Source organism: Muntiacus reevesi, chromosome 22 (genome assembly GCF_963930625.1).
Source record: "Muntiacus reevesi chromosome 22, mMunRee1.1, whole genome shotgun sequence".
NCBI lineage: Eukaryota > Metazoa > Chordata > Mammalia > Artiodactyla > Cervidae > Muntiacus > Muntiacus reevesi.
The window spans coordinates 2756659-2826524 of record NC_089270.1 but is presented as its reverse complement, the minus strand read 5'-3'; the positions used below and the strand labels follow the sequence as shown (position 1 = coordinate 2826524).

At 58.0% G+C, this 69866-nt stretch overlaps 1 protein-coding gene across 1 annotated transcript; it reads left to right on the top strand.

Annotated features, from left to right (window-relative positions):
• The first annotated feature begins 12604 nt into the window (after window positions 1–12604).
• Window positions 12605–37832, top strand: CPZ (carboxypeptidase Z). The gene is made up of 11 exons (XM_065914097.1): window positions 12605–12801; window positions 18020–18052; window positions 19189–19563; window positions 21732–21944; window positions 23755–23951; window positions 24481–24642; window positions 24944–25102; window positions 31624–31759; window positions 33436–33575; window positions 36612–36711; window positions 37386–37832. Exons 1-11 carry the CDS (start codon window positions 12717–12719, stop codon window positions 37718–37720), a joined length of 1935 nt encoding a protein of 644 aa, XP_065770169.1. The 5' UTR covers window positions 12605–12716; the 3' UTR covers window positions 37721–37832.
• The last annotated feature ends 32034 nt before the right edge of the window (window positions 37833–69866 follow it).

Genomic DNA, 69866 nt, shown 5'->3' with positions numbered 1-69866 from the left:
CTGTCATCACCATCACCACCACCACCACCATCATCACCACCATCACCATCATCACCATCATCACCATCTTCCTCACCATCATCACCATTGCCATCATCACTATCCTCATCATCACCATCATCCTTATACAGCCACCATCTTCCTCACCATCATCACTATCATCATCCTCACCATCACAATCAGTTCAGTTCAATTCAGTTGCTCAGTTGTGTCTGACTCTCTGCATCCCCATGGACTGCAGCACGTCAGGCCTTCCCTGTCCATCACCAACTCCCAGAGCTTGCTCAAACTCCTGTCCATTGAAGAGGTGATGCCATCCAACCATCTCATCCTCTGTCAACCCCTTCTCTTGCCTTCAGTCTTTCCTAGCATCAGGGTCTTTTCCAATGAGTCAGCTCTTCCCATCAGGTGGCCAAAGTATTGGAGTTTCAGCTTCAGCATCAGTCCTTCCAATGAATATACAGAACTCATTTCCTTTAGGATTGACTGGTTTGACCTCCTTGCAGTCCAAGTGACTCTCAAGAGTCTTCTCCAACACCACAGTTTAAAAGCATCAATTCTTCAGTGCTCAACTTTCTTTAGGGTCCAACTCTCGCATCCATACATGACCACTGGGAAAACCATAACTTTGACTAGACGGACCTTTGTCCTTTTCAAGGAGGTCACCATTAGTCATTAACCCTACAATAGTTTGGCCTCAGGCCAAACATCATGGTGGGAACACAGCCCCGCCCTTCAACAGAAAATCGGATTAAAGATTTACCAAGCAAGGCCCAGTCCATCAGAATAAGACTATCAAAATCACCATCACCACTGTTGTCACCATCTTCATATCACTGAGCTCTTATTTTGTCCATTCATGTCTTCAGACCAACAGCAGATATTTCCTGAATGAACAGATGAAGGAACAAGTGGAGGATTTATTTAAAATTCTGTTTCCATGGAGATGAATCTCAGTTTGAGGACTTTCTGTAGCCTCACATGTCACCTCCTTCCTACTCTCCACATCATCTACATTTTCTTTACAAGGATCTTCAGTGGAAATATAACCCAAGTCTCCATGGGCTGTGATCTGAATGTTTGCATCCCCCCAAATTCATGCATTCAAATTCTAACCTCCAATGTGTGGTATCAAGAGGGGAGACTTTCAGGATCCCCCTACAATGGGACTCGTGTTCTTACAAGAGAGACCCCACCAAGCTCCCTCACTACCCCCACAGGTGAAGACATGAGATGCCTGCAACTCAGAAGAGAGAGCCCTGGCCGTGCTCCGCCCTCCAGACCCGGGAGAAATAGATCCGTATGTCTATGAGCCACACGTCTGTGTGTTCTCTCTTGGCGGCCTGCATGGACTGAGACCCTCCCCAGAGGTTAAACCCAACCCAGACGAAGTGGTGGCCACTTGCTAAATGGTGTGTGTGCAGAAAGGAGGGAGGTGGAGGAAGGGAGGTTCACTGCCTCGTCTCTGTTCCCTGCTTCTTCCCACAGTAAATCTGTTTTCATGGAAACAGAAGTGAGGGGGCTCCTTGACACTGGGGAACCAGATCGCATGGGGATTGGGCTACCAGGCCTCTGTGGCTCATTCACAGCCTGGCATGGAGCTGTTTCCCAGCCTTGCGGTGTTCTATTTTATGGCCATCCATGTAGATGTGCTTCGAGCGTGCAGATGCCTGTGGGCAGGGAGGTCCCATCTTGGACTACTGTCACTCACAGAAGAGGACTCTTGTTTAATCTCCAAAGTCTGTGTAGGGTCCATATGATCGTTTACACGTGCTCAGTTCAGTTCACTTCAGTCGCTCAGTCGTGTCCGACTCTTTGCAACCCCATGAATCGCAGCACGCCAGGCCTCCCTGTTCATCACTAATTCCCAGAGTTCACTCAAACTCATGTCCATTGAGTCAGTGACGCCATCCAACCATCTCATCCCCCGTTGTCCCTTCTCCTCCTGCCCTCAATCTTTCCCAGCATCAGGGTCTTTTCCAATGAGTTGGTTCTTCGCATCAGGTGGCCAAAGTATTGGAGTTTCAGCTTCAGTATCAGTCCTTCCAGTGAACACCCAGGACTGATCTCCTTTAGGATGGACTGGTTGGATCTCTTTGCAGTCCAAGGGGCTCTCAAGAGTCTTCTCCAACACCACAGTTCAAAAGCGACAAAGCAGATGCAATTACTAGCTGTCAATATCCACTGCAACCCTGAGAAAAGGGAGCCCAGGAGGTCAGGAGACCTGCCAAGGTTAGGAGGTGGGGAGATGGGACCAGGCTGCCCTGCTGCTTCCTCCAGTCCTCTGCCTCCTCTCCAGGCTTTACATCACTGGCACCAGGCAGACCCCCAGGAGGGTGAGCCCCTCCCCACTGGCCATGCTTTGTCCTTCAGAAAAGGCCAGGCTGGCAGAGCCTCTGGGTGAGGATGGGTAAGAGGGGATGGGGAAAGCTGAGATGAAGGTATGGCTTCTGGCTGCTAAGCTGGAGCTGCCGCTGCAGAGAAGATGCTGAGAGGGTTCCTGGAGTCAGGGGCCACCACACACCTTCCCTCATCCTTGCCCTGCTAACCAGCCATTGAGGGATTGGAAGACTCCCACAGGGTGACTAGGTTCAGAAGCCAACAGAGGGGGTGGGGGAGAGAAAGATCCCCCTCCCAGGGGCTCTGAGAGCCACAGAAGCAGCTCCAAAAGTGTTTCCAGATCGCAGGACGCTGGGCACCGCCCCTCCCAAGTTGTCACCCTCTCTCTGCCTTTCTCTTCTTACCCACTCCGTCTCCTAAGGTCCTCCTCTTTACCTTCCCTTCCTCATCTCCTTCCTTCCCCCACTGCTCCTCCAAGCCTGTTTCCACTTTTTGCCACGCTTCTCCATTCAACAAGCATGGATGCAGCCTCTGACCCTGAGCTGGGTGGGGCTTGGGGAAGGGGAACACGACCCGGCCAGTGAGTGCTTTCTCTAACTCCCTCCGTGTAAGACCCTCGGCCTGCCCTGCACAGATCCCTGCCTCCTCATTCTCCCTAGCTCAGAGCACCCACAAACACCTCCAGTTTGGTGCCGGCGCATTGGAGGGTGAGGCGCATGGTGACAGGCATCGGAGGAGGAGCTGACCAGCTGCCTAGCGTTTCAACCGTTATGAGTCACCGTGGAGCCTCCCGTGAAGCTGTGACCCCAGCAAGGACCCACCCGGTCCAGAGCAGATGGGCGCAGAGCTCCCTCCTGCCAACTCCACGAGGGGAGGAGGAAAGACAAAGCAACAAGCATGAGACCTCTGTGCCCCCTTGCACCCAGCGCCCTCCCACCTAACTTCAGCGCCCCTGGACGGTGCCAGGCGCGGAGGTGGCGAGTACTTTCAGCACCACGGACAGCGCCACGGGCGGTGGCCAGGGCGGCGGCGTTCCGCCGCCCGGGAGGCGCCCAGCTCCGCGGCGCTGCTAAACCTTATGTGTTTTTTATATAAATTTTTTCTAGGCTGTTTTACCTGACATCATGCTCCATCCATACCTTGAAGAAGCAGATAAAGTCTCCCTCTACAGAAAAGAGAAACAGAATAAAACCTCACAAATTTCATCTCTGGCAGGGCGCCACTCTGCTTGAACACTCCATCCACACGACGCAGTATCTTAGTCAACTTGGCCTTGTGTGTTCCAGAGAAGTGAGTGCCCTGTGGTCACGTCGTGACTACGCCGCTTCCCCGAGCGCGCCTCCGTACCTTGGGACTCCTTGGGAGAGCCCGCTCCCCGCCGCGCTTTCTCGCCCCGGGCCGATCCCCTGCCGCCCTTGGCGCCTGCGGGACACCTGGAGAGCTGCTGGCACCAAGGGCCGGGGAGAGGCCCTGCCGGCCGGGCTGCTGGCTCCGGGGTGGGCGGCAGGCAGCGCCGCTGTCCACCGCGCTGGTGCTGCTCTGCGCCTGCAGAACTGAGCTGCGTGCGCGCGCGCCTCAGGCGTCTTCCCGGTGAGCCGGTTCCTGGGCCACCCGCTGCGGGCGGCGCTGGACTTGCTCTTCCTGCTGCTCGGCGGGCTGCGCCGGCGGTCGCCGGTGGAGGCTGGCGCGTGCCAGGCCGACGGCCTCCTGGACACTTCTTGGCCTTCAAGGCGGCGCTGACCGTGGTGGCCCTGAGCGCGAACCAGGGTCCGGCAGTGGGTTTCCCGCTGCGTAACGCCCGTCGCCCGGCTCCTGCTGCTGGCCCGCGCGTGGGGACTGCCGCTGGCCTTCGCGCTCCTCGAGCGCTCCCCCTGCTCGTGGCGGGGCTCCTGGAACCTTCGCGTCCTGCTCACTGCGCCTGCCGTCTGTGTCCCAACGCCGGCGGCGCTTCATTTCCTTGGCCTCCACATCACCGGCTTCACCCACCGCTTGTTCGCAGTGCTCAGTCTGGCTTCCATCAAGGTGCTGCTGCGGGTGGTGTGTGGCCACTTCCCCCGGAGCGGCGTCCTCGCTGCGTAGGTGAGGTGCAGAGAGACGTGCTTCCCTCCTGGTCTGGAGGGCGACATCCGAACTGCTGTTACTCTCTTGGCAGGTGGCCCAGAGGAGCCTGTGGGCGCCCTCATCGGCTCAGGCATTGCAGAACCGGCCTCCCCTGCACGCTGCTCACGCGTTTCCACATTGGCTTGTTTGTACGCTCCATATACCCACACACCTGAAGTCTTCTCAGCAATGACCCTGTGAAGTATGTGTCTGAGGTGGAGAGGAGCTTTTGTGCCAACCTCAGAAAAGACCCTGATGCTGGGAAAGATTGGAGGTGGGAGGAGAAGGGGCCGACAGAGGATGAAATGGTTGGATGGCATCACCGACTCGATGGACATGAGTTTGAGCAAACTCCGGGAGTTGGTGATGGACAGGAAGTCCTGGCATGTTGCAGTCCATGGGGTCGCAAAGAGTCGGACACGACTGAGCGACTGAGCTGAACTGGGGTCTGTGAGGAGGGAGTGGAGAGGGCGGCGGGCGGGGAGGGGGTGCCTTCCTTCTGTCCAGATGTGGGGCATCACCACACCCCTCCTGGGAGTGGATCTGAACAGGCACCATTTCTGCCCTGCTGAACCGGTTTCCTAACTGGGGACTCAAGTCTTGGGCTCTGTCTGCTCACTGCTTGACATGCCTGCACCCACTGACTCTCCAGCTGGGGTCACTGCTAGGGGCCGCCTCCCCCTTCCCATGCATGGAGCTCCCATAGCCTCTGCCCCATGTCGCCCCCTCCCCACGCCCCTGATGGTCCAGGAGGCTCCTCCTCACCAAGGGGTCAGTCTGCTCCTCCCTCAGGGACCTTGACCTTGGTTCCCTCTGGGCGGAAGGAAGAGTGTGGGATTGGGGGGCAGGCAGGGAGGGGCTTAGAGGGGGAAGGGTGAAACAACGATCACCCCCTCCTTTCTGCCCCCCCCCCCCCCGCAAGCCTCTATTACTCCACCTTTACAAAAGAAGGCCAGCTCTCTGTCGGCTCTTCTCTCTAGTCCTGTCGCTGACCCTGCGTTCTCGTTGCCCTGCAGCGTGTGTGTGTGTGTGTGTGTGTGTGTGTGTGTGTGTGTGTGTGAGCTGCCTCCATGAGCAGAAGTGGGGCCTCCGGGGGGAAGGTGCTGGGATGCTAGGAAGATGAGCATCACCCGCTTTGCCCCACATGTTGTGGGTCTAGGACTAGTTGGGCCCTGGCTGTCAAGCCCCTGACCTGGGAGTTCCTGGGGTGAGGGGGAAGGGGACCCTCTGGCTCATCAGCCTCTGAGGTCTTCCAGATGGGTCCCGAAGGGAAGCCGGCATTCACAGCCCCTCCTCCACGCCTGAGGCACTAGCCACATCTCAGCTCTTGATGAAGGCTCTGGGGCTGGGATGTCACCTGTCCCCATCCAGGGAGGCTGACCCAGGTACAGGCAGGTATGGAGTCTGTCTGAGCAGGATGAGCTGTTCCTCATCCTAAGAAGCTTTCACTCAGCTAGGCAGACTGGGAGCAACCCCGGCCTGAGACTCAGCATGCCCTGGTCATAGGTTTCGGGGAACAGGGGTGGATGGCTGGGCTGGGACCTCAAGACTCTTCCGGTTGGGGGAGTGGTCTCTTTGCTCCTCCTCCCAGACCGTTCCCTGGAGACCCTGGCCTGAAGCTTGTAGGAGACTGGGGAAGAGACGTGTTTGGGGCCAGCTGGCGGCCACAGTCACCGTCTTGTGATAAGGGTCATGTGGGTGTGCATTCTTGGGCTTCTTACTCTGAGACCAGGGCCCTGCTGTGGTCAGACCCCCCGGGTGGTCCTCCCGGCCCCCTGGAAGAACTGGGTCCCAGGGGGCTGGGTCCCCCTTGGCCCAGGCCACTGCCCCAGGGGAGAGAGTCGGTCAGGATGTGGGTCCCGGCTCTGGGCTTTGTTCACACGTCATTCTCCTGGGATCTCCCGCAAGGTCAGCCTGTCTGTCCAGGCTGACCATCTCCTCAGGCCGTTCCATTTGCAAGGCGTTGTTGGAGGAGGTGGGCGTTCTCCACAAGCCGGTGGCCATGGAGCTGCTGCGGCAGGCGGTGGGCTCTCTCCTCCCTGTCAAGCTCCCGGTGAGAGTCCGTGCTCAGGGCTGAGTCTCGGGGCTCTTGGCTCAGGTTTGGCGTGGGTTTCTCCTGGATCCCGGGTGCTGTGCTTCCCCACAGGAAGCCTGGCGAGGATTCTAGTCTGAGGAGACTGCATGGGAGCCTTTGTGGATGAAGGAAGGCTTCTCTGTGGGTCAGCAGTTTATCTGACCCAGGATCATCTCTGTGCGTGCACACGTGTGCATGTGTGTGTGTGTGAGCACATGTGTGCATGCGTAGGTGCATGGGTGCATGCGTGTGTGTCTCTCTGTGTGTATATGTGTGTGTGCTTCCCTGGGGGGCTCAGCTGGTAAAGAATCTGCCTGCAAAGTAGGAGACCCAGACCCAATGTAGGATCTTCCTGGTGAGGAAGATCCCCCAGAGGAGGGCACGGCAATCCACTCCTGTGTTCTCGCCCTTCCCTTATGGCTCGGACAGTAAAGAATCTGCCTGCAATGCGGGAAACCTGGGTTTGATCCCTGGGTCGAGAAGATGCTCTGGAGGAGGGCATGGCAACCCACTCCAGTATTCTTGCCTGGAGAATCCCATGGACAGAGGAGAGTGGCGGGCTACAGCCATGGGGTCGCAGAGTCGGACAGGACTGAGCCACTGAACACGTGCCTGAGTTCCCAAGCTGCCGTTGGCAGCTCTTTCCAGAGAGTAAGCTGTGCTGCTCCCAGACGCAGGGCCTCGAGGCCACTCCCTGGACACCCGTGCTGCGGCCCAGAGCCACTCACCCAGCAACTGTCCCGTCTGCCAGCTGCACTCCTCTGTGGTTCTAGAACCTCCCAAGCCTCGAGAGCACAGGTGTGCGTGTCTGAAGGTGGTCACCACTGCCAGACCACCCACCTGGCGGCCCAGCAGGCCAGTGGGGCTCATGTTCTCTGTCACCATCAGTTCTTAAACTTTGGCATCGTTGGTGCCCACTGCGACCTCCTGGGCAAGTGCCCGAGTTCCGAGGCAGCGGCCAGCCTCCTCTGTGGACCTCCCGCTCTGCCTGCAGTCCCCCTAGGTCCTGGCTGCATGCCCAACTGGCTGCTGCGGAGGAGACCCCCGCGCCCAGCGCCCACCCAGAGCCGCTCTCTGGACACAGACTGAGGGCCCAGCCAGGCCTCCGTGGAGCCCAGCAGACCATTGCTCGGGACCCGAAACGGCCGCTCGACTTGGGGCGGAGGTCATGGAGGGCGGCAGCTGCGAGTGGAGGCGATGACGGGGGCTGGGCTCACGGCTGCAGGGCAGCCCCGGGGCAGCGGCTTGCCCTCTCTGAGCCTCAGTTTCCCCACCTCCTTTCGGAGGCTGTCACGATGCTTTCAAGGTGGTGGGTCGGCGGGCACCCTCTGCGGTACCCAGCGAGCAGCGGGTCTCCTGCACAGTGACAGCTGTCGTTACAGGTAAGGTGGTACCCTCATTCCGGGTCTGCTGGGGCGGCCCAGGCGAGCCGCCTGGGGTTTCCAGCCTGGTTATTAGCATCGCCCAGGGGCAGGAGCTAATCCCGTGGAGAGTCTAGTTTGCGGCTCCCACGCCTCACGTCGGGATGGGAGGCTCCAGCGAGGGCAGGAGTGGGTCCCCTGGGAAGTCTTGTCATCTGCTCCCTGTGTTCCCATTCTATTCCTCGTGATGCGTGGGGGCTGGACTCACCGGTCACACCTGCATCCTGTCTTTGAGGTCTATTTCCTACAAAGGGTCAGCATCTTGACAGGCGTGCTAAGTTGTTGCAGTCGGGTCTGACTCTGTGTGACCTCATGGACTGTGGCCCCCCCAGGCTCCTCTGTCCACGGGATTGATTCTCCAGGCAAGAGCCCTGGAGTGGGTTGCCGTTTCTTTCTCCAGTCTTGACTGGGGAAGCATGTAAAAAAACATCTGGGTCCCAGTCTTTTCTGACGAGGATACAAGAGCATGTGGGCCCCGTCCACACCTCTCAAGGGCCCCGTTGAACCTTCCGTGATGGTTGCAAGGTGGTCAGGAGAGTTATGGCAGCGGGTAGAGTCCAGGCATCCAGGGCAGCAGTCGGGGGGAGGTGGGGGGAGCTGAGGCGTCCCTCCCCGACTGCGGCCTGTCGGCTCAGCCCCGAAGCCCAGAGAGGGCGGGGCTTCGTTTGAGTGGCAGCCTCGTCCTCGGCCCAGTGGTCCAGGGGGCCATCCCCGGTGGAACCAGCCACTGTGTCATCGTTTCCAACTGGACCCAAGGCACGGTGTCCGGGAGCTGAGTGCACATCAGTCACGGTTCACGGTGCCAGGAGAGAAGGGTGCTCAGACAGAAGTAGGTCCTCAGAGGATGGGGTTCTACCTGGCGAGTGAGCGAATGAATGAGTGGATGGGCTTGATTCCCTCCTCAGTTCTGTTCATCGCTGTTTCCTTTCTCCCGGCCCCATGCTTCCCCTGCAGAAACAGGGGTGGGTGGTGTGATTGAGTCGGGGGATGCCTCATCCATGGACCCTGCAAAGCCCGCAGCGCTGGCCAGGGAGAGGCATTCATTCCTTCCTCACACACACACACACACACACACACACACGACTGTCAGCACTTTTGGCCACTTCAGGCGTTAGTAACAGTTGAGAGCCTGGTGGAGCCAGGCTCTTAGTTAGCTGGAGTTTGTTTCCAACTCACTGGGTGTCCTTGGCGGCTGACTTCCCCAGCACCTCCCCACAGCAGGATATATTTAAGTGCTTTGTAAATTATAAGATGCAATTCAAATAAAGCAAATTATTTGAGGGAATAATAACTATAGATAGGGGGTCAGGGAGCAGTTAAAACATAAACCACCCAGGAGGTTCAATGAAAGCCATAATAATTCCAGCCCTGGGCTGGGGTGGGGGGGTGGTGGCTGCAGGTGTGAGAGGTGGTGACTGGCCCACTGCCCTGCTTCACAGTAGGCGCATCGACCTAGAGCCCCTTGGGGGCCCCCTGGGGAACCCCCGATGCTTGCAAAGGAGAGCCTGGTCCCCTTGTCTGCGACTTCACGGCCAGGCTGTGAACCTACAGGTTAAACCCTCTCTTCCTCCTGGGATCTTCTCTGGGGCAGGGGAAACATGCCAGCCGGTGGGGCTTGGACCCCACGCCACTCGGGCACAGCCCTACCCGGTTACAATCCGCTCTTACGGCCTTAAATCCACTTGAGGACACGTGTGTATCGTGTCCCGTGGAAAACGCCACAGCGGGAAAGGGACTGCACCTAGTGGAGGGGGCGGGCCTTCCTCTTCGTCTTCTGCCTTCCCCGGAGTCCCCACGGAATTGTCCAGAAGGCCGCTCAGGCACAGGCCCCTCCCGGAGGAGTGCTGTTAGTCGTGTCTGTGCCTGGCATTCTAGAACATTCGCTCTGTCAGCTGATGTGGCTTACTCACCGGGTTGTCTTTCATCCCGGGCTTGTGGTCTTTTTTTTTTTTTAAAGATCCTTTCCACGTGCACTGAAACGTACTGCAAAACGGCGTCCTGTCCCAGGAACTCTGTGAACCGATAAATACTCTATTCAAAGGGTCTCCCACTTCTCTGGGAAGGAGAAGACGCTGCCTTTACCGTAGATTGAGGCCAGCTGTCCGTGAGCCGGAGCGCGGGTCCCCGGCTGGGCCTCCGGGATGACCCCGAGCGGACCCCGCGCCACGTGTGCGGGGAGGGGCGCTCAGTTCTCCGATGTCCGAAGGACCTGAGACCCACAGGGCGGGAACCACGCGCCCCTGCACAGGGGAGGCTGCCGGCTTCCCCGCCAGCAACTACAGGCAGAGGGCCGCATGGGAGTGGGTTGTGTCTCTCCGGGCCCCGCAGGAGCCTGTGTTTGGAGAGTCCTCGTGCTTGAACTAAACATGATAAGTTGCACTGCCGTCCCAGACACAGCATGGGGAGGTGTGGCTGGTGGAGTGGGGTCCGGGTGGTTCCCCCAGACCTTAATGCTTCAGCCAGGCACTGAAAGGGGGCGCTCAGGAAGGCATCTCTGGACTGACCGGGGAGTGGCCCCCCAATCACCCACAGGCTCCTGGCTGCTGGGCCAACACTGCCTGGTCACCGAGAGCGCCTTGCTGCGGTCAGTCTCTGGCTGCGAGTCGGTGAAGTGGCGGGTGAGCGATGGCAGTCTCTGTTCTTTGCCGAGGCCCCGTGCACCTTCTCACCACACGGCGTCTTATTCCACAGGCTGCCTCTTCGGCTGGTCCCCTGGCTTGGGCAGCCGAGTCCTTGCAGACTCAGGCCCCGTTGCCTCTGCTGGCTCACCTGCCCTATTCTGAGCCGCAGGTCTCATGCCTCTGGCCCACTGTCCAGAGGGCTGGCTTGACTGGCTGGGATTCAGTGGGTGGGGAGGATTTGGCTCTTGGAAAGGGTTAACCTTGCCTCTGACTTGTCCCCTATGCTCCATCTGGTGGGTCAGACTCTCTTGGCTAAAAAGATTTTGCAAGAGGTTGTTCCTTCCAACTTTACTGGGGAGGAAAGAGGGTGATCCTAGAGGGGATTACCAAATTCTTCTCCCTAGGTCTTTAAAAACAACAGCTAACACTGCTCTTTCTCATCCAATCTGAAACGCCTCTGGTTTAAAGCTGTCTTGTTATTCTTATGCACCGCTCAGACAGAAGAACCAACCCGACCAGAGGACTGTAATCGGAGGCGTGAAGCTAAGGGCTCAGGATTAGAAGTGCACCCACTTGCAGGAGGGGATAGCCAGGAGACTCATCTGTGCCCACATTGGCACACAGGGGTGGGAACACACCTCCTCAGGAACAGGCATCACCAGCTGGCACTCAGGAAGCCTGGGGTCTAGCATTCACCCAGGGCCAGAAACCTCAGGGGAGAAATCAAAGGAATGTGCCCAGAGACTGGCAGGGCAAGGCCAGGGGTTTCTGGAAGGATGAGGCCTCAGTCCTTGTGGACCGAGGGCAGCGTGGAAACTCCCAGACTCCGGAGGTGCTGACACGTGTGGAGTGAGCAGCTCCTTCTCTGAGCTGAGGATGGATGGACGCCTTCTGCCCACGTGCACCGCGTTGCCATGCCAGCTTCTGGGCTAAGCTGCGCGTCCCATGCCTCAGGACTGAGTGCCAAGGGATTCCAGGGTCCGGCTTTCCCGCCGACCAGGACAGTTGGTAAAGGAGACCCACAGAGGCTCCTGGCCCCAAAGATGGTCCGGCTCGGGAGGGACCTGCCCGGGGACAGGGCTGGGCTGAGGGCCTCCGTGTCTGGCCCGCAGCGTCCCCAGCGTCCAGGCAGCAGCTGGGCCTCAGCGCCGGGGCTGTGTGCAGCGGCCGGCGGGCAGATGTGTGCACATCTGGAGAGCAGAGTGAGCACCTGTCCAGCTCCCTGGAGGGGGCGGTTTCACAGGTGTTGGCTGAACCCCAGAGGAGTTCTGACCCTGGGAGCAGAGAGGGGCTCTAGCGACCACCTTTTTCCTCACCTGGGGGCTGAGGTCCTGGGCCTCCCTCCTCCCAGGGCCCTGAGGCCTCCTCCCAGATGACTGCAGGTGATGCAGGCAGGAGACTGGGGGGGGTGGGGTGGAGTCGGAAGGGGCTGTCTCAGAGCCCCAGGTGTCTCAAACCCAGGTTGGGTTTGCACTCCAACACCCTGGAGTTGGGGTGTCTGTGCTGGGCTCCCCGCTTCTGGGGGGTGTGGCAGGTGGAGACACCCGGAGAACATGTATGCCATCACCTGGGCGTCCATCGGCTCCTTTAAGGCGTCCAGTTGAGGACTGCCACGTTTCACTGCGGATCCTTGGCGTCAGACCCCCGCCCAGGTCCTGCGGGGAGGGGACTCCTCCCCAGGGTGCAGGCTCAGAGGTCGGGGGTGGGGGGGGCGCCCAAGGTCATGGAATAGACCCTTGAGGTGCATCCCCCAACCTGTGACAGGGCGGCATAGTGGGGACACTCCATCACTCCCTTGCTGGACCCAGGCCCGGAGCTGGGGGTATAGGCCTGGCCCCCCGGACGGTCTGGTCCAGGGCAGGCCCGGCCCCCGCCTCCCCGGCTCCCCCACAGGCCCCGCGGTCCAGAAATCGCGGTTACTAGGCAGTATCAGCGGGGGATCGGGAGGTCATGTGGGAGGCGGAACCCAGCCCCGCTGGGGGCTCTCACCCCTGGGGGCGGAGCGGCGCCTCCGGAAGCGGGCGCGCTCGCGGCTCAGCGCGGTTCCTGGCGCCGCCGCTGTAACCCGACTCCGCGCCCGCGGGGGGCGGGAGCCGAGCGGCGCTGCGCCCCGGCCCGAGTGCCACATCACTCGCCCGGCCGCCCTGCCCGCCGCCCACCATGCGGCCCCCGCCGCCGCTGCTCCTCACCATGCTGGTCCTCGCCGCCGCCCGGCCCGGGTGCGAGCCCGCCTGGGGCCCCGAGGGTAAGGCGGGACCTCCCGGCCCGGGGGTGGAACTCGGCGCCCCCGGAACCGCCAACTTTACCCCGCGGGACCCGGGGCTCCAGAGAACGTCCCCCAAGTGGGCACCCTGTGAACCCTGGACCTGGGACTCTGCACAGGAGGGGGCGCCTGGTTCGCTGAGCGCAGCCTCGCTGGGACCCCGGGGTGGCCGCACACGCAGGTTGGGGTTCAGCGGAGATGCCCAGCTCTCGGAACCCGGGGCTCCAGCGGGGACTTCTTCTTGTTCTGGGCACCGCCGGCGGAGGGGGGCGGAGGGGCGCCCTGCAGGCAGGGTCCGAGGGAGCAGGTGCCGGGACTTTGCAGGAAGAGAGGGCATCCGAGGTCCCCAGTCCTTCCAGGAAGGGGGCAGTCTCTGGACCCCTCCCTCCCAGCTCCGTGATGTGGACAGCAGCGTCTCCAGAAGCGGGTGCAGAGGGCCAGCGAGGGGGTGCGGTCCCTGATGGGGAAAGGGGTGCTCCTGGAGGATTCTGGGGGCAGGGGACGGCGGGACTCAGGGAGCGTCCAGGGGCTGTCCCCCTGGGAGGGTGATGGGAGGCACCTGGGAATGGGGGTGTGGGGCGGGGGCGGGGGGCCAGCTGGGGCCTGGGCTGTGGTCCTCACCACACTGCCTTCTGGGTGGGCCTCAGTTTCCCTTCACACTGAAAGGTGAGGGTGCGTCTGGTCCACCGCCCTCAGGGTCCTCAGCGGCAGACACCTGTGACCCGGACTGCGGGGGGGTTCCCTCCCACACTGGGGTCTGGGCGTGTTGGATTCTGAGTCTCAAGCGCCGGAGGTTTGTGGACACCTGAGAATTTGCTGGCACCAGCCAGGTGGGTTGTGCCAGGAGCAAAGAGCCCCCGCCATGTGCCAGGCCCCTCTCTCCCTTTCCTTCTCTCTCAGCTCAAGTTGAATTTTCTCTCCACCTCTGTCCCACCTTCACCTCTTCCCTCCCCCACTTTCTACAGAAAGGCCCCAGGCCGGGCCGTGTGTCTGGGTGTGTCTGAGTGTGTGCCCGCACTTGTGTGCACACGCGGGATGCAGAAGGTCATGCAGAGGGTGTCATGGGTGGAGCCTCCCCCGAGACCCCAGGAAGTGTCCACTATTATAGGCTTGTCAGGGAGCACAGACCCCCTCCTCCAGGAAGCTCTCCCTGACCTGCCCTTTTCCCAGGGAGAGGTGCAGACCCTCCTCTGGACCCAGGCTGCCCCTTCCTCACCTGGAGGCTCGGGCAGGTTGGGTCTCTGTCTTCCCCTCCATGGCGGCATCAGTGCCTTTTTCTAGAATAATTCCTTTTTCCAGTGGGATCTCCTGACAGTTGAGCATGTGTGGTCCGTGGAAGCCCAGCGGCTTTTCCAGACCGCAGAGTGACGAGGGCAGGGCTGGGCAGCTTGACTCCGGGCCGCTATGTCCAGGACTGTCCTTGTCCTTCCTGTCTGACTGTCCATGGGCTCAGAGCAGGCAGGCCTAGACCCTCCCCCCTGCCCGTCCCTTGTCTTCCTCCAAGTCTTTATCAGGAGCCTGGAATTTGAGGCAGTTTCCATGCTTTGAGGGGCCATGCAGGTCTGGGTTCAAATCCTGAATTCTCTGGACCGCTGTGTGCCCTTGGGTCGATGGGCCGACCTCTCTGACCTCATTCTGTTATTGTTGCCCATCTAAGACACCCCGACCGCGGCAGTCTTGCTCCCTTGGTCGAAGACACGCTGACACCTTGTGGTCAAGAGGTGTAACGGTCACGTGTGGACTCTGCTCAAAAGCAGCCTTTGGACAAGCGCTGTCCAACACGCTGATGCCAACCCCAAAAACATTGCCTAACGTTTCCCAAAAGCTACTCGAAAGAGATAATGAGAAACAGGTGAAATTAAATTTAAGAGTGAATTTTCTTTAACCTGATACAGACACAACATTGGGGCTTCCCAGGTGGTGCTAGTGGTAAAGAGGCTGCCGCCAAGCAGGAGATGCAAGAGACCCGGGTTCAGTCCCTGGGTCCGGAAGATCCCCTGGAGGAGGGCATGGCAACCCACTCCAGTGTTCTCGCCTGGAGAATCCCGCGCACAGAGGAGCCTGGCGGGCGGCAGTCCGTGGGGCCCTAGGGAGTCGGACACGACTGAAGTGACTTAGCACGCATGTGCAGTATCGTTCCGGTGCTTTGTCATCAATATAGAAATCACGAGTGAGCTATTTTGCATTCTTTTTTTAGTGCCAGGTCTGCAAGTTGGTATTTTACACCCGAAACACACGTCCGTTTCAAGTCACAGCATTCAGGTGCTCGATGCCCACGCGGGGCTGGCGGCTACCGTCCTGGATGGGGCGTCCTCTCAACCCCACCCCGGCTCGAGCTCCCCCAAGGCCCCCAGTGGGGCTTGCTTGTTGTTTTGAGTCCCCCAAAGATACGTTGAAGTCCTAGGCGCCCCCCCATGCCTCCGACTGTGACTTGACCGGGACCCGGGGCCTCTGCGGGTTTGGCTGCATTAGGAGGAAGGCGCAGGCTGGGCTCTGAACCCCGTGACTGCTGTTCTTGGAAGAAGGTGGGAATTTGGGCACAGCACACCGGAAGGAACATGGGTGACCGAGGCAGGGGTTGGGGTGATGTGGCCTCAGCTGAGGGTTGCTGGGGGCCCAGGAGGACTCTGCCCCGATCCTGCGGAGGGGCGCGGCCTGCCAGCAGCTTGATTTCGGGCGTCTGGCCTTCAGAACCGGGAGAGGATCAAGGCCCGTTCCACCAACCTGTGGGTCTTCGTTACGGCCGTCCCGGGAGGTGAGCCCGCCGTCTCGCTCTTGTTCCTGGTAGCCACGCTGGAGGCGTCGGTGACCTCGTCAGTAGATGCTGCTCCCCTGTCCATCCCTCTGGGCACCTTGATCTTGTGGGCGGGTCACAAGGGGCCGTGCCCCCTCCTTCCTGTGCGGCCCCGGCCACTGTGTGCTGGGCCCTCACTAGACCCTGCCGTCAGCACCCCCTCTGGGACCCTCCAGCAAAATGGTGCCAAGGCGCCCAGTCGTGTCTGACTCTCTGTGACCCCATGGACTGCAGCCCTCCAGACTTCGCTGTCCATGGGATTCTCCAGGCAAGAATCCTGGCGTGGGTTGCCATTTCCTCCTCCTGGGGATCTGCCCAACCCAGGGACGGAACCTGCATCTCTGGCATCTCCTGCACTGGCAGGCGGATTCTTTACCACTAGCACCACCTGTGAGCAACAGTGGATACTCCTGTTATCACCCCCATTTTACAGATGGGGAGACCGAGGCCCAGAGAGGAGCTTAATTCCCGAGCTTCAGCTTTCTCATCTGTGACTTGGGGAGGCTTGAAGCCACGTGCAACCAGGAGGGATCCGCTTGTCAAATCCACTCACGTCCAGGCAGCTGAGTGGGCCTGATGTTTTGAAGGAGCTGGAGTGTGGGTAACTGCTGTGTTCCAGCCTCCTCCGTCTGCATTTTCCTGTGGCCAGCAGAGGCCCCAGGGCCAGTGGGAGTTCTGCTCACCAAGTCTGAGTGCGTCTTCAGGTTTGCCCGCTTGGCTCTGGGCTGGCACGCGGCAGGCACAGACTTGGCATCCGGATACAGGTGTGAGGAGGGGTGGGGCCTTGGCGGGAGCCGTTGATCTGGGGAGGCCTGGGGCTCCCGAGCTGACAAGTGTGGCGTCGCACGGGTCGGTGAGTGTGAATTCTGAGTGTGAGTGCTGGGCATGAATGCTCCCAGGGGGGGTCTGGCTTCGACTGGATCCATTTGTCTGTTCCCCGAACGCAGATGGGCAGATAGCGCAGCGTCCAAGCAGAGACCGGGGTGGTTTCCCATCCTTCCTTTATTTCCATGTTTTGGCACGTCTTCACGCCTCCTTGGGCTGCAGAGGGCAGTGGACACAACCTGGGAACAGCTTAGACCGGAAAGGCATGGAGTTGGGTGATGGGAGTTGGGCACGTGCTTGGAAGTTGCCAGACAAGCAGGGGACTCAGGGCGCCTGGGGTTCTTACCCACTGCCAGCCCCGTCCCAGCGCGTGCAGCAGGGGACCCAGGGCGGGGTGGCGGGCAGCTGCAGCCCCTTCTGTTGTGTTGAGGGGCAGCCCTGTTGCCTGGATGCTTCAGGAAAATTGCCCGAGTGGTTCCAGCCGGCTGGGACCCCTGGAGTCCTTGGTGACAGGGCGCCTTGAACGTCTCCTTCTCGCGACGGCTTAGGGAGTTGGTCCGCGGGGGTCAGGGGCTGTGGCTGCCCCGTCCTCGGTGGGGGAACCGTGGTCTGTGTCGGGGGTACTGTGTGTAGAGGCGGCTGCTCCGCTGGCCTAACAGGCCCCCCACCTGTATCCCCCGCTGGGGGCTCACGTGTGCTCAGGCAGGCTTCCGTGACCCGGGGTTGTGAAGTGAGTCCCTAGAAGCAGCCTCCATCCTTGTTGGACCGTGGTCCAGGCCTGGGTTCCAGATGAAGATTGGGGTTGTGACACCTCCCCTCTGGTCCCAGCGCCTTCCCCGCTCTGCCCGTCTCTCTGCCCACCCCCCCACCTCCCTCTGCACCCACTTCTGATTTCTTGTTTCCTGCACGTCCACCCCCCACCCGCCCTTCCCCTGCACCAGCTGAGCCACAAGCCTGATTTCTGTCTCTCTTGGCCCTCCCAAAGCCCTCGGGTCCTGCCTCTGACGGGAGGCGGGGGGCACCTGGCCGGCGGCGTTGGTTGATTGGTTTCAGTGGGCTTCCCAGGGTCTCACTGTTGGTTCACGTGTGCGGGGCTTGGGCAGGACCCTGGAACTCACGGTTCCAAGGACAGTTTGTGGGTACGTCCTCGTCTCAGGAAACGGGCCGGCCCACTGCAGGGTGTCCGGAGGGGAGAGGGCCACAGCCCACGTGAGTTTTGGGGGGACGAGGAATCCCGAGGGGTCAGAGTCAGGAGCGGGGGGCCTGGTACAGGCTCTGAGGGCTGTTGGTAACACATGTGGGAATCTGGGGAGAACTGGATCAGCTGCAGGAAGCTGGAATCGGCCCCAGTGGATGTATTCACACCGCGGTGTTCGGCCAGCAGTCCAAGTCAGGGCTCTGCCTTCTGTTAGGGAAGCCGAGTGACCTGAGACTCAGTCTTTCCACCCGTGGGATGGGGGGGACGGCCATGTGGATGTCAGAGGGTGGCTGTGGCGGGGAGGGTGGAGGGCTGGGGGACCCGCCCTGTGAGGAGCAGCGGGATTTGGGGACGACCGACGGTGTCACCCTTTCTCTCCACAGGTGGATGCCCCGGGTCGGCAGCTTCGGACAGCGGTACGTACCTGGACCGCCTGGTTTTGTTTTGTGGGAGTGAATGCAGACCCTCCACGCTGTCGAAGCCTTTGCGGGGGCAGAACCTGGGGTTCTGCAGTGGGTGATGAGTAAGAGGGCCCGTTGATCAAACGCAGACCCAATGAAAAGAGCAAGAAATCAGGCAAAACGAGAGAGGGAGGCCCTTCCCTCTGCTCAGTTGGGCTCCCACCCGTGGCTCTGCCCTGGGCTCCAGCGGGGGGTCTCTTCCATCCCTTCCGCTTCACGCCCCCACCCCAGGCGGGCTCGAGGAGGTCTGGGGTCTGACCTGACGTGCGCATGTGCCGCACTGGCTGGCTCTGCACCCTGTGTGTTCTCGGCATCTGCTGAGTCCACGGCTGGCACAAGCCCCTCCCTGCCTGGCCCTGAGTTCCTCGTCCCTAAAGTGAGGAAGGGAGCACGGACCTCCTGGGATGTGGATCTGGTGTATCAGAGGTGCTCAGAGCAGGCATATCTTCAAGGCTCCTCCTGCCAGATTTGGGCATTGGGGTATCCTGAGCAGGACTGGATTTTTTTATGTTTAAGTGAAAGTGACAGTGCCTCAGTCGTGTCTGACTCTCTACTATCCCAGGGACTGTATAGTCTGTGAAATTCTCAGGCCAGAATACTGGAGTGGGTAGCCTTCTCCAGGGGATCTTCCCAGTTCAGGGATCAAACCCAGGTCTCCAGCATTGCAGGCAGATTCTTTATGAGCTGAGCCACCAGGGAAGCTGGTAAAGAATTATTTTTTTCTTTTTAAGTAGGACAATATTTTTGCTGAACAGAACTCAACCATGTGCCTTAACTAGGCAACCCCTTGGCCAGACTGGCTTTCCTGGGCCCAGTCCAATGGACGTGGAAGCTGAGACCCAGAGCGGCCTGCCGGGCCCTCTCATGGGTCAGCCTGGGGGCCGTCTCTGGTCCTCCCGAAGGCCCTGGCTCCGTCCGCTGTGGGCCTTGTCCTGGCTTCTCTGTGCCGCCCACCCCTGCAGGTTCCGGTCCCGAGTGGGGTCGGCTTGGGCAGAGCGGTGCTTAGTAGGCAAGCGTCTGAGCACATCCCGGGGGGGAGGTCATCATGGGAGGGAGCGCCCCGGTGACCCCGCCGTCCCCCCTCCCACCAGCCACGTGCGTGGACCTGCAGCTGCAGAGCTGCGGCGACGTCGCCTACAACCGGACGGCCTTCCCCACGCCGCTGCAGCACCGGTCCCGGGCGGCCGTGGAGTCCAGCTCCGAGTACGTCCTGCTGAGCGTGCTGCACCACCTGCTGGAGGGCCAGTGCAACCCCGACCTGCGCCTGCTGGGCTGCGCCGTGCTGGCCCCGCGCTGCGAGGGCGGCCGCGTGCGGAGGCCCTGCCGCCACGTCTGCGGGGCGCTGCGCGAGGCCTGCCAGCCCGCCTTCGACGCCATCGACATGGCCTGGCCCTACTTCCTCGACTGCGGCCGCTACTTCTCGGGCCCGGAGGAAGACTGCTACGACCCCCTGGAGAAGCTGCGAGGTGGGCTCCGGGGGGGCCCCGCGGTGGTGACCGGCTGGGTGGCCGGGCGGGCCCACAGGACACGCGTCGGGAGGGCAGTGCCTCGGCCAAGGCGGAGGCCCTGGGCGCAGGAGCCTGGCTGGGAGGGCAGAGATGTGAGTCCTGGGTGGCACTCCCCGCCCATCAGAGAACCGTGGGGTACTGGTGTGGGGGAGCCTGTCCCTCTTGAGGCCTGCCTGGCAAAGCCTGTGATCGGCTGTGGCTGCTCCTGAAAGATCACACGTGGGATATTGGCTGGAGCAGCAGCCAGACATCTCAGAGCGGGGTCCGGGGAACCCTGTGGGCTCAGGGAAGCCACCCAGAGGGGCTGCGGAAACGGGCTTTGGTTTCTCAGACAAGTGAGTGGAGGTGTGGCATGGGCAGCCCCGGTGGTAGTGAGCCCCCCGTCTCCGGGGGTGTGCCAGGGGCTCCTGGGGACACGTGGCTGCGATGTGGGGGGATGGGTGACGAGTGCCTCTGCAGGTCTCCCTGTCCCCTGGCTGGGCTTCCGGAGTGAGTGAGACGGGATGGCTCCAGTAACAGTGGGAGCCTCGGTGGCCCGCGAGGAGAGCCCTCTGTGCTGGCCCGGACCACAGCCCCCGGGGTCGCACGCAGCTCCTGAGAGCTGGGAATGTGGCTCCAGTGACTGGGGATTTAAGTTTGATTTTCCTTGATTGTAATGAATTTGAGCTTAAGTGCAAACAGCCACCTGCGGCCAGTGTGTGACACCAGGCGGTGTGGGACAGTGGCTTCCGGCGTCTCACGTAGTGACGTCACAAAGCTCCCAGGGAAGTCCACATGATCTGGGGTCAAGTGTCACACACGTGTTGTCTCATTAAGACCCCACAGTGACCCTGAATACGGGTGCCGCCGTTTCACAGATGACCAAGTGGAGGCTCTGGGAAGGCCACCAGCAGCAGGGTGGGGGCTGGTGTGAGCCAGGCTGGCCACTGATGGATGGATGGGTCGATCAGTCCATGCGCCTGATGGTTCTCAGGTGCCCGCTGTGTCCACGGCTCCCGGCTGGCAACCAAGGTGGTGGGGGGTGGCTCTCAGGGGCGCCTCGGGCTGGCCCCCAGCGAGCCCCGGCTTCCCGCTCTGCCACTCACTGGCTGTGCAGAGCTCGGGGCTGATCCTGGAGCTGAATCTGGGAGGGAGATGGGAGTGCCGTCTACCTGCAACTTCTTTTTGACTCAGTGGCCCATGGGCCACACTTTACAGGCAGACAGGGGCCGTCCGCCCGGGAAGAGGCAGGAAGTGTGGCCGGGTGGGGTCTGAGAGGCAGAGGAAAGGAGCCCGACATCACTGTGGGGCCAGGCCTTCCCGCCCTGGGGAAGCCCGCAGAGTGGGCTGGAGGGAGTTTATTTTGGGCCAGTCTGCCACCAAATTGCTGGTTCCGTCTGCTTTCTTCTCCCTCAGAAACCATTTTGAGCAGAAACGAAACCACAGGGCAAGTGAGACGCTTGGGAAAACTGTCCACTGTTCATGCCCCTGCCCTCCAAACCAGCCCGCTGGGACCTGCATCTTCCCGTGCAGACACCCCATGGGAGGAGGCGGCAGGGAGCCCCTGGGCCAGCCTTGGGGTGCTCCTGTGAGCGGGAGGGGTCCTGCCAGCTGGTCTGGGGATGGCTGTGATAGACAGCCTACCTACGCCTGGAAGCCCAGACTGTATCCTGAGCAAGCTTTGCAAATTTGGGGGATAAAGCATACCTTTGCTACCCCCTCCCTCTCCGCTCCCTACCCCATCACCGCTGACGCCAGACACCTGGGACACAGAATCACCCGAAGTCAGAAGGCAGCCAGACCGCGGTTTTCCTTGAGGACCCTGTCCCTATGCCTCTGCCTCGTATTCTGCCGCTCTGTATGTTACGAAATTTCCAAACTAACCACATACCCTGCTCTTCACCGACGCTGGGAGCCGCGTGGCTGTGTACGTCTGTCGGGGGCTGTGACTCGCTGTCCACGTCAGGCTTCGCAAAGGGAACTTTAATTACAAACGCAGACACGTCATGTCTGGGGAGCCATCCGAGGGGCCCGTGGGGGTCCCGACACCCCGGGCTCCCCAGGGCGGGGCCGGGGGTGGGGGTGAGGGCCGCGGCAGCCCCGAGCTGACCCCTGGTGCCCGTGCCCACCTCCCCCTCCGCCCCCAGGAGGCCTGGACATCGAGGAGGCACTGCCCTCGAGCCACCCGCACACCTTCATTCAGTTCACTCACCACTCCTACGCCCAGATGGTGCGCGTGCTGAAGCGGACGGCGGCCCGCTGCGCCCACGTCTCCAAGACCTACAGCATCGGGCGCAGCTTCGACGGCCGGGACCTGCTGGTCATCGAGTTCTCGAGCCGGCCTGGCCAGCACGAGCTGAGTAAGCCGCCGCCGCTGTTGGCGGGGGTGGGGCAGGGTGAGTGGTCTGGGCTGGGAGAAGGCACCGGCCCGCTTGGCCTTGGGGCGCACGAGCCGGTGCCCGGTCCTAATCAAAGCCCCACGTTTGGGGGACGGGGTGGGTGGGGATTCGGGGCGTGCTGGGGGCACTGGGGTGCTGGCCACATCCCACCAGGCGTGTGCGCCCACTGCCACAGCCACGCTGGGCGTTGGGGAGGAGGCGGCCAGGGGGGTCCTGGCCCTGTGGGTGTGGGCTGCAGGCGTCTCGGGGCTTGAGGTGAGGGGTGTTCGGTGACCGCAGGCCCATCGGGCCTTGTGCATCTCTAGTGAAAAACTTAACTGTGCGTTTTGTTGTTTCTGCAACTTGCCCTTGTGCACCTGGACTCCAGGCAGGTATGTGGGCGCTGGGTCCTGGCCCCTGACAGCTCCTCCTTTGAGTGGCTTGGTCCAAATTCACAGAGCGTCTTCCCGTTTATTTAAAACCCAAGTCCACTTCAGCTCCTAGAAGGCTAGGTCCAGTTTGGAGCTGGGGAGCCACGTGGGAAGGGCTGGAGCTTACTGTCCCTGGAGCCGTGCTCCTGCAGGCCTCAGGGCGGTCAGACCCTGCCCCAGTCCTGGTTCACCTGCCGTGACTGGGAAGGCCCTTCCAGGCTGCAGCGCAGATGCTGGAACAAATGACCGTGAAGCACCTTCAGGGGCAGGTCAAGGAAAAGGCGCTGGGCTCCGGGGTGGGGCGTGGGGGTCTGGCCCCGGAAACCCCGATGTTCTGGCAAAGACTCGGTGCCCTGGCTGGTCGGCCTGTTTCCTGGGAGGCGAGGCAAAGATGAGTACCCCGGCTCTGGGGCACCAAGAGCAGCTGGGCGCAGGGTCCCAGGCCTTCTCCCCGGCCCCTCAGCTCGCCTGTGCCCGAGACCCTGCGGGTCGGACAGGATCAGTCCGATCTGGCCTTGGGAGGGACTCCCGCTTGAGTGGGCGCAGCTGTGGAACATGGGGGCGGGCGGTGTCCTTTGTGAGGGGCCAAGGGTGGTGACTGGTGTGACAGCCTCTGGGGCGTCTGTGCGCTGGGGCTGTGGGAGGGACAGGGCTGCACTCAGCCTGGGAGGGAGAGGCCGTTTTCCACGTGTTCTGTGCGGGGCTCAGAAAGGAGAGGTGACTCATCCAGGGTCCACGTTAGCAAGACCCTGGGCTCCATCCACCCGTCCACGTATCCACCCATTCTTCCACCCACCTTCATCCCTTCTTTCTTTCCTTTCCTCCTTTCTTTCATCCTTCTCTCTTCCTTCATTCTTTTCCTCCTTCCACCCAGCGATCCTTCCACCCACCCATCTTTGCTCCGTCCTCACCCATCCATCCATTCTTCCATTCACCCTTCCATCCAGCCATCCTTCCATCTGTCTTCCTTCCTTCCATCTACCCACCTACCCATCCCTCCATCTATCCATCCCTTCACTCGAGGGCCACCTGTCTTCCCGTCTAAGCACCAGTGTCCACTCTCCTCTATTGCACAAGAGCAAGGAGTGGCCGTGAATGAAATTCACACAGGTCGATGGTAATCTATATGGTTACTAACCAATTATCGTTGATCCATCACACTAGTATTTAAGGCTCTACATCACTGTTGAGCTCAACGAAAGTGGTGGCCTTGATGAGACCTCGTTAATCACAGAGACACTTGGGCCAGAACAAGCGTGAATCGGTTCCATAACAACAGGCTGCCCTTGCCATGTGGGCCCTCAAGTTTCCGGGGACCCCGGAGACGACCCCCAGGTCACTGTACCCCCTTCCCCCCACAGTGGAGCCGGAGGTGAAGCTCATCGGCAACATCCATGGCAACGAGGTGGCGGGCCGCGAGATGCTCATCTACCTGGCCCAGTACCTCTGCTCCGAGTACCTGCTGGGCAACCCTCGAATCCAGCGCCTGCTCAACACGACCCGCATCCACCTGCTACCCTCCATGAACCCCGACGGCTACGAGGTGGCGGCCGCAGAGGTGAGTGCCCCCACGCCGGCCCCGCGGCCGCTGCCTTCCACACGCCCCGTCCGTTCACCCACTCGCGGTTGTGGAGGCTCTGTGCCCCTGCCGTCCTGGGTAATAGGGACTCAGCGGGCATTCATATGGGCAAAGTCCTGCTTGGCGTGGGGACCGATGATGGTTATTCTGTGGCGGCTTAAAAGGTGACCTGCCCTGTGGAAACAGGATGAAACGGGGGTGGGCGGGAGGAGCCAGGGCGTGCGCTAGCCGGAGCGGAGGGCCTCTTGGAGGAGGTGACCCTGAGCAGGGCCTGCAGGGCGTGGGCAGCGAGCTGTGCATCTTTGACGTGGGGCACCCCAGGCGGGGCACAGCCAGCCGGCGCGGGGCCTGAGGTTGGAGGGCCAGCCTGGAGGTCAGGGAGGTGGTGGATGAGCTCCAGAGTTCATCTTGTGAAATTAGAGAGAACCCCGCCTGCCGTGACTCCCAGCCCAGCCTTGCGCCTCCGTGGGCGTGCTGACCCCTGGCCGGGGGCCGTCCTGTGGTTCAGGGTGCCGGCTACAACGGGTGGACCAGCGGCAGGCAGAATGCGCAGAACCTGGACCTGAACCGAAACTTCCCTGACCTGACGTCCGAGTACTACCGCCTGGCCTCGGTCCGCGGCGCGCGCAGTGACCACATCGCCATCCCCCAGCACTACTGGTGGGGTAAGGTAGGAGCCCGCTGCCGCCCTTGAGGGCCTCTGTTTATTCCGGGACCCTCGGGGGGTCCTGTCCCTACTGAAAGCACCCAGAACCTGGCAGGTGCCTGGTGACGGTGCGTGGGAGGGCTGCCTGGAGGAGGTGGCATCCTCAGGAGGTGGGGGAGGAGAGTTCCACACCCAGGATGGGCACTTGGGGAACACCCAGTGGGGTGGGGCCCGGGCGGAATCCTAAAGCTCGGGTGTGGGGCTGAGTGATTGGCGGGGAGGCGCCTGGCCCCGACGACTGTCTCCTTCCCGCCCCCCTGGGCAGGTGGCTCCCGAGACAAAGGCAATAATGAAGTGGATGCGGACCATCCCCTTCGTGCTCTCGGCCAGCCTCCACGGGGGTGACCTGGTGGTGTCCTATCCCTTCGACTTCTCCAAGCATCCCCAGGAGGAGAAGATGTTTTCTCCCACGCCCGACGAGAAGGTGAGAGGCTGGGCGGGTGTGCGGTGGGTGGTGCCCCTGGGGGGCCTGAAGTCCTTCGGCCCGGAAGCGAGTGAAGCTTTCCAGCCTTCTGAACCATTCGGAGCCTTCCAGACCCAGCTCCAAGCCCCCTCCTCCAGGAAGTCTTCCAGCCAGCTCCCTCCCTACCTCCTCTGGCCACCCCACCTTCCATCAGTGTCTCCTCCGGGAGCTCCTGGGGTGGGGACCCTGGCTGAGTGCCCTCCCCACACAGGCAGCCCCGTGTGTTGTGTCCCAGGGGAGGGCGCGGCCCCGGGCGGTGCCGGCAGAGGGCAGTACTGTGCTGTGCATGGCGCCCGGCCAGCTCCTAGCGCCTCCCCCATTGTGGGCAGGGCGGTTTGCTAAGGGTCAGGCGCTTCCCTGATGGCTCAGCTGGTAAAGAATCCACCCGCAGTGCGGGAGACCTGGATTCCATCCTTGGGTTGGGAAGACCTCCTGGAGAAGGGAAAGGCTACCCCACTCCTCCAGTCTTCTTGGGTTTCCCTGGTGGCTCAGCTGGTAAAGAATCTGCTCGCAATGCGGGAGACCTGGGTTCGGTTCCTGGGTTGGGAAGATCCCCTGGAAAAGGGAACGGCTCCCCACTCCAGTATTCTGGCCTGGAGAATCCCATGGACAGTCCACAGGGTCGCAGAGAGTCAGACACGACTGAGCGACTTCTTTCACTTCTCAGGCACCCCGGGAAGCAGTGGGGTCCAACTAGGAGTTCTGGTCACCTGGGCCCGGAGGAGGCCCGTTTCCCCCACCAGTCAGAGCAGCAGGGGATGAGACCTGGGATGCTGGCTGGACCCCTCTCTGGTCACATTCTTCCCTTCTCCGGGGGCACCCCTGCCTGATGGACACCAGAGCTGGCCTTCTGGAAGGGCATGGGAGCTGAGGAGCCCGAGGCCAGCGAGGGGGAGCGAGCTTTGCTGGGTCACCCCCTGGAGCTGAGCTGCGCCAACTGCCCTGATGACCCGCAGCCCCCCGGGCCGATTGTGCCCGGCCAGGAGCAGGAGTTTCCCGCCCTCGCAGGAGGATGGAGCTTGCAGGTCTTCCCCTGACCAGCACGGGGAGGCTCCAGAAGGTCTGAGCCGGGTCACTAAGGCTTGGCCACTAAGCGGGCCCGCTGCAGGTCCAGACTCAGGGCCGAGGGACAGGCCTGGCCGCTGACACCTTCTCAGACCTTCCCCACGGTACTGGGGGCAGGGCGGGGAGCGTGGGGTGGGTCCTGGATGGACAAGTGCCCGGGCCGGCCCCCATCTTATTCTGCTCCCGTGGTCCCTCAGGGGTCCCCCCTGCCTCACCCAGCCTCCTAAGCCTCCCCCTGCAACCCACCACCGTGAAGAGGACAGGGCCCTGAGCTGCAGGCCTTCGCCTGGGGGGAGATGGAGCCAGACTTGGGCAAGGACGAGGAGGTGTGGCCTCGGCCAGGACAGGGGGCTGCCCGGGAGGCCGGGGACAAGCGAGGATGGGGTGTATGTGTGTGTGTTTGTGTGTGGGGCGGGGGGGCGGGGGGCCCGCAGCCTGAGGGTGGACTTTGAGAAGGGCGTCCTCCAGGGTCAGCCACCCCTGTGGAGCCGAAGGATGAGGTGGGGACACCCCCAGGCTCCCAGGAGTGAGGCTCAGGGCTGTGGGCAGTGGGAGCTGGGGGGCCAAGCGGGCACGGGCTGAGCCCGCCTCCTGCAGCACCGGGGGAGTTCTGGGGGGAGTTCTGCTCACCTGGGGGCTGCACTGTCTGTGTCACCTGTGTGTCCCCAGTGACTGTCCCTGCCTGCATCCGTTCTGGCACCCCCGCCTCTCTGCCATTCATCACATGCCCAGTCACTCAGCCACTCACCCAGTCCCTCACCCAGTCACCCACTCACTCACCCATTCACTCAGCCACTCACTCAGCCACTCACCCAGTCACCCACTCACTCACCCATTCACTCAGCCACTCACCCATTCACCCACTCACTCACCCACTCACTCAGCCACTCAATCACTCACCCACTCACTCACTCACCCATTCACTCAGCCCTCACCCAGTCACCCACTCACTCATCCACTCACCCAGTCACTCACCCAGTCACCCACTCACTCACCCACTCACTCACCCATTCACTCAGCCTCTCACCCAGTCACCCACTCACTCACCCACTCACTCAGCCACTCAATCACTCACCCATTCACTCAGCCCTCACCCAGTCACCCACTCCCTCACCCACTCACTCACCCACTCACTCAGCCTCTCACCCAGTCACCCACTCACTCAGCCACTCACCCACTCACTCAGCCACTCACCCACTCACTCACCCACTCACTCACCCACTCACTCAGCCTCTCACCCACTCACTCACCCACTCACTCAGCCACTCACCCAGTCACCCACTCACTCACCCATTCACTCACCCATTTACTCATCCACTCACCCAGTCACTCACCCAGTCACCCACTCCGTCACCCACTCACTCACCCACTCACTCAGCCACTCACCCAGTCACCCACTCACTCACCCATTCACTCACCCATTTACTCATCCACTCACCCAGTCACTCACCCAGTCACCCACTCCCTCACCCACTCACTCACCCACTCACTCAGCCTCTCACCCAGTCACCCACTCACTCACCCATTCACTCACCCATTCACTCAGCCACTCACCCACTCACTCAGCCTCTCACCCAGTCACCCACTCACTCAGCCACTCACCCACTCACTCAGCCACTCACCCAGTCACTCACCCACTCACTCAGCCACTCACCCAGTCACTCACTCACTCACCCATTCACTCAGCCCTCACCCAGTCACCCACTTACTCACTCATTCACTCAGCCACTCACTCATTCACCACTCATTTACTCAGTTTACCCACTCATTCACTCATTCATCACTCAGTCATGCATGTCCTCATTCCATCACTCATTCGCTCACTCACTAATTCATTCACTCACTCACTCATTCATTAACTCACCCACTCACTCATCACATCCCCACTCACTCATCACATACCCATTCACCCACTCACTCACCCATTCACTCACCCACTCACCCAGCCATCCACTCACGCACCACTCACTCACTCATTCATTAATTCACCCACTCACTCGTTCATTCACCCACACACTCACTAATTCACTCACTCATTCACCACTCATTTACTCAGTTTACCCACTCATTCACTCATTCATGTCTTCATTCCATCACTCATTCACTCACTCACTAATTCACTCACTCATTCATTAATTCACCCACTCAGTCATTTATTCACCCATCCACTCATTCATTTCCTCCCTCCCTCACTGATTCACTCACTCAGTCACTCACTCATTCATTTGTTCACTCACTCATCACATACCCAGTGAGTGAGTTCACTCATTCATCACATGCCCAGTCACTCAGCCACTCACCCAGTCCCTCACCCAGTCACCCACTCACTCACCCATTCACTCAGCCACTCACTCAGCCACTCACCCAGTCACCCACTCACTCACCCATTCACTCAGCCACTCACCCATTCACCCACTCACTCACCCACTCACTCAGCCACTCAATCACTCACCCACTCACTCACTCACTCACCCATTCACTCAGCCCTCACCCAGTCACCCACTCACTCATCCACTCACCCAGTCACTCACCCAGTCACCCACTCACTCACCCATTCACTCAGCCTCTCACCCAGTCACCCACTCACTCACCCACTCACTCAGCCACTCAATCACTCACCCATTCACTCAGCCCTCACCCAGTCACCCACTCCCTCACCCACTCACTCACCCACTCACTCAGCCTCTCACCCACTCACTCACCCACTCACTCAGCCACTCACCCAGTCACCCACTCACTCACCCATTCACTCACCCATTCACTCAGCCACTCACCCACTCACTCAGCCTCTCACCCAGTCACCCACTCACTCAGCCACTCACCCACTCACTCAGCCACTCACCCACTCACTCACCCACTCACTCACCCACTCACTCAGCCTCTCACCCACTCACTCACCCACTCACTCAGCCACTCACCCAGTCACCCACTCACTCACCCATTCATGCACTCACTAATTCACTTACTAACTCACTCACTCACTCACTTATTCATTCATTCACTCACCACTCATTCACTCACCCATCCATCACTCATTCATTTCCTCACTCATTCATCACTCCTTCACTCATTAATTCACCCACTCACCCATTTATTCACTCATTCACTCATTCATTCATTCCCTCCCTCCCTCACTCATTCCCTTACTCAGTCATTCTCTCACTCACTCACTCACTCACTCATACACTCACTCACTCACTGACTCCTACAACCAGCACACGCCTAGTACCTGGAGAGGTGCCGGCTTCTATGCTTGGAGCTCTGCAAGTACTCCTGGAGTGGCTGACTGTCTCCCTTGCCTGGCCTGCTCCTGCTGTGACTGTGGCATCAGAGGGCAGGGTCAGCATCTGGGTGAGGCCCTGTCCTCCAGGCAGCAGGAGCCCCTGGGCACCAGGCTTAGGGTCTCTGGTTCTCAGGGGCAGACGCGTGAAGATGCCTCTAGGGGGGAAATCCACCTCAACGAGTCCCCACAGAGTCAGAACACCGAGTGCCTTCCCCACCAGCCATCAATCACTGATCGATCAGCCTTCAGACCTGCAGCCAGCGGTGGTCTCTGTGGAAACCAGGGTCCCAGGAGAGGCTTGGGGAGTGGGGGAGCAGGAGGAGGGCCTGAGCAGGATGTCCAAGTCACACCCCCAAGCTTCCCTGGTCCCCAGTAGATGCGGGCTGGTGCCTCAGGGCAGCATTCAAGGCTCCCAGGCCAGACAGGGCTGCCTACCTCGCCCCTCTGTCTCCTTACACACCTGCCCCTTCTGCCAAAAGCCTGCTCCCAGCCCTGCTCAAGCTCTGTCCTGCTGTCCAGGCCCTCCCTGGCCCAGCCCACCCCGCAGTGGGAAGGAGCTACTTTATCCAGGTCCCTGGTTGGCTGGCCCTTCTCTCTGACCCTGGCCCATGTTCCTGAGGTCCAGCCAGTTCACGTCTGCCCCTCCTAGCAGCCCACTGCACCCCACCTTGTTTCTTTGGGAGTGATCATGATCTCTGTATCTTCCCCACCCACCCACACCTGGCACCTGGGCAGAGCTCCTGCCCCAGGGCAGGCCTGATCCCAGCCAGCCTGGGGCTCGAGCACCCTGGGGTGGTGGGGACTTTCTCTGCTCTCCTGAGGGGCTGACTGACAGGTGACAGGAGGAGGCTTCAGGGCAGGATAGAGAGAGACCAGGAGGGAGGATCTGAGGGCAGATCTTGGAGAAGGGCAACCCCACCAGCCAAGGTCTGACTGTTCAGATGGGTGATGGGTACCAGGCGGAGTTCCAGAAACCCCGAAAGCACCTGGATGCCTGCCTGAAACGGCTGATGTTGATCACAGGTGGCAGCGGCTGCTGGCGGGATGGCAGTCCTCGCTTGCTGACCTTGGTGACTGCAAGATGCCCACGGGCTTGTATTGGGGGACTTGGGTTGTGTCTGTGGGACCAAGTTGAAACTGCAGCCTTACCCCAAGAAACCGGACCATCCTTCTCCAAACCGCAGGCCCTGGGTCTGAGTCTTCAGGAGAGACCTCACCCTGGCCTGGAGCAGCCGCTCATTGCTGACCCCACCTGCCCACCTCCCCTTTTCTTAAAGAAGGGTCCTCATGAAAGGACACACCTCTCCTGGGGCCCGGGGGCCCTAAACAGGCCCAGGGCAGGCTCACTGCTCATCCATCTGGCCCTTGCTTGGAGCCTCCACCCTGGGTCAGACCTGTGTCTGGTCCTGGGACATACAGATGGCTGAGTCCAGTCTGGGAGGAGGACCTCGGGCCTGCGGGGGTGAGGGATGTCATGAGGGGAGCTCTGGACTGGAGGAGGCCAGTGGGGGAGGGGCTCTGCACCCCCCAGGAATCCGGGCCACCCTCCAGGCCCTGCCCCCAGGCTCCCTCCCGCCCAGGGGGTGGCAGACCCTGAGCTGCGTCCTGTGTGGGACCACCAGACACAGTGGAAACTGGGGACAGGTTATGGCAGCAGGCGGGTGGGCTCCTGCAGCGACTGGTGTCCCCTGGGGAGATGAAGTGGTGAATACCATAGACGTTCACGTGGGCGATGAAGGAGGTAAAAATGAGACCATCCCAGCCCACTTCCCCACCTGCTTACTCCCAAGGCCTGCCCTCTGCACAATGGCAGGAAATGCTTCATAAATTGCAAGACCAACCTCCAGAATCCTGCCAGCGTCCCTGCACGGCGACCCTCTCTCGAGGGGAAGCCCACGCTCCCTAGCCTGGTGTGCAGGGCTCCGTGACGTGTCGGGGTACCCACCTCCGGGCCTTTGCACATGCTGGGCCCGCGGCAAGGACACCGCCCCCTCCCACCTGAGCTGCAAGCGTCCCCTGCGGCGGTCCCGCCCACAGGAGGTACCTGCCGCCTCACCCTCCGCCCCCAGCTCAGAGGGCATCCCGCACGGCGCCCACCTCAGCCCTCGCGGGGACCTCTCCGTCTCCCTTCCAGATGTTCAAGTTGCTGGCCCGAGCCTATGCCGACGTGCACCCTATGATGATGGACAGGTCGGAGAACAGGTGTGGGGGCAACTTCCTGAAGAGGGGCAGCATCATCAATGGGGCGGACTGGTACAGCTTCACCGGAGGTGCGCGGGGCTGGCGGTGCTCGGGGCTGACGGGGGCGGGGCCTGGGGCGTGGCTGGGTGTGGGTGGGGCCTGGATGGGGCGGGGCCTCGGGTGGAGGCGGAGCCTGGGCGGGCCGGAGCCCATGGGAGCGTGGGGGCGGGGAGGGGAGGGGCGGGGCCCGGGGCGGGGCGGAGCGAAGCTGGCCTGGGGAAGGACTAGACTGGGGGTCAGGGCTGGACTGGGGCTGGAGGGAGGGAAAATTCCTGTGTCCCGGAAGGGCCAGACTTCCTGTTGCCTTTTCTGCGGTTTACTTAATGGTCAATTACCATCTCATGATCCCACCCGTGACCAGTTCGCCTTTTGCGGGTTTTGTAGGATTGCTTGATGGAGTACAGCGTTGTCAGTGAAGCTGGAATTTTAGAGAAGTGAGGAAGGGCGTTTAGTACTATATAAATACTAAGGGCCAACCGTGTGGGATGTTCTTACAGTGAAACTGTATTCGTTGTTTCTCTGAAATGCGGGAGCAGGTGGCTCCCTGAGTCATGGGGTCCCTGAGGGCTGAGCCCACAGGCCTCCACGCTGGCATGACGCTGAGTATTCACGTCCCTTGACAATAGGGGAAATTGGGCTCAGACAAGAAAAGGGCCAGCTCGAGGGCCTCGGCACGTGGCAGAGCTGGGACTCACCCTGCCTGTCCCCCGACTTCTCCTGGGGGCTGGACAGGGCAGCACCTCAGCTCCTGTTCCAAAGCCGTGTTCACCCAGTGCCCCTGCTGCCCGTGGTGGCACATGTGGTCCTTCCCCAGAGGGGGCAGGGTGGCTCTCTCTCTCCAGGACCCAGACACATGGGTCCCCTGATCCTCGGGGGGGAGGGCTTCAAGTCTCAATCATGACCTCTCAGTGGGATCTGTAAAGGGCCCACTGTGGGGCTGAGCCTGGGAGAGGCAAGTTGGGCTCCCCACCCACAGGGCATGAACTCAGGGGGGTTAGGGGCCAGTGGCCAGGGACAAAGGGGCCATCTGTAGCGGGTGGAGTGAGGCCTCACTGCGAACTTGAACAGTAACTCATGAAGGGTGGCTGCTGGCTGCCAGGGCTTGGAGAAGGCCCTGAAGCTCTGAAGGTCCAGGCCCCAGAGCTGCCTGGAAGCTTCTGCTGTACAAGACCTCCCATGCAGTTGGGGTGGAGGGTAGACTCGGGGTTGGTGGGGGGGAGACGGTGGTCAGACCAACCTACTCCAAAGCCTCTGTGGCCTCCCAGGTTGGCCATCAGCCTCCCTGGGCTGGGCTCCCCCAGAGATGGAGGTCAAAGGACTTTCCTCCCTGGACTGTTCTTGGGACTGTCCAGATAAATGGACGCTGTTATCAGTTATCAGGCTGGGGCAGGGGCCGCAGCTTGGACCCCAGGGTCATGTGTGACCCCTAGCATGAGCCCAGCTTCTCTGCTGGAGGTGGACTAGTTCCTTACCCTGCGATGGGCCATACAGATGGTAGGGGAGTCCATGGATGGGGGCGCCAGACCACTCATTCCCCAGCCCAGTCCCCCCTTCCCTGGGACCCTCGGTGGGAGCTGTCTGCCTCCGTCTGTCCGGCTGGGAGGCCAGGATAGGACCGGCCCCTCCCAGCTGCCCAGCCCGGGGCCCCGCGGGGGCCGGTGTTGAGGACCGCTCGCTCAGCTGCCCCCATCCCGCTGTGCTGCAGGCATGTCCGACTTCAACTACCTGCATAGCAACTGCTTTGAGATCACGGTGGAGCTGGGCTGCGTGAAGTTCCCCCCGGAGGAGGCCCTCTACACCATCTGGCAGCACAACAAGGAGCCGCTGCTGAACTTCATGGAGATGGTGAGCTCTGGGCGCTGTGCCCCGACCCCACCTGGGGCCTGGCATGGGGAGGGGGCCCAGACCCGGGCCCTGTGGCGAGCGACCCCCTGGACTGGGACACCGGACGGCGGGGCTCGGCGTCCACGCGGTCACATAGTTATGCTGCACTTGCTTCTTCGTTAACCGTCTGTGTTCATGATCGAAGGCTCACTGGACCGCTGTCCTCCCCTAGGCCCAGCCTCGGGGTGGCTGGGGGTGCCGGAGGGGGCATGCATCAGGGTGCCCAGTGCAGCAGGGGTCTCTGTGAGGGGAGTGCAGGGGCCAGTGAAGCCCAGGGGAGACCCCGACCCAGCCTTGGAGGCCACAGCTCTCCTTGGAGGAAGGACCCACCCAGGAGAAGTAGGGGAGGTCATGCCATGGGACAGGGACCCTCTGGCAGAGGGGGTGGCGTGGGTTATAATTCAGTGGGGGTGTTAAGACCATTGAGGGTCCCATGGTCAGAGTGAGGGGCACAGCCCTGGGAATGGGTGAGCCCTGGCTGGGAGCAGGCCTGGAGGGGACAGCTGGCAGCAGTGTGCGGGGTCGTGAGGCAGGGCCTGGGTGCATCTGCCCCTCAGGCTCGGAGGGGAGGACACGGGCTCCTGGGGTGGGAGTGGGGCAAGAGGATTGAGGGGTGACCCCCTCATTATGGGCTGAGAGCCTCCAGAAATAAGCGTGCTTTGAGTGAGGGGCCCTCAGAGAGCATGTCTAAAGTCACCCCTCACCGGACCTAGAGAACCAAGGCTCCCGGTGGTCCAGTGACCGTGTGGGGACCCAGTGAGTGCCAAGGTCCCGCCACCCCTCCCAGCCCTGCCCTCCCCTCAGGCCCTCATCCCCCCTGCCGGGGATGCTGTCCTGATCTGAATAGGGTAACACTCGTGCCAGGGACACAGGAACTCAAAATGGAGAGTGATAACGGTGGTTTTGTGAGAAGCCTCTGCTTTTTGCTTCTTCCCGAGCATCTTTAAGAATCATAAAAATGGCGTGTTGCTGCCACGTCGCAGTGAGGAGCAGGCCCGAAGAGAGGAGCAGGATTGCCCGAGGGAGACCGCGAGGGGCTGAGTGCACAGCACTCTACAGTCGGGGCCCCCTACCCCAGCCCCCGCCACGCGGCACCGGATCCTGCCACGAGGCCTGGCTGGGAGATGGGGCCCAACGTTCAGTTGGAGGAACGATGGTGCTGGGGAAGGACCGTGCCGGTCGGGGGCCCCTGGGCTCCCATCCGGGATCACGGGGGCTCTGATATAGCCAGAGGAGGAGACAGAGAGGGTCAGAGAGTGACTGCGCTGCTCCGATGTCATCGGCCACTGGAACTCAGATCTGCCTGCCCCAAGCCCCAGTTCCATTGTCGAGGCCCCTCCCTTCTAGAAAGATCAGGAACTTCCTTCCAGCGGGGAGTGAGCCGAGCCTCTGGGCCTGCAGCTGCGGCAACAGGGAGGGAGCAAGGCCCCGGGTGACAACTGGACGTTGTCAGCATGGGGTCCTCCTTGGCGGCTGTGCCAGCGACCTTGCTGCTCGGGGCCGGTCAGCATCAATAATGGCTCCCAGCCAGGCCTCCTCGCGCGCCCCGCTTTACGGCCGTCTGGTGGAAATGACTCTTAAGGAGCCTTAAATGGGGCTGGGATCGCTCTGCGGATATTGCATGTGAAGGCTCGGGCATAAAGATTTAATAGCAAGCGCGATGCTGCGGACGGCCGGGCAGCATGTGGCCGAGCCTGGCTGCCCCCCAGGATGGTCCCCAGGACAGCCGCCCGGGTCTTCTGATAAGGATCTGCCTGTCACGTCCACTGAGGCCTTTCCCCAAGTGATCCTGACCAGGCCCGGGGGGTGGCGTCCACCTCCTTCTGGTTGAAGTGGCAGGGTGGGGGCATCTCTCCTCCTCTGCCTGAGAGCTCGGCGTGCCTGCTTCTGCAGGACGATGACCATCCGCCTGAGAGCAGGGACGGACCAAGAGCTCGCTGGAGGCCCTTCTGTGTGTCTGGCCTCTGCTCTCGGGTTAGGGGGCAAGGGAAAAGGCAGACGGTGACATCACAGTGAGATCAGAGCTGGGAGTAGGGAAACCAGGACTGTGGGTTCCCCAAGGAGGCCCCTGATGTGACCGATCATCAGGGAGGGCTTCCTGGGGGAAGAAGAGTGTGAGCCGTGTCTGGAAAGGGGAGAGGAATAGGTCAGGCGTTGTGAGCAGAGGAAGGGCTGGGATGGAGGCTGGCATCCCTGGGCGGCCCTGGAGGAGGGAGGGGCAGCCTCCAGGGACAGCATAGCCCCCCAAGCTGAGTTGCCCTTCCCACCCAGGCGTCCTGGCCTCCTCTGACGTGAGGAGGGTCGACCTCTGGTTGTTTCCAGCTGATAGAGCCAGGGTTCTCAGCTTGTTCGTTGCACGTCGTTTTAGGAGAACTGCGCAGAGGCTCTGGGAGGTGCTTTCTTTGCCAAGTGTGGCTTCCTGTCCTGATGGTGACGTGTGCGTGAGCTGCGGGGCGTCTGCTTGGACACCGCCCGCGCTTAGGACCAGCCCCCCGAGAGGGTGGGGCTGCCCTGCCTGCAGCTCATGCTAATTCTTACTGCCCGAGGTGGGCACAGCAACCCTCTGATACAGATGGGGAGGGGGGCCGAGACACCCAGGTAGCTTGCCCGAGGTCAGAGAGCCGGTTGGTGCCTGGCCGGGACCGACACCAGGGTCCCAACCTTCGGGCCCGTGTCCTCCCGCTGCCTTCGGGACCCCAGCCACACCGGCCCTTGTTACCCAGGCAGGAGGCTCAGATGTGTTCACAGGTGGGCACGAGGGGTCTGCTGCTCAGGGCTCAGGCGATGTTGTCGGCCAGACCCCCCTGAGCTGGCACTGTGGGCTGTTCGCACACGTGGAATGGGGTTGATTGTCACTGGGGGAGGACCCCAGCGGTGGGCTCCTCACTGCTCACCCTCGCTTCACAGACGAGGGTTTCCCTGGAGACAGGCTGGGTGAGCTGCCGGGCCCTCAGGCGGGTGCAAACCATATCCCCAGCCTGTCCTTGGTCCGCTCAGGTACACCGGGGCATCAAAGGCATGGTGATGGACAAATTTGGCAAGCCGGTCAAGAACGCCCGGATCTTAGTCAAGGGCATCCGCCATGACATCACCACTGGTGAGCATTTTCTGGGGGCTCCCGCGGGGCTCTGAGTGTGGGCCCCTGCTCCATCTGTCCACTGCTGGCCTGGGGGGAGGGCGGGGCTGGGCGACCCTGGGGGTCCGTGTCCACCTCGAGCTGTGTCTCCTGCAGCTTTGAGCCCAGTGGGTAGGGACACACGCAGGTCCTGACTGCTAATGACCGTCGATGTGGATTGTGCGTTCCTCGAGAAGCGACCGCTGGGCAGACGCCACCATTGTGGAGGGAGCCTGTTAGTTCATATCCCAGAGATTCTATCCCACTGATAAGCTGTGTGTCCTCGTGGGCTCTGGGTGCCCTCAGGGATTTCAAAGCTGGTTTGAAAAATGCCCTGTGATGTGTGCTCCTGGAGGAAACAGTCCAGAGAAAGGAGGGCTTGTTAATTGTGTGTGGGCGGGGGGAGGGGGGCAGTGTGTGGAGTGGGATGGACTGTGAAGGCTTCAGAGAGGAGGTGTGCCTAGGCAGGGCTTTGAGGGATGAATAGGAGTTTGCCAGAGGGAGGCGATAGGAAGGACATTCCAGGCCCACACAGAGGCGAGTGCACCCTTGGAGTCTGCTGCCCTCCAGGCGGATTCCCCTTGGCCCCCAGTGACCCCGTCTCAAGGCTGTGTGAGCCCAGGTCCGAGAGCCGCTCTTCTTCCATATGTCTGCAGCCCCAGATGGTGACTACTGGAGGCTGTTGCCCCCCGGGGCCCACATCGTCATCGCTCAAGCACCCGGCTACTCCAAGGTCATCAAGAAAGTCATCATCCCTGCCCGGATGAAGAGGGCTGGCCGCGTGGACTTCATTCTCCAGCCGCTGAGGACTGGACCCCAGAAGTTCCTTCCCGGATCCCGGAGGGGTTGGCCCGGAGAGGAGCCCCAGGAGCCCGACCAGGATCCCCTGGGGGCCCGGAGACAGCCCACGACAGGCGGCAGCAAGCCCTGGTGGTGGTCCTACTTCACGTCGCTGGGCCAGCACCAGCCTCGCTGGCTGCTCAAGTACTAGGCTTCCCGGCCCTGCCGGACACGCGGGCCACGTCGTCTCCTGCTCTTGATACGTCTTCCAGAGGCGTCCCATGAAGCCGCCTCCGTCTCATTAAAGTGTTTCTCTTCCCCTCCCACCGCGATGAGAGGCTCTGTGTGCGCGACCCGGCGTGGCCACTGGAGGAGAGAGGCCGCCTGTCCTGCCCGCCTCCGGGGTCCCGGACACAGGTGCCTCTGGCCCCCAGGCGGCCGTCCCAGGGCGGCCCTGCCAACCCTTCTGTGCTCAGCCCATTCCCAGACAGGGAGGCCTCGAATCCAGAGGGGCCTCGACACTATAGACGGACAGAAAGCCGAGGTTCAGCAGGGGACGGGATGCCCTGAGGCCACACGGAGAGGGTGGTGCCGGGCTGGGAGCTGAGACTGATGGCTGTGTGTCTGGGAGGATGTGGATGCAGGTGGGAGGTGAGGGAAAGCTGGGGGAGCCTGGTTGGGGAGCGGGGCACTGTCTGACCCCCCAGGAGGTGCCAGGGTGATCATAGTCTCCAGGGCAGGTGAGCTGGCAAAAAGTATCGTCCAGCAGTCACCCTCAGAAGCGCCTGACTCCAGCAGGGAGGGTCCCTCCTCAGCCCCCTCCTCATCCTGTAAGGAAAGCATCTTAGGTCCCCGCAGGACCCTGTCTTGTCCACTTCTGAAGTTCGGTGCATCTGTCCATCCTGGGAGCTGTCGGACGGGGAGTGAGAAGGCCGAAGAGGAGGCCCATAGAGAGGGTGTGCTGGTCAGCGAGGGCTGCATAGCAAAGCCCTGCAGACCACGCGCACTCGTCTCCTGGTCTTGGAGGCTGGGAGTCGAGTCAGGGTGTCGGCAGGCTCCTTCTGCTCCAGGCCTGTGTCCTTGGCGTCTAGACGGCTGTCCTCACCCCGTGTCTTTTCATCCTGCTCCCTCCACCCCTGTCTGTCTCTCTATCCCAATGTCCTCTGTTTATGTCTTATTGGATGGGGGCCCACCCTGAGGGCCCGATTTGATTTGATCCCTGCTGTCTCCAGATATAATCGCGTTCACAGGCACTGGAGCTTAGGACTCCAACATATAAGTTCCGGGGAGTGGGGGGTGGTGGGGGGGACCCATGGGGGGGACCCAATTCAATCCCTAAAAGGAGACTGGCTCCTGGCTGTGTTCTTGGAGGTCCCTCTGCATCCCTAGTCCCCGGCCTGGGCAAGGATGACCCCACACAGAAGTGGGGACTGGTATCCTGCCAGAGCAGTGGCTTCATTCATTTTAGCTGAATATCAGCCTGCCTCCCCCCACCCCCCCGCCCTTGCCCATCAGCATTGTGGGATCACTTCCTGCCAGCCTGGACCAAAGCCGACAGGAACAGGCATGTTCCCGGTGCCAGGCGGTGATGCTTTTTGCAGGGGTAGGTGTAGGAGGGGGCACGGGCCTCCTCCCGTCACACAGTCTGGGCCCCGAGCAGCGCTTCAGGGTTTGCAAGCGAGGCACGTGTGTGCGTCCTGGGGGTGATCCGGAGCTCTGGCCAAATGCCACGGCTCTTGGAGTCCCTCTGCCCCGCATTCAGCCACGTGCCAGCGGTCCCGAAGATCAGCGTTTATTTGACCCCACTGTGTACCGGGCACCCCATCCTTGCCGCACAGATATGGGTGCCACCCAGAGAGCTTGTGTGATGAGTTCAGGACCTTGGGTGTATGGGTGGTGTCAGCCGAGTCCCTCCTGCAGGACCCCGTGCAGGATTCCCGCTCTCCCCACATCTCTCACCGGCTCCGCTGGTCACGGCCACCTCCCGGGTCAGTCTGAGAGGCGGACACAGCTCTGCCTGGCGCCTAGTTCACGCTTCAGGCACTGGAGGTGAGGACAAGGGCAGGGAGACTGACATCTGAGAGACACCCGAGCCCCCGACTGGTGCCCACACTGTCTGTGGACAGCAGAGAGCCCACAGTGGCTCCTCTGTCCTTTAAAGAGCCTGGGGGTCCTCAGCCATGCCCTCGCCCTCTGGCCTCGCCCTGAGCCAGGGTCCCTCCCGTCTTTTCAAGTCTCCTGGTTTCTAATGTGGGAAACGCTGTTTGCAAAATGTCAACTCTGCACCCAACCGCTCACTGCCCTCTTCTCTGTGATGGGGGCGGGTGGGGGGCAGTGGGGGCAGTGATCACAGCTTCCAAACCCTGAAGAGGACAGAGCTGAAAACAGGGTTCCTTTGTAGGGGAAGCATAGATGGGTTCATGTGCATGACTCCAATCCAAGTTCAGGATTACTTGGCCCCCTGTGCTACTCCGAGAACCTGAGTTTCCACAACGATGGGAGAGTTCAAGTGTGTACTTGTTATAATCAATCATTTGCTTTATTTCAAATGCATACCCACTAACCTCAGACAACACCACCCCTCCACTGGCCATGTGATGATGGAAAACAGTTTAAGATTTTCCTTTTTTGTCTGTTGCTTTTGTGCTGGGAAATAACCTGTTAAGGATACAAGGTCAGATTATTAGCTTTTACTCATCCTGAGGCCATGCAGCTGAGGGCCAGCAGAGAATGGTTGTGAATCAGTGTCTGGAAAGGCCAAGGACATATATATCACCGAGAGAAAGCCACAGGGAAAAGAGATGTTGAGGACAGACCCATCAGCCCTGTGGGCAAACACTAGGGGAAAAAACCAAGTAGTAGGGAAAAAATGGAACTAATGATGGATTCGTGACAGCAGACCGAAAGAGCTCATAGGTCCAAGGCAGGGCTGATGGAGAAAACACACCAGATATAATCAGATGTAGTTTCTGAACTCTCAGGGAAAAGTGAAAGTCTTGCAAGCTTCCGTAGAGGACAAAAAAAATATTACAAAGAAAAAAGCAGGGATTTCTCTGGTGGTCCAGTGGTGTGCCCCCAGTGCAGGGGGCTTGGGTTCAATTCCTGGCCAGGGAGCCATATCCTGAATGCTGCAACTCAGACCCCACACGTGGCAGCGAAGTTCACATGTGCTATAGCTAAGATCCAGCATAGCCGTATAAGTAAATTTAAAAAAAGAATGGTGCAGTCATATACATTCTTTAAAAAAGAAAAGGCATCAGGTTGTCCTTGAACTTCCCATTTGTTACTCTGAGACACTAGGAGACGTGGGCCAATGTCTACAGAGTGCTACGTGGCAAGGACCCTGCTTGGCACTCCTGCACCCCAATTATTGCTGTTCAGTCGCTCAGTCGTGTCCGACTCTTTGCGGCCCCATGAACCACGGCAAACCAGGCTTCCCTGTCCTTCACCATCTCCCAGAGTTTGCTCAAACCGATGTCCATTGAGTCGGTGATGCCATCCAACCATCTCATCCTGTCATCCCCTTCTCCTCCTGCCCTCAATCCTTCCTAGCAGCAGGGTTTTTTCAAATGAGTCAGCTCTTCACATGAGGTGGCCAAAGCATTGGAGTTTCAGCTTCAACATCAGTCCTTCCAATGAACACCCAGGACTGATCTCCTTTAGGGTAGACTGGTTGGATCTCCTTGCAGTTCAGGGGACTCTCAAGAGTCTTCTCCAACACCACAGTTCAAAAGCATCACTTCTTGGGCACTCAGCCTTCTTTATGGCCCAATTCTAACATCCATACATGACTACTAGAAAAACTAAAGTTTTGACTTCTATGGACCTTTGTCAGCAAAACGATGTCTAAGCTTTTAACACTCTGTTTAGGTTGGTCATAGCTTTTCTTCTGAGGAGTGAGTGTCTTTTAATTTCACGGCTGCAGTCACTGTCTGTGGTGATTTTAGAGCCCTAGAAAATAAAGTTTATCACTGTTTCCATTGTTTTGCCATCTATTTGCCATGAAGTGATGGAACCGGATGCCATGATCTTCATTTTCTGAATGTTGAGTTTTAAGCCAGCTTTTTCACTCTCCTCTTTCACCTTCACCTAGAGGCTCTTTAGTTTCTCTTCACTTTCTGCCATTAGGATGATATCTTCTGCATGCCTGCGGTTGTTGACATTTCTCCCAGCAATCTTGATATTTCTCCCACAGTGAATAATTGTACTCAGCCGTGTCCCACTCTTTGCGACATGACACGACATGGATCCTTGTAATCAGCGATCAGAACAGCGACGCCCACAGAAAGCTTTCCCTGTCCTGGTGCTGCTCAAATTGCTTTACGTGTATGAGCTTCATTCATCACCTCTCACTGATGAGTATCAGAATCCTCCCTGTTTTATAGGCCCAGAGAGGTTAAGTAACTTACCCACAGTCACACAGCCGGGGTTTGGGGTGGGTCTGTGCTATTTGCCCCTCTTTTACGCTCTCTACAGATATGGGTCACAGAGAAAGAGGCTCCCCGATTTGGGGAGGATCAAGGGAATACATCACCCACTTGAGACAGAGAGCCCCGACACAGTGGAGACTGAAAGCAGGGGTCTTCCTGCCGTGGTCACTGTGAGACCGAAGCTGAGGTCGGCTCCATGGGGACCTGGGATTTCAGTGAGACCCGAGCAGGTCATCGCAGGGCTAACTCGGTAGCTCCTGGCCGTGAGAGCTGGTCCTGCCTCTCCTGCATGGCATCGGGGCCCCAGCAGAGGCTCCAAAGGGAGCAGAACTTGCACTTGGGGGTCACTGGTGGGGCTTGCTTTTGTCTGCTAATGCAGAACCAGGAGTTCGATGTGGAGGCAGGAGAAGGAAGGTGACCCCTGGTGGGAAGCGGAGCCCAGATCACTCACAGAAGCTGATGGGGAGAAAGGATGTGGGGTGGACAGCAGCAGAGAGTGGAAAAGGCCAAAGACCCCACAGCGAGGGAAAGAAACAGCACACAGAACGTGAAAGGCGTGAAATGCAGACACCAACACTGTACCTGGGCTGAGTTCCCTGCTAAAGAGCAGAGACCACCAATCTGGGTTGTAAAAAGGCTGTATGTATTTTATTTCCTTTATTCTTTAAAAAGTTTTTTTAATTGAAGTATAGTTGATTTAAAATGATGTGTTAGTTTCAGGTGTACAGAAGAGTGATTCAGCGTCACACACGCGCGTGTGTGTGTGTGTATATACTCTTTTTTTTTACATTCTGTTAAAGAGGCATCTTTCAAGTGAGTGGTAAAGAATACTTGAGAATAAAGAGATGTTGAAAGGTTGCCAAGAAATGCAGATAAAAGGAGAGTAGGGGCATCATTTTTAGTCTAGAGAAGGTGGAATTGAAAATCAAAAACATTAAGTGGGAAAGAGACATTTTGAAGGATTAAAAGAACAATTTATGAGTAAGATAAAATAATCAAATCTGTATTCTACACTAATCAACTTAGCAGCTAACTGTATAAAACCAAGGTATTTAAAAATACGAGAACGTAGTGAATTCCAACAGGAATTGCAATGTACCATTTCAGAATTAGACCAAGCTAGTAGATGATAAATAAAGAAACCAAGCGTTAGAGAAATGGGATCACATATCAGCAAACACAATCTAACAGATGTATACAAAACATTTCATGCTTCACGTAGAGTTTATACGTTCTTTTCAAGAGCCGCTGACTGCTAATGAAAATTGATAATGTACTTAGTCACAGAGTAAACCTTGAGAAAAATTCGAAAGGCTGAGATTTTCTCTAGCCATGTTCTAGAAAAATTATAACTATTATATAAAATTTTGACAACACCCCCCCCCCCGCCCCCACAAACCCCAACCCTTTACTCCTTGGAAAGTAAGAGGCACACTCTTTAAATTATGCTTTATCGTCGGGAATGGATTTAGCTGCACGGCAGAGAACCAACGGAAGAGTGACTTAGAAGTCGGGGCTGGGTGGTGGTCAGACAGCAGGACAGTCCACGAGACCTCGGGCACCATGGCCTTGATGCTCCACCACCCCAGGGGCTGCCCTCATCCACCTGGTCCCCAACATTCTTCATCACTTCCGCTCACATCCCATTGGCCAGAAGTCAGTCACATGGTCGCCTAGCCTAGGGGATGCTGGGAGCTGTAGTTTTTATCCTGGGTGGGGATGTGCCCAGTGAAAACGGAGAGCTTTGTTACCATAGAAAGGAGAAGGATTTTGGAAAGCTATTAGACTCTGTACTACATCCTTAGAGGAAAATGGAAACGAAAACTGAAATTAATAACTCATCTAAGAGAGGGGACAAGGAAAGCACCTCAGTGGGACACAGAGCTGAGTAAAATGTAAGCTTTAGGTACATTCATCCTTGAAGAGGAAGGACTAAAAATAGAGGAATTAATTTATCACATGAAGAATGTATAATCAAAACAAAAAAACCCCAGAATATAAGAAGGGGGAAATGATAGAGAAAAAAGATAAAGAAAAGAAATCAGAAGAGTAGAAAGTATACACAAATCTCAGAGAGAATTTTGGGTTTTTTTTTTTTTTTCAGAGCACATTCTTTGAAAAGACCAAGCAAACACATAAATTTCTCACAAACTTGATTAAGAGATACAGAGAGTAGGAGAGACATGACTGAAAGCAAGAAAAAGACCATAACTAAAAAATTGGAAGAGATTAAAAATAATTTTTTTTTTACCGGAAGTTTCATGTAACTTGATGACCATAAAACTGACCTGAAGAAAAGGAGGTGACGTCCTGAAAAACATACAAATTAAACGTATAAAATAAATCAAAGTAAGTATAAATGATAAAACTTAACCTAAGAAGAAGTCGGTAGCTTGAACAGATCGCCTACCAGACAGCAGATGGAACACGGGTACCAAGGGTGGGGGTGGAGGTGGGGGTCTGCTGAGGAGCATGGTTTTCAGCGGGGATGCTAAAGTCCTGGAACTAGACGTGGTGATGCTTGTACGACTCTGGGAACGATGTAGCTAAGGCCACCGTGCACTTTAAAATGGTGAATTTGATGGCATCTGGATTTTGCCTCTGTTTTTCACAAAGGGCAGAGAGAAGGCTTGCGGGAAGGAGCCCTGAGGGATGGAGTGACGGGCAGTGCTCACCGGTGGCCGTGGAGTGCTGAGGGGATTCACGGTCTGTGGGAGGGGGTCTGGGGCACACCCATCCTTGGTCGGGTGATGCCTGTCACACGTCCTGCGGCGCCTGCTGACCACGAGCTAGGCCCCTGGGAGAGGCCAGTGCATCCGTGAGGCTCGTAGAAAAAGGGATGAGTGAGTGGGAAACAGCCTGAAAGCCGGACGCGCCTGGGGAGTGGCAGGGGCTGGGGCAGGGCTGGGGGTGCCCTGGGGCGCTGGCCAGGCTTTCCCGGGCCGACTAGGTGGATGCTGGCGCTCGCCAGAGGATGGAGCCGGGTCATCCGAGGGGCCTCGTCTCCCCGGAGGAGGAGGAGGAGGAGGAGGAGACAAGGCCTGATTCCACACCGGGCGTTTCCCGAGCCCTCTTGGCCTGTCGGCTGCTGCCTTAGGGACTGGGAGGAGCAGGGGACAGGGCAGGGGCCAGGGGGTCGGAGCCGCGGGTGCGGAGGGTTCTCGGTTCCGCCCAGGCTCGGGGGGTGTGTGTGTGTTGCGGGGGGCAGCCTCAAGCCCAGGGAATGGCAGAGCCTCTGTTTTCCTTGTGAAGCAGGAGAAGCTGTGGGGTCAGGGGGAGGGGGGGCTGGGAAGGAGAGGGTGTGGGGGACTCGCCTTGGGAACAGGGGCAGGGGCTGAGCAAGGCTCAGGGCTGTGGGGGGCCTTCACTGATGCCAGGAGTGCACACTTGCTCACGGCCCCTTGCAGCCCACCCATAGCCCGGGTTGTGGCCCTCTCAAAATCCTGCTGCTGCTGCTAAGTCGCTTCAGTCGTGTCCGACTCTGTGCGACCCCATAGACGGCAGCCCACCAGGCTCCCCTGTCCCTGGGATTCTCCAGGTAAGAACACTGGAGTGGACTGCCATTTCCTTCTCCACTCTAAATCCTAGACCCCTTTTGAAAACTTCTAATTTTGTCCTGGGATTTAGCCTATTAACAGCGTGGTGAGCTTCAGATGAGCAGTGGAGGGACCCAGCCATACGTACAAGGGTATCCATTTTCCCCCAGACCACCCCTCCCATACAGGCTGCCACACAAATAGAGTCTAGACTCTCGATTGGAAATGACCTTGGGGGTCTTCTAGAGACAACTCTGCCCAAGCAGAACCTCCCCTCCGCATCTCTGATGGCCGGTCTTACAAAGTTTGCTTTAATGCCTCGAAGGGTGGGACGGTCACCCCCTTACAGGAAGGCCATCTCTGTCTCGATGTTTTCGTTATGAAAAAACACTTCCTCTAAGGGGACCCATTTCTTGGGTCACATCTTCCCATGAGGACACTTCCGCCACCCGGCCGCTCCTGTGGGCTCACCACCCTCCCCTCTGCTAAACATTTAGCTCCTTCCTCCTCAGGTGGGCAGTCCGCAGGGAGAGGGGAGAGCAATCTGGGGCCAGTCTCCATGCCCCACTCTGCATTAAACCATAAACCACTCTCAGATGGTTTTATGAGAGTCATTTTTTTCCCTTCCATTTTCGTATACAAATCTAATCTTTCGAGAACTTACTTTCTTCTAACTCACATATTACGGGCTTTCATCAATAATAAAATACGATCAATTACTCAAATGTAATTGATTAGTCTGGAGAACCCGATTTTCCCCTCTTAGTTTGCGTATGATTGGACATAAAGCACAGCAATTGCCGTGCGATTCTGGCCTTGCCCTTTGGCTGTGGACTATCTTTACCTTTTAGCCAAGATTAAATTTATCCACAATTTTCTAATGCAAGCTTAAGAAAAATCCAAAAGCGCACTTATATCCCAACCCTGCAGATGACACCATCCCCGGGGGCGATAACAGCCCCTGAGCTGGATGAGTGGCCGAAATTGCCTTTGCAGCGAGCTCTGAGCTGCGTTCATCTTTATTGGGACACACAGATAATTTTTTTGTCATCAGAAAGTTGCATTTCATAAATCCAATAGCGCCCAATTCAATAAAGAGAATCAAAGTCTGTCTCAGCCAGTCCGCGTCTCTGCCAGCTGAGCCAGAACCATGACGTCTTACCAAGATGGCAGCTGTATTGGGATGACAGGTCTCCGTCCAGCCCACGGGATGGTGCAGGCCACCAGCACCACCGAGACCCGTGATCCCGCTCCACCAGCGTCGGCGGTGATGAACTGAACCGCGGGCGCGAAGGATGGGGGTCTGGGAGTCTGGAGCTCAGGCCCCACGGCTGATGCTTACAAGGTGCTCTGGTTTCCCGGGTGGAGGATTCGGGGAGGAGGACCATGCAGACAAGGGCCAGGAGATGTCTGAGGCTGGCTACGTTAGCACCCAATCAGGACTCCTGAAGAACTGTCAATAGATATGGGCGGGGGGCGGCCTGTGAAACTCTGACCCAGTGCAGAACCCGCCTCCTTCTGGAGCTTCACCACCACCTAGCCAGAGCGGCTTTCTCCTTCCCTGCTGACTCTACAGTTTTTCTTCTCTAATTACCTCCCTGATAATATGCATTCCAAGAGGGGTTGGGGGCAGAGGGGGTCTTCCTGCCTGATTCTGTGCCAGGTGTCTGCAGCAAAGAGGGAGCCCTCTTGTCAGCTGCCTCCAGCCCCAGAAGGAGGCTCTGTGAGAGCTTCTGAGGATGAGCACGCCTGGAGGGGGGTCTCCAGGGACGCAGCTGAAGCCACGGTGCAGTGTCGGAGTGGAGAGGCCTGTGGGGCGCCCAGCTTCCCGCTGATGGAGATACAGCTGGAGCAGTGGAAGAGGCTGCTGGGTCTCGCGTCTGCAGCCTCCCAGTTGGACTCCAAGGCCATGGTCGGGCCAGCTCATGGCCTCCCGGACGAGCAGCCCCGGGCAATGACTCAAGGGACTCTCCACCTCCACGTACTCATCCAGAAAATGGGATGATAATAACATTGTCCTCACGGGCTGTTTCGGAATGAAATGGAGAAAAGCATGGACAGACCCCCTCCTCACTCCAGTCCCCCATGGCCTCATGGCCTCGGAGCAGAAGCCGTCTGCGTGCACGAGCGTCAGGGACGCGTTCTTTCTGCTGGGACCTGGGCAGAGCTGAACACCAGGCAGCCTGAGCCCTCAGCAGCAGCAGCCCCCAGGCGCCCTGACCCCAGGATGGGTGAGGGGGCGGGTTGAGCTCCCACCCAGGGCTGGGGGGCTCTCAGCTGGAGATGACGGGAGGCCTCAGACCTGGTCCTTCCCATCACTCAGGCTATAAGAAGGGGGGAAACTGAGGCCTGGGCTCCAGTCTCAGTGTCCAGTTGAGCTGCAGTTGGGCCCAGTGTCCAACGCGTCTTCTGGCGTTGACCTTTGCTGTCAGCAGCCGCCATGCATCGGGCTCCCAGCTGAGTGCTGCGGGCTACCAGACCCTGAGGGGCCCCTGGTCTGTGCAGCGGTGGCAGAGGGGACTGCAGGGCAACGTCAGGTACTTGGAGGCGTCCGAGGGCTTGGAGTCAGCTGTGTAGGTCTCCCTGTGGCCCCGAGCGCCCGGCCTGGCTGCAACCCTGGTCACGCGGCCCTCCTGGAGAGCCCAGCAGAGGTGACGCCTGCAAGGCCCCGGCGTTCACCTGGCCTCCCTCCCTGGAGCGTCCATGGGTGGAGGATGCTGGTTCTCGTGGGTGGTGGGAGGGTTAGCTGGCGTCCGAGCCCCAGGTACTTATCTGGAACGAGGGTCCTCGCGGGTGTAGTCAGGTTAAGGTGGGCTCGTGCAGGACTGGCTGGGTCCTAATCCAGTGACCGGTGTCCTTCTAAGAGGAAGAGAGATGCGGGCACAGGGAGAGGCCACGTGACGACAGGGGCAGAGAGGGAGGGAGGCAGCCGTGAACCAAGGGACCGCGGGGGCCCCCGGAGCTGGAGGAGCCTGGGAGGACCTCTCCTGACAGCGTCTGAGCGGGTCCAACCCTGCCCTCACCCAGGCCTCAGGCTCCTGGCCTCCAGCCCGAGAGAGAGGAGTTTCTGTCGGTTTTGTTCATTGTTCAGTCGTTCAGTCCTGTCCAACTCTTTGAGACCCCATGGACCTCAGCACGTCAGGCCTCCCTGTCCGTCACCACCTCTCGGAGCATGCTCAAACTCATGTCCATTGAGTTGGTGAATGAATTGGCTCTTCGAAGCAGATGGCCAAATTATTGGAGCTTCAGCGTCAACACCAGTCCTTCCAATGAATATTCAGGGTTGATTTCCTTTAGGATGGACGGGTTTGACCTCCTTGCCGTCCAGTTTGCGGTGCTCTGTTAGGGCCGCCCCAGGAAATGATGCAGACACTTTCCGAGTGATGGCTGGTCCTCTGTCAGCATCGCGAGTGGGACAAGCTGACCATCCGAGGGAAGAGGAGTCAGGCAGCTCTTCCCCAGGACCTGGAGCATCATGTTTCTCCCTGGGGCGGTCAGCAGTCATCCCGAGAGGGAGGAAGCAAATCCCTCCGACCCCTCGGTCTGCGTGCCCTGAGTGCAGTGGAACGCACATAATTGGTTTGCTTTGCAATTCTCTCCCCTCAGTGGAGACAAATTGATCTGTACGCGCACATGGGCTGTCACTGGGGGGAGGCTGTCTCATTAGAGGACGGGACGGGCGGGCTCTGGCTGGGCGGGCGGGGGGCAGGCAGTGCCAGGTAAGCCCTCGGGGGTCAGCAGGCGATGTGAACCATGGGGCCTGCACCCGCTGCGGGGAGGCTCTCCTCTGGAGCTGCTGCATCCTTGGTCCCGGGCCTGAGCCCAGCCGAGTACGTGTGTGTGTGTGTGTGTGTGTATGTGTGCGTGCACGCTGATGCCACAGACAAGGCCCCAGAGTGGCAGGAGCATTCACCCACTGGCTTGACCTGGGCTCCGGGCTCCAGGCAGACAGACACCACTGTGGGAAGTGATACAGAGGACGCTGCCGCGGGACAGAACCGGGCACTGCCCGTAAAGAAAGGAAATGGTTTGGAAACCTCCGGAGGCCACGGTGGACAAGAGAGGACGAGGACAGTGACCGGCAGTGGGCGGGTCAGTGCAGCGCGTTCCTCCTTCTGGGAGGGGTGGGCTCGGGGCAGGCTCTTTGTGGCTCTGATCCAGCCTCACCTCCGTGCTGGCCACTGTGCCCATCAAACGCGGGCTCCTCTGTTTTCCAGAAGGAACACAAGAAGAAATGCAAGGCAGTGCCTCTTCACTTGTTCTGCGGGAAGACAGCAGAGCATGAAGGGGCCACGTGGAAGGCGCAGACGGACGTCAGAAGGCCCACGGTGGCGTAGCCTGGCACTTCTCTCGGGCCTGCTCGGAGCGTGAGGCTCACCGTGTGCGTCTCTGCTCCCAGCACTTTCCCAGTTTTCTATGGCAGCTGTTCAGTTGCTAAGTCATGTGATTCTTTGTGACCCCGTGGACTGCAGCACCCCAGGCTTCCCTGTCCATCACCAACTCCCGCGGTTTGCTCAACTCATGTCCATTGCGTCAGTGATGCCATCCAACCGTCTCATCCTCTGTCATCCCCTTCTCCTCCTGCCCTCCATCTTTCTCAGCATCAGGGTCTTTGCCAAGGAGTCGGCTCTTTGAACCATGTGGCCAAAGTACTGGAGCTTCAGCTTCAGCATCAGTTCTTCCAATGAACACCCAGGACTGACTTCCTTTAGGATGGACTGGTTGGATCTCCTTGCAACCCAAGGGACTCGCAAGAGTCTCCTGCAGCACCACAGTTTGAAAGCATCAATTCTTTGGCGCTCAGCCTTTCTCTGTGGTAGTCGTGTTCTCTAGTTCATATCAGGAGAAATGACTGACGAGTTTGTCTCGAGTTCATGTGGTAAATAGCCTGTTTCTGAGTGGCAGCTGTGAGCGGGATGGTGGGTCAGTCTGTCCTCTGCAAAGCTGGGGACTCATGCTGGTTTCAGCCTTCCTCAGAGACATTGACGACACTGGAAGAGAATTCAGGCGTGGGAGAGAGATTCTGGTTCAGATCCCAACCCCTCCACTCCCTTTTGGGGTAATCTGGAGAAGGTGCTCAAGATCTCTGGATCTCAGGTTCCTCGTCCATCAAACCAGCAGAGTATCCCCTCAATGAGAGGAAGTCACCAAGAGCATGACCCAGAGCAGGTCCTCAAAATCTGACAGCCACTGTTTGTAGTGAACATGCTGGGCCCCCAGGAACATGACTGCCCAGCGTGGGGCCGAGAGGGAACCTGACCCTCCGCTACGTTTTTATTCTGCCTTTATCCAAGTTGATGGCTGAGACCTGCTTGCCCACTGAAGACGTATCCATGTGTATAAAAAAGGAATTCTGTTACATCTCACCAGATGCCCAGGATCACTGATAGAAATGCTATCATAAAGCAAGGTGGAATTGATTAGTAAGGGAATCTGGACAGAGGGAAAATATGAACAGAAGAATAAGAAGCAAGAGGTATAAGGTATAAGGCTGCCAGAAGCCCTGTGCACACCTGAGGGGTGTTGGAAATTCAAACCTGGACTTGGAACCAAAGGCGGGAATAGGATCATTGCACGGTTCAGGGTCCGCAAGATTTAAAATGTCGATTATTCAGGGGAGAGATAGAGCGTCCTCGTATCATGGTCTGAGAGGAACTGGCTAAAGAGAACGTGGGTAATTAAGGACTGCATCAGGCAATGTTTACCGAGGACTTTCGATGTGTCTGGCGTTGGGGATACAGCTGTGAGCTAACAGGACTCGGTGTGTAGATGGGCGGGACCCTGTGGTCCATGTGTTGTTCGCCTCCATCCGCTGTTCTAACCCTTGCAACCTTCCTACCTGGCAGAGATCGCCAGTCTCACCTGACAGGTGATGTGTCTCCTGCGCCAAGCCTCACGGCAGGTGGAAGAACTGGGGGACGTTCTGTCCCACCTGTGGTTCCACACGAGGTCCCGGCCCTCACGACCCAGGGGAGAGGCTTCACGGTTCTGTCTGATCCAAAAGCATCTGACTCAAAAGATTTCGGAAAAGTCATCTTGGAGGGGACTCAGACCTGACCTGGATTCCAACACTCTGCTCTGTTGCGGCTCAAGTCAAGAATGGAATGTGCAAGACAGAGTGGTCTATTTTGGAGGCTTCAGTCCTCGGAATCTATGTGCAGAATTTCTCCCACAAGCCGCCAGCATGGGCTGGCCCAGAGTCGGCACCCCCCAGACTCGTGGCGAACCGTAGAAAGAAGGAAAAGAACTGCTGGTTCTGACCCGTCCGGTTTGACCAGGGAGGCTCCTGGGTTGAGTGATGGTCAGAGAGCAGGGTCTGCCATCCCCCCCCCCCCCACACCCCGCGGCCCCCAGAATTAGGGGTCAGGCAGCCTCCGGGCCGAGCCCACGTTGCCAGAATTAATACGTAAGATAAACAGACCCTGGAGGCACTGATCAAGTTCTGCCGGCCCAGGTCAGAGGTCTGCTCTTTAGGTGTGAGAAAAGGTTGCGGGAGGACCAGGGTCAAACGCGTGCAGCCAGACAGGCTGACCACAGGCTGGCGGCTCCCCGGCTGCGGCAGGAGGCAGGGCGGCCGGAGTGGACTCATTACCCCGGGAGGCCGACTCGGCTGCCCGAGCACATCAGTGTCAGCTCCTCGCCTGCCCCCCGGGGCTCCCACAGCCCCGCACCCCTCCGGCTCAGGTCCCAGAAGTTCCGCGGAGGGGGAGGGTTCAGGAGGTGGGGTCCTGGGGGGCCAGGTCCCAAAGGATGCCCCCCACCCCAGCCCAGTGACGGGGAGCTCACTGCCTCCAGTGCGTCTGGGGGAATGGCAGTAGCCTGTGACAACGCTGCATTCTGCCTGCGCCCTGTTTGAGGGGGCCATTTCCCACGTGGAGTCAGAGCCTCGGCATCTCCGTGGCCGGGTGGGCGGGACTCCGGCCGGGTGGTCAGAGCTGAGGTCTTGGACAAGCCTCTTAGCCTGGGGGAGGTTGCTGCTTGCTCGCCCGTGAACACAAGTGGGGCGGGATGGGAGCCCCCTCACTAGGCGACCGCGGCCCCCGTCGGAATTCTCTCCTTTTAACCTGCAATTTGTATAAAAATTTAAATTAGCCTGGTTCCTCATCTTTGCGTCTTAGCCTTGGGGATAACTGGTATACTAACAGCTGCTTATAACCATCCTCATTCTGTCTCAGATCCGCCTTGAAACACCCCACAGGCAAAAGTCGGCCCCCAGGTTGGCCTGCTAGGCTGAGAGACGCGGGCTAACTTGGAGTGGAAATGGGCAAAACAAAGGAAGGCTTTTCTCTTTTCAGTTTAATTTATTTTTGGGCCATGCCACGTGGCATGTGGGATCTTAGTTCCCGGCCTGGGGATCAAACCCACATCCCCAGTGGTGAAGCACGGAGTACTAACCACTGGGTCGCCAGGGAAGTCCCAGGAAGGCTTTTAAATCATATACTCATTCCAGCATCTTCCCAAGGAATGCCTCCAGGTCTCCTGCCAAGAAAAAGCCTGTGAGCTCCTCCTTGACCGTGGCCTTTCCTGGTTCCCTCGGTGGACCTTCCATGCTGTGCCCCCCTCTGCCCCCCTCTGCCCCCCTCTGCCCCCCTCTGTTCCCCTCTGCCCGCCTCTGCTCCCTCTGCCTCCCTCTGCCCCCCTCTGCCCGCCTCTGCCCCCCTCTGCCCCCTCGGCCCCCCCTCTGCCCCCCTCTGCCCGCCTCTGCCCCCTCTGCCCCCCTCTGCCCCCCTCTGCCCGCCTCTGCCCCCTCTGCCCCCTCGGCCCCCCTCTGCCCGCCTCTGCCCCCCTCTGCCCCCTCTGCCCCCTCTGCTCCCCTCTGCCCGCCTCTGCCCCCTCTGCCCCCTCTGCCCCCTTTGCCCCCTCTGCCCCCCTCTTCTGCCCCTCTCTGCCTGCCTCTGCCCCCCTCTGCCCCCCTCTGCCCCCTCTGCCTGCCTCTGCCCCCCTCGGCCCCCTCTGTCCCCCTTGGCCCCCTCTGCCCGCCTCTGCCCCCCTCTGCCCCCTCTGCCCACCTCTGCCCACCTCTGCCCACCTCTGCCCCCTCTGCCCCCCTCTGCCCACCTCTGCCCACCTCTGCCCCCTCTGCTCCCCTCTGCCCGCCTCTGCCCCCTCTGCCCCCTCTGCCCCCTCTGCCCCCCTCTTCTGCCCCTCTCTGCCTGCCTCTGCCCCCCTCTGCCCCCCTCTGCCCCCCTCGGCCCCCTCTGTCCCCCTTGGCCCCCTCTGCCCGCCTCTGCCCCCTCTGCCCCCTCTGCCCCCTCTGCCCACCTCTGCCCACCTCTGCCCACCTCTGCCCCCTCTGCCCCCCTCTGCCCCCTCTGCCCCCTCTGCCTCCCTCTGCCCGCCTCTGTCCCCTCTGTATGTCCACTGTGTGCTCCCTTGAAAGACGGAGCAAATCTGTGCATCTGAGGTGGGGTGGACTATTCCAGGAGGCCTTCCCAGAAGAAGAGGCCCAGAGTGGATCTTAGAGGCACAATCAGAGCTCCTCGGGTGGGGGTGGGGGGCAAGTGGAGGAGTTGCCGAGGTGTGGAGTGCAGGCCCTCACTGTGTCAGCCGGAGCCCAGGCCTGGGGAGGGGGACACTCAGTCCAGTAAATCTGGGGCATAACCTGCAGATTCCTGGTGCACGTTATCATGCGCAAGGCTCTGAGAAGTCCTATGTGAGGAAACCAGCTCACTCTAGCCTAGCAGGGCCCCGACTCATTTGACCACAGGACCCCCTTCTGCACCCGACCCCGGGAAGCTGCAGGAGATGGAGGCTGGGGGCATCACCACCCCAGCCGTGGGGAGCACAGACACACGGGTGCCCGGGCTCAGGGACTCGGTCATCACGTGACTCTCATCCACAGTCGCGGCTCCTCTAACCCCCTCCCTCACAGGGGGAGGCTGGGACCTGGCTCTGGGGTTTGGATACTGCCAGGGGTGCCCAGCAGCTGAGCCATCCAGTCCTCACTCCTTGACTGACTCTCAGGGGATGGAAAGAGTTAAAGGGAGTGGACAGAGCCTGGAGTCCGGACCTCAGTGCCTGGGATGTGCTGAGACCTTCCGTTCAGTTCAGTTGCTCAGTCGTGTCCGACTCCTGGTGACCCCATGGACTGCAACACACCAGGCTTCCCTGTCCATCACCAACTCCCAGAGTTTGCTCAAACACATGCCATCCAACCATCTCATCCTCTGTCGGCCCCTTCTCCTCCCGCCTTCAATCTTTCCTAGCATCAAGAGAAGGGAATGGCAAACCACTTCAGCATTCTTGCCTTGAGAACCCCATGAACAGTATAAAAAGGCTGAGAACTTGGCCAAGTGCTATTGGTCTAATGGGCCGGAAAGAGAGGGGCCAGGCCTGAGGAGGTGGACAGTCAAGGCCAAGAAGCCTGACTCGAAGCTTTCTCCACCTTGATTCTCCATCTTGCCCCGCCCTGCCCAACACACATCAAAGACATCTGCCCACCAAGCCGTGAGCGGCCAAGCCCGAACGCCCCCTGACTGCTGACCAGAATGCTCCTCAGCCTCCAGCTCACTCCCGCGCTGCCAAAATAGAAAGCAGACTTCCTCTGCACGTCCGGACCCGCGGGATGAAAACCTGAAAGGGCAACTCTCAGTGAGAGGAGACAAATAAAACCCAGCCTCCCGGAGAAGATGGAGGCGCCTAATTCTTTCCGGGGCATCGGGCAGGGAGAATGCTGGTCTGCAAGGAAACCTGAGGTTCCCACGACCCACAGGGCTGCAGACCCCAAAGCTTTGGCTCAGCCTGGAGCCGTGCCAGGGGTCTCAGCCCTGGCCAGCGCCGGGCAGCATTTCCTGGGAGCCAGGCGGCAGCATCAGGGCTCCGCTTGACCTTCAGGTGGATGATATGGCCCCCACAGACAGCGGGGCAAGGCCAGGGAGCTGAGGCACTTTCCACTGGTCATGCATTGGGGAAGAGGTGGGACCTGGATTTTGCGTCCCACCATGCTCTCTGGGAAAGATGCTGATGCTGGGAAAGATTGAGGGCGGGAGGAGAAGAGGATGACAGAGGATGAGATGGTTGGATGGCATCACCGACTCAGTGGACATGAGTTTGAGCAAGCTCTGGGAGTTGGTGACGGACAGGGAGGCCCGGCATGCTGCAGTCCGTGGGGTCTCAGAGAGTCGGACACAACTGAGCGACTGAACTGAACTGATGCTCTCTGCAGTTCTGGAGTCCTGGAACTGGGGACACAGGGCTGACTCAGGGCTGGGGAGCCAGGCCCCGGAGCCAGCCTTCCAGAACCATCCCACTTGCTGGTTCTCTGCCGAGGGAGTCTGCAGGCAGGCCAGCCTTCCTGCCCTCTCACTTTGGTCCTCTCTGCCTTTGGACCTCAAGTGACGTGAGCTGAGGCCATGCTGGTCGGGACCGTGGGCTACACCCCCCTGGAGCGGGCAGTCGTGGTCTCTGCTATCTCACGGGTCCCCAGGCTCCTTGAAGAGCTGGTGGGTGGTGACTGAGAGCAAGCCCTCTGCAGTCTGACCGCCAGGCACAGCTCTGGGTTCTGCCGTGTCCACTGCCCGCGGGGTCTCTTAGCCGCCCTGTGCAGTGGACTGGGTGATGCGGGCACATGCTGGGAAGTGCTGATCTAAGGACGAATGATTCTCAACACGCAAAGCCGGCCCCGGGAGGGCACCTGGCCCTGGGAGCCCGGTCAGCTGGTCTGCGTGTGTGCGCTGGTGTGATGGGGACGCCCAACAACCTGCCTGCCCCTCCAGAAAGGAAAATGGAAACAAACCACCTCTGATTGGCAACACTTGCAGATTTTCACGGAGTAACCTCTCTCAACACAGCCTTTGCGGCAGTTTAACAAGTGGCCCCCTAAAGTCTGGAGTGGAAAGACGAGCCCCCCGCCCCCCACGGGCCTGCTGCAGCCCCCGTCTGGGTGCTCATTATCCTCATGGCGGCAAATAGAAGATCTAGTCCTGTGTGACCTCAGGAGAGGGCTCGGCTTCTCTGTACTTCTGACCTTACCTGTGCTGAGAGGACTGACGAGGTGACGTATACAAGCCGGAGGTGTGCCGAGTGAGCACCAGGGGACCTTTCCTCCCCCTTGGGATTATCGTCCTGATTGGGAGTAACACACACATCATGGGAGCAGAGCTGCCTGGGGCGGACCTGCCGGCAGCGTGGGGCAGAGAGGTGGGCCCGTCCCTGGCACCAGCTCCTGGGTGGAGGGCGAGCAGAGGTCCTTGTAGGATGGCCCCCCTTTTGGAGGACCAGCCACTTCCGCTCACTCTTGCAGGTTGGAGCCCCTGGGAGCAGTAGGTGAGACTCCTCTGAATCTGGAAGCTGACTTAGCTTCTTGCTGAGTGTGGGGCCACTGGCCCAGGTAGAGCGAGGACCCCCAGCCCTAGACTCTGGATGTGACAAGAGGTAAGAGTCCCAGGATCCTCGTCACCTCGGGGGGGGTTGCTAAAGCGAGAACCCCACCCCCCCAGCTTGGAGGGGAGCCGGCTGCTGAGACCCTGCCTTGTAGGAGCACCAGCCTTGAGCAGCCTTAGCCTGGACCAAGCCCCATCACGGTCAGTCTTCTCTCCCACCCCAGCCCCTCCCACCCTTTCCGCTGGACTGGTGTGGGGGATGAATAAGGACCGTCAAAGATGCCAGGTCCCAGGGCCTGAAACCTGAGTTACCCCGTGTGGAGAAGGGGGCTTCCCCGGTGGGGTCGAGGACCTTGAGATTTGGAGATGATCCTGGCTCAGGGTCCCCAGACTTTCTGGCACCAGGGACTGGTTTTGTGGGAGACAATTTTTCCAAGAACTGGCTGGGAGAGGAGATGGTTCAGGGGTGATTCAAGTGAATTACCTTTACTGTGCGCTCTGTCATTATTACCTTGTGATATGTAATGAATCATACAGCTTAGCGTGATGCAGAATCAGACCATCAGACATTAGATTCTCATGGGAGCGTGCAACCTAGACCCCTCCCATGTGCAGTCCTCAGTAGGGTTTGCGATCCGATGAGAGTCTAAAGCCAGCGCTGATCTGACAGGAGGCAGAGCTCAGGTGGTAATGCTAGTGATGAGCAGGGACTGTGAATACAGATGGAGCTTTGCTCTGTGGCCCAGCGCTCACCTCCTGCTCTGTGGCCTGGTTCCTAAAAGGCCACGGATCGGTAGCAGTCTGTGACCCGGGTGTTGGGGACCCCTGTTCTAGGTTATGCAAGTGAATCCTAAATGTAACAATCACAGGAGTCTTTATAAGAGGGGCCAGAGAAGACTTTTGAGAGTCCCTTGGACTGCAAGAAGATCAAACCAATCCATCCTAAAGGAAATAGTCATTGGAAGGACTGATGCTGAAGCTGAAACTCCAACACTTTGGCCACCTGATGTGAAGAGCTGACTTATTAGAAAAGACCCTGATGCTGGGAAAGATTGAAGGTGGCAGGAGACGGGGACGACAGAGGATGAGATGGTTGGATGGCATCATGACTCAATGGACATGAGCTTGAGCAAGCTCTGGGAGATTCTGAAGGGCAGAGAAGTCTGGTGTGGTGCTGTCCATGGGGTCCCAAAGAGTCAGACACGACTGAGTGACTGAAAAACGGCAACAAGAGGAGGACCCGGCTATCCTACAGAGGTAGGACATCTGATGGTGGAAGCAGAGGTTAGAGGGATGCGGCCAGGAGCCAGGGAAGGTCCGCAGCCTCTAGAAGTTGGAAGAGACAAGCACTGCTTCCTCCCGTAGAGTCTCTAGAAGGAACCAGCCCTGCTGACACTTTGATTTTAGGCCCAGAAGACTTCGCACCTCCAGAACTGTCATAAGAAATTTAAGCCGCTAAGTTTGTGGTAGTTTGTTACAGCAGCTTGTTTGTTACCAGAGAGAATTAATGCAAGATGCGGTGCTCTCCTGCCATTCCTCGTGTGGTTTCTTGCTCTAGGATGTGCTTCCTCTAATGAACTCCTGCACATCCTTCAAAGCCCCACCAAAGCATCACCCTCTCTGGCTAGGCTCTCGGTGTGAAATTGACAGCTCTTTCCTCATCGCATGCACGCGTCATACAGAGCATGCTTCGTGGTGATGTGGCCAGCCCTGCGAGCAAGAAGCAGCCTCTCCACATGCACCCACACACAGGAGAAGGCAGACGCTGTGTTCTTGTGTCTTCTTGCCCTCCTGGGACGGACCTGCTGCTTGATGAGCTGTCTGATTGCTGAAAGAACCCTGGCTGAAGTGACTGATCAGAGGAAGACGTCCCTCTGAATGGAGACCCCAGAGTGGGCCTGCTCATGGTGATAAATGCTTCTGGGGGAGACACTTATGGGGACTCAGGGAGGATTTGTTGATCCAATGAGCAGCGTAGACCAGAATCCTCTGCGTCAACTCAGCCCTGGGAAACAGAGGGTTCTCTGTGGGGTGGGGGGAGGTCTGATGCGGGAATCGGGGCAAGGGATCCGAGGGAGGTGGGGATGGGAGGAGCCGGCTGGCGGGGGCTGTGCAGACCCATGGGGCCCAAGGCTGGCACCACTCAGAACCAGCCCTGGTTCCAGCCCCCACACAAGGAGGCTCGTCCAGAGAGTCCTGAGAGCTGTACCATGAGTGCTGTCTGCTTCGTCGCTTCAGTTGTGCCTGACTCTTTGCGACCCCATGGACGTACCCCGCCAGGCTCCTCTGTCCGTGGGATTCTCCAGGCAAGAATACTGGAGGAGGTTGCCATGCCCTCTTCCAAGGGATCTTCTTGACCCAGGGATGGAACCCAGGTCTCCTGCGTTGCAGGCGGATTCTTCGCCATCCGGGCCACTGGGGACGCTGTCCCGAGGGTGGTTCTAACGTGGTGATGAATTCCACCTGCAGACGCGGGGAGGGCCGCCCCGCAGCTCCTCCTCCAGCCGGGGTGTCCTGGTGCGTTGGCGAGGGCGAGCTTGGCAGGTGCCACCCCTGACTTGATTAGACGTTCCGGGGGCCAGACTCCAACATCAGCCACACCCCGAGCCCCCTGCACACGCACGCAGGAATCGCGGCGTGCAAGCCAGCCCGGCCGGGCAATGGCTCATGAACACCCTCTGCTCACACCCCAGATGGAGCCTGGCAGGCGGAGGAAGCCCTGGGCAGGGGTCGGGGTGGGATGAACCCAGCATGGGGGGACAGTCAGACATGGGGACCACGAGATCCACCCGGGGCCCCCCGAGGACCAGCCGCAGGGCCGGGCTGGCTGCCCCCGGGGGATCTCTCTGCCCTCCGCGCCGCAAGGCTCCCCGCGCCTTTCCTGGCACCTGCCAGAAATAGCCGGTCTTCAGGGGAGGGTAAGTGCTTCACAGACCTCAACCGCCTGCCCACGTCCGCGGGCCTTCCTGCACGCCCCTCCCTCCCACCCCCGCAGGGGAAGCCACAGACCGTTCTGGACCTTTACCCTGAGGTTTTTATTTTTTATTTTTTAGTTCTACCAGTTTATTGCTACCAACCTACCTCCCTCCACCCTCATGCACACGTGCTGAGTCCTGGAACCCCATGGGCTGCAGCCCGCCAGGCTCTTCTGTCCCTGGACATTTCCAGGCAAGAATATTGGAGTGGGCTGCCATTTCCTTCTCCAACCCTGAGGTTTTCTAAATCAGGAGACTGGGCTGAGGGGGTCTCTGGTGGGTTGGGGGTGAGGGAAGAATGGTTTCACGACAGCAATTTCCAGTAGAATGGGTCTCCAGACTCTCACCTTACCACGTATCATCTTAGTGGCAACGCGGAGTCAGAATTCCTGCTCCTGAAGCCGCGGAGCCCTGGAAGCATGTGTTATAGTGTCTGGGGGGTGGATGCAGAGTGGGGGGTTCAGTAAACCCCGGGCCGTGGTTTGCCTCCAACGGCGCAGGTGGGAGGTCACCCCGTTGGCCCACGTCTGTCTCGGGAAACGTCGGCCACGTGCTCCCACGGGTCATTCGGCGTGGCGGCACTCACGCTTCTAATCCCCAGGGTCACCCAGACCCCAGCCTGAAGTCTGGCCCGGCTCGGGCACTGCTGGGGTCTTCATGCAGACGGCTGGTTCCGCTCCCCAGCCTCGTTGCCCTGGGGTCCCTCCCAGCCAGCACCACCCGCCCCAGACAGGCTTGGCACAGAGTGGGGGGTTCAGGAAACCCCAGACCCCAACTCGCTGCCTTTCCAGCCCCAGGGCCAGCAGCCTTCTTCCTGACTTTCCTTGCACCCCCAGCTCCCACGCTGCCCTCCCCTCTTCCCACGGGTCAGGAGGGGTGGACAACAGAGGGCAGGATGGCCAGAACTCAGCTCCCAGCTCTTCCACCCACCCACCAGCTGCTGACCCGGGTGGATGCTGAACTTGCTCAGTCATCCGTTCATGCACCAAACACGCACAGTCAGTCAACAAACCCTCCTCACGTGCCCACACGCCTCAGACCCTGCTCTGCCTGGGCCTGGGGAGCAAGCCAGCACAGCCCTGCCCTCCTGAGCCCACTCCAGTCCCTTTTCCTAGGTCTGCACTGGGTACGGCCTTTTTCCAAAAAATGCAGCTCAAACTCATATATCATAAAATTCGTCTACAAAAATCTATGCAATCCAGTGGTTTTTAGACATCTACAGAGTAATCAGAGGAACTAGATATCAAATCGCCAGCATCCGTTGGATCGTGGAGAAAGCAAGAGAATCCCAGAAAAACATCTACTTCTGCTTCACTGACTACACTAAAGCCTTTGACTGTATGGATTTCCACAAACTGTGGAAAATTCTTCTAGAAATGGGAATACCAGACCACCTAAACTGCCTCCTGGGAAACCTGGATGCAGGTTAAGAAGCAACAGTTAGAAATGGACATGGAAGAATGGACTGGTTCAAAAGTGGGAAAGGAGAATGTCAAGGTTACATATTGTCACCCTGCTTATTTAAATTCTAGACAGAGTACCTCATGCAAAATGTCAGGCTGGATGAATCACAAGCTGGAATCAAGATTGCCAGGAGAAATATCAAGAACCTCAGATAGGCAGAGAAGAAGGTGATAGCAGCCGATTCCAGTACTCTTGCCTGGAAAATCCCACGGATGGAGGAGCCTGGTGGGCTGCAGTCCATGGGGTCACTAAGAGTCGGACACGACTGAACGACATCACTTTCACTTTTCACTTTCATGCATTGGAGAAGGAAATGGCAACTCACTCCAGTGTTTTTGCCTGGAGAATCCCAGGGACGGCGGAGCCTGCTGGGCTGCCGTCTATGGGGTCGCACAGAGTTAGACACGACTGAAGCGACTTAGCAGCAGCAGCAGCAGATAGACAGATGACGCTACCTTTATGGCAGAAAGCAAAGAGGAACTAAAGAAGCTCTTGATGAGGATGAAAGAAGAGAGTAAAAAAGCTGCTTTGAAACTCAACATTCAAAAAAAGATGATCATGTCGTCTGGGCCCATCACTTCATGGCAAACAGATGGGGAAAAGTGGAAGTGGTGAAAGATTTTTTTTCCCTTGGATTCCAAAGTCACTGCAGATGGTGACTACAGCCATGAGATTAAAAGACACTTGCTCCTTGGAGTAAAAGCTATGACAAACGTAGACAGCGTATTAAAAAGCAGAGACATTACTTTGCTGACAAATGTTCATATAGTCAAAGCTATGATTTTTCTAATAGTCATGTATAGATATGAGGGTTGAGCCATAAAGAAGGCTGAGCACTGAATAATTGATGCTTTTGAACTGTGGTGTTGGAGAAGACTCTTGAGAGTCCCTTGGACTGCAAGGAGATCAAACCAGTCCATCCTAAAGGAAATCAACCCTGAACATTCACTGGAAGGACTGATGCTAAAGCTGAAACGCCAGTACTTTGGCCACCTGATGTGAAGAGCTGACTCATTTGAAAAGACCCTGATGCTGCGAAAGATTGAGGGCAGGAGGAGAAGCGGGTGACAGAGGATGAGATGGTTGGATGGCATCTCCGACTCGATGGATGTGAGTTTGAGCAAGCTCCAGGAGACAGTGGAGGACAAAGGACCCTGGTGTGCTGCAGTCCGTGGAGTATCAAAGAGTCGGACACAACTTAGCGTCTGAACAACAACAACAATCTACCTGTGATCGCAATCAATTCTAGGACACCTTAACCACCCTACCCCAAAGAAACCCCACGCCGCTGGCCATCACTCCCAGGCTTCCCTGTTCCAACCCTTGGTCTCCCTAATCCTCTTCCTATCTCTGTGGATTTGCCTTTTTAGCACATATCGTATAAATGCAACCATATAGTCCACGGCCTTTTGTGACTGGCCTCTTTCACTGAGCATCATGTTTTCAAGGTTCATCCGAGTTGTGGCCTGAGTTGCTGTTTCTCTCCTTTTGATGGTCAAGTACTCCACTGTACGGACCAACCACATTGCTCATCTGTGGTTCATCCATTCATCCATGGGAGAGCTTCGGGATTGGGTCCACTTTTTGGCTCTTACAAATAAGGCTACTATGCTCATTCATGTACAACATTTTGTATGTAACGTGTTTTCAGTTCTCTAGGGTCTATCCTTTGGAGTGGAATTCTGGGACCAAGATTTGAGTAACTATAACTTCATGAAATCTTCTAACATCTGGCGGGTAAGCTCTTCTCTTTGGTATTATTCTGGAGGGTCTTCAATTTGTAGCTGTTTATTGTTCCATAAACATTTTAGAATTGGCTCATTAAGACACACACACACACACACAGAGAAATGTGTTTGGAGTTGTACTGAATCTGTAGATCTGTTTGGCTTGGGGAGAACAGACATCCCGCAATTCACAAGACTTTGTCTCTCTAAACATATTTCTCCATTTATTAGGTCTCCTAAAGTATTTGTCAATAATGTTTAATGACTTCCTTCACAGAGCTCCTTTCTATCCTTTTTTCAAAAAGATTTATTGCTAGGGGTTCTATAATTGCTGTGACTATTTTAAAAATTAGATTTTCTGTTTGCTGCTAGCCTAAAGTAATATATTTTATTTACTTTTTTTTTTTTAAGGAGAAGGACTTGCATCTCTCTTTCCTCTACCTTTTTTTATTTTTTATTTTTGGCCATACTGCCCGTGGGATCTCAGTTCCTTGACCAGGGATCAGGCTCATTCCCGCTGCAGTGGGAGTGTGGAGTCTTAACCACTAGAGAACCAGGGAAGTCCCTAAATAACATATTTTATTTAAAAAAACATTTTCCCCTAAAGTAACATATTTTTAAAATATACTGATCTGATTTTCAGAAACGTTGCCAATCTCTTAGTAACTTGGATAATTTGCCTATAGATTATCTGGGTTTCAGCAGAGAATAACTGCTGATATGAAAATAGTGACAACTTGGCTTCTTTCCCCCAAATCGTCCTTTTCTTTCTTTTTCTTGCCTTACTGCACTGGGTTGGAGCTCTTAGTGCTAATGACTTGAGGTGAACGCTCTTGCCTGGTTCCCGACATGTAAAATGCTTTGAATTGTCCACCTGCAAGCAGGCTGTCTGCATAGATTTGTTGGGCGTTCAATATTGGCTAAGGAAATCCTCTTCCAGTCCTGGTTTGCCAAAGATGCTGAAAGAATCCTTGTGACTCGTTATGTGCATTACCCTATTAACTTTTCCACAACAACCCTCGGAGTGGGTGCTGCTCTCTTCACCTGACAGATGAGGCCCCGAAATGTGGGGTAACTTGCCTGATGCCACACAGCTGACGCGGCAGCCAGATTCAGTCCAGGGCCCAGGATGCCCATCACTGGCCTGCTCTGCCTTCAACAGCAAGAACAAAACTGTTAAAAACCTAAGGTAGGGACTTCTCTGATGGTCCAGTGGTTAATAACTTGCCTTGCAATGCAGGGGACACGGGTTCGATCCCTGGTTGGGGAATGAAGGTCCCACATGTCTCGGAGCAACTAAGTCCTTGAGCAACAGCTACTGAGTCCGAGGCCACAGCTGGAGAGTCTGTGCGCCACAAGCAAGGCTCCCACGTGAAGCAATGAAGACCCGCGCGCTGCTGCTAAGACCCTGCACGTAAATAAATACACACATTAAAGAAAAAAAACCTAGCGTAGTATAAATACCAACAAAACATAAAACTTGGTTCTTTGAAATGTTAAACAAATCTTTGCCAAGACTGTTTAAGAGAAAAAGTGAAAGTCGCTCAGTCATGTCCAACTCTTTTCGACCCCATGGACTGTAGCCCACCAGGCTCTTCTGTCCATGGGATTCTCCAGGCAAGACTTCTGGAGTGGGTTGCCATGCCCTTTTCCAGGGGAGCTTTCTGATCCAAGGATTAAACCCAGGCTGCCCACATCGCTGGCGGATTCTTTACCATCTGAGCCACTAGGGAAGTCCAAGGCAAAAGTAAATAACATGGAAAGCAGAAGACATGGCCACAAGCAGAACAGAGTGTTGTGAAATGCTCAGAAACAGTTATAAACAACTTTATGCAAGTATTCTGAAAAATTAGAAGGAATAATTCCGCCCGCCCCCCCCCCCCCCCCGAAAACCATGTTATCAAATTTTACTTAAGAAGAAATAGAAAACCTTTCCTGGGCTTCCCTCGTGGCTCAGATGGTAAAGAATCTGCCTGCAGTGCGGAAGACCCGGGTTTGATCCCTGGGTTGGGAAGATCGTCTGGAGGAGGAAATGGCAACCCACACCAGGATTCTTGCCTGAAAAATTCCATGGACAGAGGAGCCTGGCAGGCTGCCGTCCGTAGGGTCGCCGAGAGTCAGACACGACTGGCAGGCTAAAGTTTACAAGAAAACCTACAACCATGAAAATACCTGAGCAGACCCTGGCTATTTCAAAGGTGAGTTTTAATCCACCTTCAACTAGCAAGTTCTACCTCATTCAGACTTTCAGAGAAGAAAAACGAAAGCAGCTGCCTCGCTTGAGGAGAGGATACACCCTGGCGCCAGACCTGCTGACAGTTTGTACCAGAAGAGGTGAGTGTGGGCCAAGTGTATACACACACACATAAAACCTAAAATGAAGAATTCGCGAATTCAGTCCAACAGATTATTTTAAAAATCCATTATGATGAGAAAGCAAGCTTTATGCTAGAAACACAAGGTTGTTTCAGCAAAAATTAGATCCATGCCTTCCATAAAACTTCTAGATGGACCTAAAATCTTAAAGTGGGACTTCCCTGGTGGTCCCGTGGCTAAGAACCCACCTGTCAATACAGAGGACGTGGGTTCGATCCCCGGTCCAGGAAGATTCCACATGCCGCAGGGCAACCAAGCCCAAGTACCACAGCTGCTGAAATCACGTGCCGCAAAGTTAGCAAGAAGAGACGCCGCTACAATGAGAAGCCTGGGGCAGCAGTGGAGACCCAGCCTGGCAATAAATAAATAAATAAATAAAAATTAAAATAAAAATCTAATGTGGAAAACAAAGCTGTTAGGAGAAGATGCATAAGATGAGCTCAGAATCTCAGGGAAAGTTATGAGTCGAGAGACAAAGATGATAACTCACAAAGGAGAGAGCGATCGATTTGATTACATCGAAGTTTAAGTGGTCTGCAGGATGAAGACACAGAAACACAGATAAACCTCGAGCAGAGGAGGACAGCTGAGGTCGACTCATCCAATGGAAGATTGATGCCCAGGGTGGATTAATCTCTCCTGTCACCCAGTGAGGCAGACAGCCTCGTGGAAACGGACAACAGCTGTAAATAAACGGGAAGGAGACCCAAATGCCCAACGAGCACGTAAACACGCAGACGTTCAGGCATCGGTCAGGCCGGCTCACCCAAGGGCGGGAGAAGGACCGCTGTCCACCTCTTTCCTTCCGGGAATCTGCCCCAAGAGGCTGTGACCCGTGCCCTTGGCAGGCACAGACAGCGGCTGTGGGCAGCTTCGGTAGTCATGGCAAAAAAAAAAAAAATCACTGGAAAAAGCCTACATGCCCATCACGTGGGATGGATAAATAAAATGCAGGTATACTCGTATGAGGGGCTTCCCTCGTAGCTCAGTGGTAAAGAATGTGCCTGCAATGCAGGAGACTCGGGTTCAGTCCCTGGGTGGGGAAGATCCCCTGGAGGAGGGCATGGCAACCCACTCCAGTATACTCGCCTGGAGAATCCCCTGGACAGAGGAGCCTGGGGGCCTACGGTCCAGAGGGCCGCAAAGAGTCGGACACAACAGAGTGCCTGAGCGCACTGAAGCGGCATATACTCATGTGCTGAAATGCTGCAGGACACTTGAAACAAAGTAGGAACGTTCTACACACATTTTTAAACATGCAGGGCTGTGCCGTCCGTTTCCACACGCCCGTCTGTGTAGAAGAGAAGGTGAGCCCCAGGAGAGACCACGGCCCAGAACTTCATGGCTTCGCCAGAGGAGGGGCATGGGGGGAGCGGAACGGGCAGGAGACAGGCAAACTGCATCTGTGGCTTTGATTTCCTTTATGGCCATAAATCTAAATAAAAATGATGGGAGGTGAATATTTGTGGATTCTGGGAGCTGGGAACGTGGGTGGGTTTTTTTTTTTCCCCCTCCGCACTTTTCTGTGTTTTTAAATTGTTTTGAAAGAGATGCCAGAGGATGAAGGGCGTGAGTGGGGAGAGGGGAAGGGGGGAGAGAGGAAGGGGCTTCCCTCACCTCCTGCAGGCATGACTCACCCTGGCCGCCAGCCGGTGGCTCCGTGTGGTTCCTGGGTATTGATCGGAGATTCACTCTCTGGCCACAAGCTCCCCGGGCGGTGTCTGCAGCAGCCGCTTGGATCAGGAGAATTGCCACACCTGGGGTAAGCCAGGCCAAGTGTGCAGAGAACATGGTGGGAGGGGGGTCAGGCCAGGAGCGTGAGAGTCCAGCTGCCCCTCAGACTTGCTGAGTGGCCTGGGGCAGGTCACACTCCTTCTAACCCACATGTATGGAGGGTCTAGCTGACCTCTAAGAACAATACTGAGGCTGAAAGGTGGCCACATGACCTCAGGCATGATTGGAAAGTCAAAGAGGACCTGCTGAGAAGGGAGCATATGCTTGGGGTTTTGAGGGATGAATAGGAGTTGGAAGAAAGAAAGGTGCCCAAGTCTGAGGGAATAGCATGGACAAAGGTGCGGAGGTAGGACAGGGCTTGGCAGGTCCAGGAAGCTGCAAACAGCTGGGGCAACTTCACCCTCCCTTGAAGTGCCCACATCATCCCACTTGAGGCTCCGGCACCCGTGACCGCCAGCAAGAACAGGCTAGGACCTGCCAGGAAACCTCACGTGGAGTTGCACTTCCAGTCCCTGTGTTGAGTTGTCTCCCCTATCCCGAAGAGTTGGGGAACCATTTGGGAGGGTGTGACCCCTGCCAAACCCTGCATGCATTTTGCTTTGGGTTCCAACATGGAGAAATAAAAACGTAATCCACTTAACTGAGATATACGGCCGCTGCCAATGACGGCAAAACAAATGCTGCCTCTCTCCTCCATTATGATTCTGGACCAAATCAATATCAAAACAGCCAAAGTCTAGACGCATAAATGTCAAACTATTTAACAAGAAGCAGTTAGCGCAGAGAAAACACTTAAATGGCAATTGAAGGGTCTGATGAGCCTTAAAGTAGCTTACGAGGATTTATGGGAGATAAAAACAGTTTAACTAAGCCTGGAGCCGGGCCCCAAGGCCCAGCACGGAGGCCGGCGGGGCTCTGTCTTCCCTGTCAGGCTGCCGAGCGGGGCTGCCTTGTCCAGGGAGCAGGAGCCCTGTGCCTCTGGCTCTCTGCTGCCTCATCCAGCAGCAGGTTGTATTGGTACTGATAACGATGTAACGTGATTTCCATCCTATAATGTTGAGCTGCAGCCTGTCTCTGCAGCTTGCTTTCCAGTGGCCAGTTCCCAGCCATTACCTGTTTAAATATAGCGAGAGCCGCAGCCGATCAGGTGACCTCCAGGTTCCAGGCACACACATTAATGCATGACCCAAAACCGCCGGTGGGGTGGGGACTCGCCTTCGTGGGGACGGGGAGGATGCGGAGGCTGAGGGTGTGCTCAAGGTCACCCCGGGTGTGCCCCTGAATCTCTCTAAATGCCTCTGGCTCGGAGCCTGTCTCCGCCCGCCCACCTTGCTGCCACACCACCGTCCACTGTGGTCCGTGTGGGTCCCCGGGGACGAGGGAGATGACCTCCCTTGAGGACCCATCTCAAGTGCCTTCAACTGCCCATTTTCTGGTTAGCGGAAATCAATGGCAGCTTCTTAATTGTTGGTAATGACTTCAGGCCCATCCAGTTATGGCCGCACTTAACGAGGGTCCGTAAATCACCTTAAGCACTCGGAGGGCTAACGAGAACCAGACTGGAGTTTGAAAATGGCCATTTGAATTTGAAATGGCAAAGACGGCCACGGACTGCGTCGCCACCCCGTCTTCCATCAACTCCCAAGGCAACTCGCCGCTTTCCTACAGGGAGACCTCACTGCAAGCAGTAGGTATCATTTCCAGGATGTATCGGTAAATTTCACAGTTGTGACTTGGAGTCATCTTAGCCACCAACTAAGGCGAAGGTTGGGAAGGTTGGGAAGATCCCCTGGAGGAGGGCCTGGCAACCCACTCCAGTATTCTTGCCTGGAGAATCCCCATGGACAGAGGAGCCTGGCAGGCTACAGTCCACAGGGTCCCAAACAGTCGGACACGACTGAGCGACTGACTACACAGTAGCTACACATGGCGAAGGCTGGCCAGTCTTCATGCTGTTCAGGTAAGGACCACCCACTGTGACCCACTGGCTGAGTCGTCCTGAGGTGGCAGAACCACGGGTCACATCTCCCTGCTTCCACAGCCTCCGATTAAAGTGGAAGCTGCAGGCTGGGTGACCCTCGGCCACACTTGGGGGTCTGTCATGGCTCTGTCTGTCCCTTCGCTGGATGGGGGAGCCCTCCAGGCTCCATGTGCAGTGCATGCTCGGTGATGCTTTCTGTTCAGTGAGTAAGTAGGCAAGACTGCCCAAAGAAATATCAACATCCTCAGATATGCAGATGATACCACTCTAACGGTAGAAAGTGAAGAGGAACTAAAAAGCCTCTTGATGAAGGTGAAAGAGGAGAGTGAAGAAGTTGGCCTAAAACTCAACATTCAGAAAACTAAGATCATGGCATCTGGTCCCATCACTTCCTGGCAAATAGATGGGGAAACAAAGAAAACAGTGACAGACTTCATTTTTTCGGGCTTCAAAATCACTGCAGATGATGACTCCAGCTGTGAAATTAAAAGACACTCGCTCCTTGGAAGGAAAGCTTTGACCAACCTAGACAGCGTACTAAAAAGCAGATCCATCACTTTGCTGACAAAGACCTATATAGTCAAAGGTATGTTGTTTTCAGTAGTCATGTGTGGATGTAAGAGTTGGGCTAACAAGAAGTCTGAGCGCTGAAGAACTGATGCTTTTGAACTGTGGTGTTGGAGAAGACTATTGAGAGTCCCTTAGACTACAAGGAGATCCAACCAGTCCATCCTAAAGGAAATATGTCCTGAATAGTCATTGGAAGGACTGATGCTGAAGCTGAAGCTGAAGCTCTAAGACTTTGGCCACCTG

Coding starts and splice junctions, on each gene's coding strand:
- CPZ (XM_065914097.1), top strand. CDS start 12,717: ATGCGGCCCCCGCCGCCGCTGCTCCTCACCATGCTGGTCCTCGCCGCC. Junction 24,643..24,943: donor AGCACTACTGGTGGGGTAAG/GTAGGAGCCCGC, acceptor CCCCCTGGGCAG/GTGGCTCCCGAGACAAAGGC. Junction 33,576..36,611: donor TGCTGAACTTCATGGAGATG/GTGAGCTCTGGG, acceptor TGGTCCGCTCAG/GTACACCGGGGCATCAAAGG.